Source organism: Mobula birostris, chromosome 7, assembly GCF_030028105.1.
Source record: "Mobula birostris isolate sMobBir1 chromosome 7, sMobBir1.hap1, whole genome shotgun sequence".
Classification (NCBI taxonomy): Eukaryota; Metazoa; Chordata; class Chondrichthyes; order Myliobatiformes; family Myliobatidae; genus Mobula; species Mobula birostris.
The window spans coordinates 169,410,150-169,467,130 of NC_092376.1; the positions used below are offsets into that span (position 1 = coordinate 169,410,150).

A 56,981-nucleotide genomic window follows, 5' to 3' on the forward strand; every position below is an offset into this window, starting at 1 on the left:
ACCTGCTCCCGGTGACGGTGATGTCTAGTGCCCCCGTGAGGCCCACTGGAGGAGAACTATTGGGGAACCAGGGGCGGTGACTAAGGAGGCCTTTAATTTTAAAGACTTCCCTGTACCGCCGGAGTATAAGAGCAGGCTGGTGGAGAAGATGCTGAAACTAGAGGATGTCTTTTCTCAGGGCGAGTTTGATGTGGGCTGTTCCAAGAGCACTCGTCACACTATCCGGGTGACAAAGGACACCCTGTTTAGAGAAAGGTCGCGGCGATTTGCCCTAGCATACGCAATCGGAAATCGGCACTGATCTGGGCCGACAATTACGTGCCGGGTGGCACCTAATTAATTAGCATGTTTGTTTCAGCTTTTTTCAAGATGTGCTGTGTGCCTTCCGGCTACCGCTGGACCCCTGCGTGCTTCGCGGCAATGTATTGCTCGGTGGCCTGGAGGGTGGGGGCCACTGCACCACCCAAACTCCGACTCAGCCTAACACACCATCGTCTACTCGGCGCTGTCTTCCGGATTCCCGTAAGTGATACTACACTGTACATACATTATTTCTACTTTATATAGGCTGTGTATTTTTACGTGTTATTTGGTATGATTTGGCAGCTTCATAGCCTAAAGCTTACTGGAGAGCGCTTGCACCGTGTTTTTGCCAACAGCGCTTGCGTGAGATTTTCGCTACGGAGAACAGTTCAGTAATGATTGTGGGAAAGTATTTCTAGTTTATACAGGCTGTGTATTTATCATATCATTCCTGCTTTTACTATATGTTACTGTTATTTTAGGTTTTACGTTTTATTTGGCATGATTTGGTAGGTTATTTTTGGGTCTGCGAACGCTCACAGAATTTTCCCATATAAATAAATGGTACTGTAATTGCTTCTTCGCTTTACGACATTTCAGCTTACAAAACCTGTACCTGGTAAGCACAAGTTGGTGGATCGCTGGGCGGCCATCCCCTATGTGGTAGAGAGCCAGATGCCGAATCTACCTGTTTATCAGGTGAGACCAGAGGATGAGAAGGGGCCTGTCAAGGTGCTCCATCGGAACCACCTGTTGCCTCTGGGTCGAGAGGTGCAGGTAGACCAAGAGCCCAATACGAGGACTCTGCGAGGGCACGGGGCGAGGGAAGAGCTCGCTGTGAAAGAGACGGGGCCAGACCCTACCCCGAAAAGGGATACGTCACCGGAAGACGATGATTCGGACGTGTGGCACCTGTTTCTGTTCACTAATTCCCCGGTGCCGGAAGAAGAGGCTCCTGGCCCTTCCCCCACTGAGTTAGGGGAGAGGTGGGAGGGTGTTGAGGAGCCGCCTGTAATACCGCCGGGATTGGGGGAAGAGAGGGTGGAACCAGAACCTGAGGCAGAGGGCTCACAGGTGCTGAGGGGTCCCAGTGAGGGTGAGGGTCTGACAGGTAGGACCGGGGTGTCACCTGTGCTGTCTGAGCCGAAAGAGTCAGCAGAGGGGGTACAGAGGTCTCAGAGAAGTAGGCACCCGCAACCCCCACCCCCCACCTCCCGGAAGGTTGACCTATACAGCACCGGGAGAACAGGGTGTGATCTCTATGCACCTGGGTTGGGTTCTGTGTTTTGCAAGGAGCAATGGTGAACTCTGTTCATGTCATGAGTGCATGAATTTTATTTAGTGGGGGGAGAGTTTAAGGGGTTTCTTCTTTTATGTTATTGTGTATGGTAATTAAAATGGCTTCTTTGTTATGTTAAAATTAAAATGGCTTCTTCGTTAAATGTGAGAAAGTCTCTAGCTAGCACTTTGCTTGGGTCATAACAGATAGCAGAGTACTATGAACCAATGAGTGTCCATGTTATTCTTTCTTGGGGTGATATGCTGTCTCATATGGCTGGGAACCAGGGGTTTTTGGCGGGGATTGGAGGAGAGACCATGAGGACGATGGACGTGCGGGAAATCTCAGGTTTATCACACCGGCTGGTCCCGAGCTGTGAGTCGAAGGGACCAGAGTGGTCCCGAAGAGGTCCCCGAGCTCCAACGTGTGCACGAAGAAATTGAACTTTGATAAGTCTGGTGCCTTTTCCATTCCTTTTTTGTATTGTACCTCTATTAATCTCATAGACTTAGTAATATCTATAAAGAGTAATTGGTAAAACGTACATTGTGTGCTGGCCGATGATTGATGTTTGAAGCTGAATCAGGTGGCAGTTGTACAGCAACCGGCAGACGGGGTTTCCCCTAGATAAATATGAGCCAATATAGCTGAGTGTTACACTATGATTTCCACATCCTTCCTGTAGAGAGGCGACCAGAACTGACACAATACTCTAAGTTGGGTCTGACCAGTGTCTTATATAGCTGCAACATTACCACTCAGCTCTTAAACTCAGTCCCACGATTGATGAAGGCCAAAGCACTGTATGCCATCTTAACCACAGAGTCAACCTGTGCAGCAGCTTCGAGTGTCCTATGGACTCAGACCCCAAGATCCCTTGGATCCTCCACACTGCCAAGAGTCTTAACATTAATACTATATTTTGCCAACATACTTGACCTAATGAAATGAACCACCTCACACTTACCTGGGTTGAATTCTGCCTGCCACTTCTCAGCACAGTTTTGCATCCTATCAATGTCCCGCTACAACCTCTGACATCCCTCCACATTATCCACAACATCCCTAACCTTTGTGTCATGACCAAATTTACTAATCCATCCCTCCACTTCCTCATCCAGGCCATTTATAAATGTCCCACAACAGATCCCTGAGCCACACCACAGGTTACCAACCTCCATGCAGAATATGACCAATCTACAAACACACATTGCCTTCTGTGGGCAAGCCAGTTCTGGATCCATATAGCAATATCCCCTTGGATCCCATGCCTCCTTACTTTCTCAATAAGCTATGCATGGGGTACCTTATCAAATGCCTAGCTGAAATCCATATACACTACATCTCCTGCTCTACCTTCATCAATCTGTTTAGTCACATCCTCAAAAAATTCCATCAGGCTTGTAAGGCATGACCTGCCTTTGACAAAGCCATGCTGACTAATCCTAATCATATTATGCCTCTCCAAATGTTCATAAATCCTGCCTCTCAGGAACTTCTTCATCAATGTACCAACCATGAAGTAAGACTCACTGGTCTATAATTTACTGGGCTATCTCTACTCCCTTTCTTGAATAACAGACAACATCTGCAAACCTTCAGTCTCCTGGAACCTCTCCCGTCCTCATTGATGATGCAAAGATCATCACCAGAGGCTCAGCAATCTCCTCCCTCGCCTCCTACAGTAGCCTGGGGTACATCTCATCGGATCCCGGTGACATATCCAACTGGATGCTTTCCAAAAGCTCCAGCACATCCTCTTCCTTAATATCTACATGCTCAAGCTTTTCTGCCCACTATAAGTCATCCCTACAATCACCAAGATCCTTTTCCGCAGTGAGTACTGAAACAAAGTATTTATTAAGTATCTCTGCCATCTCTTCCGGTTCCATACACACTTTTCCATTGTCACACTTGATTCGTCCTATTCTCTGACGTCTTATACTCTTGGTCTTCACATACTTGTAGAATGACTTGTGGTTTTCCTTAATCCTGTACGCCAAGTTTTTCTCTTGGATCCTCCTGGCTTTCCTAATTTCATTTTTAAGCTCCTTCCTGCTGGCCTTATAATCCTCTAAATCTCTATCATTACCTTGTTTTTGAACCTTTTGTAAGCTCTTCTTTGCTTCTTGACTAGATTTACAGCAGCCTTTGAACACCATGGTTCCTGTACCCTACCATCCTTTCCCTGTCTCATTGGAACGTACCTATGCAGAACCCTACACAAGTATCCCCTTAACATTTGCCACATTTCTTCTGTACATTTCCCTGAGAAGCCTTATCAGGATTCATCTGAAAGAGAAGTGTAACATTCCTACTTTACATTTACACTGGTCCAATACCCTCGCCAAGGTGACACACCCAAGTTTTAATCAAGCCCAGCCTGTGCCCTTCCCTTGGCCCAAGATAACGAAAGGCATATCACTTTGAGGGTTATGTTATTTTAGACCTTGTTATTTAGTGTTATTTTTTGACCATATGGGGAGTAGAATGTTCTGGGGCCAGGTTGTTAGCCTTCATGTCAAAATAAGATGCAACTTCTCTACTTGTCTTACATTGATCAAGGTGTGTGGGAACCCATGGGTTAAATTAACAGGGTTTACTGAAGATTCAGTGTCACTCCACCCTGATACTTTGAATTGAATGGTGACAGTCTCGGTTTGGGCTTAACTTCCTCGCCTTTTACATTGCAACTCATCGTGTTGACTGCAATTTTGACCCATAAGCACTCTCGCCTCACGACACACTGCCTCTGTTTGTCAACAAGCTCCCTCATTTTCAGCACCATTATCCGCCTTCGCTACAATACTACTTGCATTGAACGATAGACAGCGCAGGACACTGGTTGCACCATGCTCAACTTTTTGATTCCTAACTTTGTCAGAAGTCTTACCAACATCTGCCTCCACAAACTTTTCACTGGCTTTTCAGGCACTCTGGGTCCTATCATCAACTCTACCATACAATTACTAACAAACACAGACATACTGCACAGCATTAACAGCAGTGCCGTGCAATGGATCTAAAGTAGAGGCATTCATTCATAGAAACCGAAAAAAGAGTTATGCAATGAGAACACCAAAATGGCAGAGTAAATTAAGAAAAGAAATTGAAACCTTAAGAGCAGGAATAGCATACCCAACGGAGTATAAACTGAATATCCTGAGCAAGAAGGTTAAAAGAAAAGCCCTTATTTAAAGGACAAATCACAAATGATACATCAAGATATCGTCCTCGTATTTCTTTATAAACTGTATATTAAGTTGTAATATCCTGCATCTCGCAACTAATCACCACTCACTTAGACAACCACAATATACTTACAGAAGCGCAGAAAGGATGCTGTAAGGCTATGAAAGGATGTAAAGAACAACTGATAGTAGACTCTGCAACTGTAAATCAAGTCAGACGGAAACGTATGTTGTTATATTGACTACCAAAAAGCATTTGATTCTGCCCACCACGGATGGTTAATAGAAGTCTGTAATATATATGAACTACACCCAATACTTGTGAAATTCCTTCAACATCTGATGGAACATTTGCAGAATCCAAACAACCAATCTACTAATGACCAAAAAAGGACAATTAACATTATCCAAATAAACTGAGGCATTTTCTGTGGCAACTTTGCAAGCCCACAATGGTTCTGTCCGGTATCAAACCCACTCTCCAAATTACTGAATCGAAAGAAAATTGGTTATCAAATCTGAAGCAACAAAACAAATTATACCTTGACACACCTTCTATACATGAACAGTTTGAAATTAAATGGTCCATTATCAGTAAACCTAAATCAAATACTTCAAATAGTGGAACTATTTTTCAAAGATCTACACATAAATTTTGGACTGGATAAGTGCAAAATATTAAACATAAGGAAAGGTGCAATAGAGCTAACAGAAACAAGACAGAGCATCAGGGTACAATACAACCAATGGATGAACATGAAACAGATAAGTATCTGGGATATTAATAAGCAAACAAAATAGATCATAGTGTGACAATGGGAAAGCTTTCTATGAAATTACTTCAAGGCTAAAGAAAATCTGCCAAGCAGGGTTCAAGAAGAAAAATAAAACAAAAGGTATTAAACAATTTTGCGAGTCCCATATTCACGTATTCCTTTGGCATTATATCCTTTTGGCCTGAAAGTGAACTGGAAAATTTGCAAAAAATCAGAACTGAAATTACAAATGTTAGAAAACACCCCATATAGTTGAACATGCTTAGATTAACACTAGGACAGAAGGAAGAAGACAATTAACAGCATTAAAATTTTACACAGCTGTCAGACCAATCTTCTAAAATTACCTTTTAATTAACAAAAACAAGATTTGGCACTCCAGGCAAAAACATGCAAATCTGATAAGAAGTACACACCACTAAACTTAAATGAGAGGACAACCCCGAAAAATGAAGAAATTATCACTACAGAAGAAGTTGAACAAACGAAGAGCGTGACCCCCCTCAGGAAGACATCCCCACGATCTGAGCAGACTAGATGTTGACAAGGAAGCGTCAAATGCTGGTTCAGAGTTGGGGACATGTTCCCAGAAACAGCAGGCTCCTTGTGGCAATCCAGGACACAAAAAATATCAACAATGCATAAATATAATGAACAAATTCCAGACGATAAATGCGGAAATGTCGATAATCCCGGAGCGCCTCCAGTGGCAACTTGTGTATAGCAGCAGAACTCTCAATGGATACGATTCATTATTCTCGTTTCAGCCAGATGCAGCTAAAAACACAACTGTTTCAAAGGACAGTACAGTTAACAAAGATGTCTTAATGCGATTAAATGTATTATCGCTGCTTAAAACTGACGGAAACAATGCTGACGTACTTCTCGCGGATTCCACGTAGGAAATGTGGCCTCGGGTCAGGGATACAAGTGCGTTTTAGGAGACAGGTTTTTAAACTCCCAATACCGACTCTCTTGCTGGCAAATGTGCAGTCTCCAGTGAATAGAATGGATAATATCAGAGCTGGGATGCTGTCCATGAGGATATTAGGACCGTGTGTGTCCTTTACTTCACGGAATCCTGATGAACCCTTCCGTGCCGAATGTAGAAATTCAGATTGACGGGGATACGACAAACCATTAGGATAGATCTATAGAGTCTCCAAAAGCAGAAGCGGAGGAGTATCCACAGGGGTCGCTGTTGGGACCACTTCCTCTTATGCTGTATATAAATTATTTAGATGATGGAGTAGTTGGCTTTGTTGCCAAGTTTTCAGATGATACGAAGATTGGTAGAGCGGCAGGTCTTGTTAAGGAAGCAGGTAGGACAGATTAGGAGAATGTACAATAAAGTGGGAAATGAAATACAATGTTGGAAAATGCATGGTCATGCACTTTGGTCGTAGAGATAAAGGTGCGGACTATTGTCTAAACCGGGAGAAAATTCAGGAATCTGAGATGCAGAGGGACTTGGAAATCCTTGTGCAGAATACCCTGAAGATGAAATTGCAGGTTCAGACAGTCGTGATGAAGGGAAATGCCATGTTAGCATTCATTTCAAGAGGTCTAGTATAAAAGAGCATACAAGAATGCAATACAATACATTATAATAGAATACAGGGATGTAATGCTGAGGCTTTATAAAACACTGGTGAGGCCTCACCTTGAGTATTGTGAAGCGCTTTGGGCCCCTCATCTCAGAAAAGATGTGTTGGCATTGGAGACGGTCCAGAGGGGGTTCACAGGGATGATTCCAGGAATGAAAGGGTTATCGTTTGAAGTACGTTTGATGGCTCTGGGTCTGTACTCGCTGGAATTCAGAAGGATGAGGGGAGATCTCATTGAAACCTTCTGAATGTAAAAAGGCCTAGACAGAGTAAACGTGGTAAGGATGTTTCCCATGGTCAGAGATTCCGGGACAAGAGGGCACAGCCTCAGGATAGAAGGGCGCCCTGTGTTCAAAACACAGATACTTCGAACTCAAAACAATTAGACATGTAGCTGGCTGTGGGGAACCCTAGGTAATTTCTAAAGTAAGTGCATGTTCGGCACAGCATTGTGGGCCAAAGGGCCTGTATTGTGCTGTAGGTTTTCTATGTTTCTAAGTTTCTAGATGCAGAGAAATTCCTTCAGCCAAAGGGTGGTGAATTTATGGTATTTGTTGCCACATGCAGCTGTGGAGGCCAGGTTGTTGGGTGTATTAAGGCAGAGATTGATAGGTTCTTGATTGGACATGGCATCAAAGGTTATGGGCAGAAGGCCGGGAACTGGCATTGAGGAGGAGAAAGAAAAAAGGATCAGCCATGGCTGAATGGCAGAGCAGGCTGGATGGGCTATATGGCCTAAACATGTTCCTATGTCATGGTCTTATGATCAATTCCTCTTGGTGCACAAGTATATCAGTGCTGCCCCAATTCTGCCCACCAGACCTGGAATATCTTGCAGGTAAGTGTTGTTCACCTTGCCAATCACGGGAATTTCCGGGTCCATTTTAGTAGTGATATACATTCCACCTCAGGCCAATGTCAATCAGGCTTTGGATGATCTGAGCAACGGGATCAACATGCACGAAACAGCGAACCCTAACACCTTCACCATCGTTTTAGGGGATTTTAACCAGCCCAGTCTGAAAAATATCACTAAGCAATCACCATCAACAGATCACTTGCAATACCAGAGGAAACAACACACTAGACCTTTGTTTCAACACTACCAAGAATGCCTACCATACTATTCCTGACCCTCACTTCGGGAAGTCTGATCACCTGGCTGTAGTTCTGCTCCCTGAGTAAAGGGAGAGACTGAAGTCTCCAGCACCAGTAGTGAGGACAAAGAAGGTTTGGACAAGGGAAGCACAGGAGCACTTACAGGACTACTTTGAATCAGTGGTCTGGGCCGTATTCAGGGACTCATCTTCGAATCTGGATGAGTATGCTGTTGTTGTTAGCGACTTTATTTAAACCGGTGAGGATCAGTGTGTGCCTACAAAGACTTGCTGTACATTCCCAAACCAATAGCTGTGGATGAATCAGGAGGTGTCGTATGCTGAAGGCTAGATCTGTGGCATTCAACGATCTTGACCCGGGTCTGTAACAGAAAACCAGGTATGACTTGGGGTGGGCTATTTCAAGGACAAAGATAAAATTTGGAACAAGGTTGGATGTGACATCGGATGCACGACAACGCTGGCAGGGTGTGCAGGACATTACTTCCTACAAAGCGAAACCCAACAGCATGAATGACAGCGATTCATCACTACCAGATGAACCCAATGCCTTCTATGCCCGCTTTGAAAGGGAAAATATAACTACAGCTGTGAAGAAACCTGCTGCAGCTTACGACCCTATGAACTCTGTTGCAGAGGCTGATGTTTTTAAAGAGTAGTCTCTAAAGAGAGTGAACTCCGGCAAGGCGGAAGGTCCCGATGGCGTACCCAGTAAGGCTCTGAAAACCTCTGCCAACCAAATGGCGAGAGTATTCAAGGACATTTTCAAACTCTCACTGCTGTGGGTGGAAGTTTCCACTTGCTTCAAAAAGGCAACAATTATACCAGTGCCGAAGAAGAATAATGTGAGCTACCTTAATGACTATTGCCCAGTAACACTCACATCTACAGTGATGAAGTGCTTTCAGATGTTGATCATGCCTAGACTGAGCTCCTGCCTCAGAAATGACCTGGACCCATTGTAATTCGCCTGTCGCCACAAATAGGTCAATGGCAGTTGCAATCTCAATGGCTCTTCACATGGCTTTAGACCACCTGGAAAACAGATACACCTTTGTCAGGATGCTGTTCATCGACTATAGCTCAGCATTTAATACCATCATTCCCACAGTCCTGATTGAGAAGTTACAGAACCTGGGCCTCTCTACCTCTGGATGCAATTTTATCCTTGACTTCCTAACCGGAGGACTACAATCTGTGCGGATTGGTCATAACATCTCCTCCTCACTGATGGTCAACACTGGCACACCTCGGGTTTGTGCTTAGCCCACTGCTCTACGCTTTCTATAGCCATGACTGTGTGGCTAGGCAGAGCTCAAATACCGTCTATAAATTTGTTGATGATACAACCATTATTGGTAGAATCTCAGGTGGTGACGAGAGGGCGTACAGGAGTGAGATATGCCAACTAGTGGAGAGGTGTCACAGCAACAACCTGGCATTGAACGTCAGTAAGACGAAAGGGCTGATTGTCGACTTCAAGAAGGGGAAGATGAAGAAACACGTACCAATCCTCATAGAGAGATCAGAAGTGGAGAGAGTGAGCAGAGTCAAGTTTCTGGGTGTCAAGATTTCTGAGGATCGAACCTGGTCCCAACATATCGATACTATTATAAAGAAGACGAGACAGAGGCTACACTTTATTAGGAGTTTGAAGAGATTTGGTATGTCAACAAATACACTCAAAAACTTTTAATGTACCAAAGTGCATGACCCTGTACGTTCCAACAAAAATAAAGAAATAGATAGAGAAACAAATAAGTAAGCAAACAAACAAATGCTGAGAAGATGAATTGTATGGTCCTTGAAATGTGTACAGAATACAGACGTAATGATTTTCCTTGTATTTACATTACTGAACAGTTGCAATCTCCCTGAATGGGGATGAATCACTTCCTCACTTCCTTCATTATTTTCTTGGTGAATGGGAAATGCGAAAACAACCCTTTCTGTCTATGATAGACTTTGGGCCAATGGCAGAAAGAGGCAACAGATTCTGATCCAACCAGGAGGAACAAGTCAATAGTCTCCAATTACCAACAAATCACGTTGTCTGTACAAGGCAGTGAGGATACTTGCACCACCTTTTGTTGGATGAAGCCCAGTCTGTTTCCTGGTCATCGATCTTTTCACCATCAAAACTTGCAGACCTGTATCAGGGAATGCAAATAGATTCAGTGGATTTTCTCCAATGAAGGAATGTATGATCTAATAAGACCATAAGACCCCAAGACATAGGAGCATAATTAGGGCATTCAGCCCATCGAATCTGCTCTGCCATTTCATCTTGGTTTCATGTCCATTCCTGTTCCTGACTGAGGAGAATCTGTGGGAGGTGGGTTATGTGGTAGGGGGATAGAGACAGCACAAATATGACTTTTCTCTTTATATGTTTTTATTAATTTTTCAAAATAACAAAGTTGTTACAAAGAGATTGGAAAAATGTTCATCAGCATATATAAATTGAATTTTAAGTTACAGATATAAAAGACTTCCAAACTCATAATGAGATTAAACATTAAAAAATAAATTAAAAGAAAAAAAACTATAAACAAAAAAAAAACCAAAAGAAAAAGAGGAAAAAAAAAACCTCAAGAAAAAAAAAACAAAACAGGGCTAGACCAACAGCTTGTATCGGACACGTTCAATAATGTCGTTAACTCCGCTCCTCTCATCATATAATTTAACTTTAGAAAAAAGATTCGGAAAGGTCAGATTACATCATATGAAAATGTTGCATAAAAGATTTCCAAGTTTCTTCATATTTAACCGAAGGGTCAAAAATATCACTTCTAGTTTTTTCTAAATTTAAACCTAATATGGCTTGAGAAAACCATTGGAATGTAGTTGGAGGATTAGTTTTCTTCCAGTTCAACAAAATAGATCTCCTCACCATTAAAGTAACAAAAGCTATCATTCGACAGGCTGAAGAAGACAAAGATCTATGTTCTACCATTGGCAATCCAAAGATTGCCATAGGAGGATGGGGTTTTAAATCGAAGCATAAAATATGACTTTTCACAGCAGAGTCCTTCCCTTAAATGCTGTGATCAAAGCTGTGCTTAACACTGCAACAGGGGCTGCAACAGTTTGCTCCAGATAGGCTGAGATCCAAACACAACTGGTTACATTTTTTCCCACTTTGTAATCTCTCACTTTTCTTGTCAGGACCAGTTGCCTCCCCAAACTCAGTCTCAGGAGGGATTGGGAATATCAGAAGTTATCATTAAATTACTAATGAATGCATCTTGTGTTTCTCGATTGCGGATAATTCGGGGAGAGATTAACCTGAACTCACAAATATTGATTCCATTCCTTTACGGAATCACGCATTTTATGAGAAAACATTTTCTCTGATTTACCAGCTCACGAATTTGAGATAACCCTCAACATTTAATGTCGCAAGTGTCAAAGATCAAAGCAAATTGATAACCAATGTATGTACTGTATATGTCCCCGTATATTAGCTGACATTCATTTCCTTGTGACCTTTCACAGTAGATACAAGAAACACAATCGGATCAATGATGACTGCAAACAAGCAAAGTGAAACGTCAACAACTGTGTCAATACAAAGAGAAAACAAAAAGAACAATAACAACAAATCAATAAATAAATAATATTGAATACAGGAGGCCTAGAAAGTGATTCCATAGGTTCTGGAATTAATTCAGAGTTGAGATGAGAGAATTCATCATTCACTGTTCAAGAACGTGATGTTTGCGGGAATTTAAATGATCCTAAACCTGGTGGTGTACAACCTGGGACCACTGTCTCTCCTTTCCAATGGCAGTAGTGGGTAGGGAGCATGGCCCAGATGGTGGCGTTTTGAGACCAATAGCATCTAAAATGACTTTGTGCTCTTTAACTTCCCATTTTTGAACCCTGCTCTGTTTTTCTTCTAAGCTCAGCAGCATTGAGCAACAATGATATCCATGTCTTGAACTAGAAAGGAAGAGGAAGTTTGAGGCCATGTTGTTTCATAAGAGATAGCATCAGTGACTGTGCAGAGTGAGACTGGGGACCACAGCTTATTGTGTGTCTCTGTACTTGGACCTTTGCTGCTGAATCTCTGTCCTTCAACACATCTCTCTTCCCACAATGTAGACAGCCTCACTACAGTCTCACTTCAGGGAAAGGATTGGTTTAAACAGAATGTAAAAACTGATCACTTGTACCTTTTGATCTTTTAGTCGACTAGTTCTTCTGTTCAACCTTAAACACTCAGCATCTATGGAAAGAAAAACACAGTTGATTGTAGCAGTAAGCCTTTGTCCTGAAATATCAATTGTTTCGCTTTCTTGACTTTTATAACGTGGCAAATATTTTCTGTTTTTACATTAGTTTGCTATATTGCTTTATCTGCTTTTCTCAAGTTTGTCAATGAAAGGGTGTTTAGCTGACGTTAGCAACTGCCACTTACCATGAAACTGTTTTAGACCATAAGACATAGGAGCCCAATTAGGCTATTTCGCCCCTCAAGTCTGCTCTGCCATGTCAACTTGGCTGATCTATTTTCCCTGTCAACCCCATTCTCCTGCAACAGAAATTCCTCCTCATCACCGTTCTAAATCGATGTCTCTCTATTCTGAGATTGGGCCTTCTAGTACTAGACTCCCTCACAATAGGGTACATCTAATCCATATCTACTCTATCTAGGCCTTTTAATATTTGATAGGTTTCAATGAGATACTTCTCAATCTTCAAAATTCCAGCAGATGCAAACCCAGAGCCTTGCAACACTCCAGAATCATTTTTGTGAACCTCCTTTGAACTTTGTCCAATGTCACACATCTTTTGACAGATAAGGGACCCACAGCTGCTCACAATACTCAAAGTGAGGCCTCACCAGTGCCTTATAACGCTTCAGCATTACATCATTGTGTTTATATTCTAGTCTTCTCAAAACTAATGCTAACATTCCATTTGCCTTCCTCACCACCAACTCAAACTGCAAGTTAACTCTTGGGGAATCCTGAAAGAAGACTCCGAAGTCCCTTCGCACCTCACATTTTTGAATTTTCTCCCCATTCAGAAAATACTCTCCTTTTATTCCTTCTGCCCACGTGCATGACCATACACCTCCCAACACAGTATTCCATCTGACACTTCTTAGCCCATTCTCCTAATCCGTCATACAAAGTCGTACCGACCAATCACTCATTTTGCCAAGATTTCATCCACCTTATTCTGAACATTACATGCATTTAAATATAGAACTTTCAGTCCTTTATTCTTCGCCCTTTTGAATATCGCTTCTGTTGTATAATTTAACTCTTTGGTCTGTCTGTATTTGTACCCAATCATTAACTTGTCCTTCCATACATTCATGTTACACCCATCATCTACTTGTAAACCTGCTGGCTCATCTGCACCATTGGCTGCCCACTTGCTTTCCTGACAGTCACCCGGGTACCTGACTCCAGGATCTTAGGGGTGACTGTCAATTACCACCTCAGTTGCCTGTATGAGACAAAGATCATCAAGCTGCAGCTCCAATACCTTAACAAGTTCTCTGAGGATCAGAAGTTCAGTGCACCTGGTGCCAATGTGATTATCCAGGATGATGGAGGTCTCCCAGAATTCCCACATTTCTCAAAAAGAACACAACACAGCCCCTGGAGCCATCCTCACTGCTATAACTGTGTACCGACAGATGAGGAATGGAGAATTGAGAAGAAGAAACTTCCAGTTAAGTACCTCACACAAACTTGATAAAACTATGGTGGAAGCTATTGGTGGAAAGTATGGAGAGGGTGCAGAGGAGATTTACAAGGATTTTGCCGGGATTGGGGAGCATGCCTTATGAGAATAGGTTGAGTGAACTTGCCCTTTTCTCCTTGGAGGGACAGAGGATGAAAAGTGACGTGATAGATGTGTATAGGATGATGAGAGGCATTGATCGTGTGGGTAGTCAAAAGCTGTTTCCTCGGGCTGAAATGGCCAACATGAGAAGGCACAGTTTTAAGGTGTTTGGAAGCAGGTACAGAGGAGATGTCAGGCGTAAGTTTTTTACACAGATAGTGGTGAGTGCATAGAATGGGCTGCTGGCGACGGTGGTGGAGGTGGATGCGATAAGGTATCTTAAGAGACTCCTGTAAAGGGTACATTGAGCTTAGAAAAAATAGAGGGCTAGGGGTAACCCTAGGTAACTTCTGAAGTAATTACATGTTTGGCACAGCATTGTGGGCCAAAAGGCATGTTTTGGCTTGGTTAAAAGGCTGGTTTTCTACGTTCCTAAAACAAAGCCTCCCACTCAAACAGTTCCACTCACACAATGACCACTCCAACAATGGATGCTCTGTTTGTATCTACCATATGTTTATTTGCCCTTGCTAATGATTGCTGTTTCTTCGGGCCATCGGAAAATGGCGAATCCCGCGAATACTCATTCTTACATCTGATGCATGGACCTGTGAAGTGCCTTCTCTCTCTCTCTCCCCCAACACAACTAGGCTGCTGGAAAATTTGCATTGATTCTTCTTTTATTCTAGTGATGAATATCAATTCTTTAGTTTTCTTTTTAATTTTGTTCTTCTGGTTCCTTAAGAAATATTCTTGTGCTGTTGTAGGATTCACTGTCAGCAAGTGGAACTGTCATTACTGATGTGAGAGGAGACTATCTTCCAGACCAAGTAAGGCAGCTTTTGATCTGAAATTTATACAGGGAAGGATAAATGCCTATTTCAGTCATTGTTATCGTCAAAATGTCTAAATGCATAATTAACTTTAAACAATAAGTGTTCCACATTTGTTTTGCTGGTGATGACTTAGGTTCAGATTTAACACAAAGCAAACATTGGTTATTTGTAACTAAAAATGTAATAGTACAGATGTTAAAAACTGGAAACAAACGCATAAAATTCTGGAAAAACTCAGCAGATGAAATACATGTAGAAATAAAAACAGAGCTGAGCAAACTACTCAACAGTTTGTGCCATGATTGTGGAGAGAGCAAAAAATGAACCAATATTAGAGGCTGATGTTTTACCAGAGAAAAGACAGATCATGGAGACAAAGAGAAATCATGGTACTTCATGACATTAATTTTGATATTGAGACATGAAAGATGTATTGTGCCTCTGTGGCAGCTGATGTGCTGTTTCTCAAGCTTATAGTAGGTGTCATTATAACTGCCCAGTCGATAGAACAGAGGTAGGTCAGAGTGGAGTTAGAATGAAGAATTAATTTGACATGCAACAGGAAACTCTTTGTTGTTACAAGGCAGTCACCTGATATGCATTTGTTTTTTCCATTGTCGATGAGACTAACTTTCAGACAATTAATACGGTATATTAGATTGTGAAATGTGCAAGTGAATCTCTGCTTCAGTAGCTTGCAATGTTTCAGTTCTGGGATAACGGCAGGGAAGTGGAATAAAGGGAGGTGATGCATGTCCTGCAGTGGTCTGGGTAAACGCTGTGACTTGGTGAAGATAATGATGCAGCCGAGGGAGGACTGTACTTTCAAGATGTTTATAGCAAAGACTTGTCTACCGGTGGAATTTTGTTAAAGAAAGCAGAAATTCCAAAGGATGACCACTGAAGTCCATCAGTTTTAATGAATACCCATCACCCACCAAATCAGAGAGGAAGCTGGGCAATTTCAGAAAGTGATAGGTAGACATGTTTTGTGGAGACACGTTTGCATAGTGGATAGCAAAACGCAATTACAACACCAGAGTCATGGGTTTAATTCTCTCATAGAGTATGAGGAGTTTATACATTCTCCCCATGACCACGGGGATTTCCTTTGGATGCTCTGGTTTCCTCCCACATTTGAATCATTCACAGGATAGTCTGTGAATTGGTCGCATGTATGATAAGTTGGAACAGGCTCGTTCGGCTGGCAGGTCCTGTTACTGTGCTGGAACTCTACATACGAAAAAAATCCAGAGATAGACTGTATGAAAATGCGTGCAGAGTGCAAATTTTCAGCAAAAGTAAAGAAAGATTTGAGTCCTGTACAAGGGTAGGAAGCAGAGCCAACAGATCTGTCATTGTAACAAAGAAATGGTTGAAGAAGGGAGCCCAAGTTGAATAGAAACTTCTCCACCTATAGTACTGTGTAAATGTGTGAGGCAAATATATATAGCTAGGGTGCCTCAGATTTTGCAGAGTACTTTAGTAATTTTATGTATTTCACTAACCAACATGTCAAGGAACCAACTAGAGAGCAGGCCATTCTGGACTGGGTATTGAGCAATGAGGAAGGGTTAGTTAGCAATCTTGTCGTGTGAAGCCCTTTGGGTAAGAGTGACCATAATATGGTGGAATTCTTCATTAAGCTGGAGGGTGACATAGTTAATTCAAAAGCAAAGGTTCTGAACTTAAGGAAGGGTAACTTTGAAGGTATGAGGTGCGAATTAGCTAAGATAGACTGGCAAATGATACTTAAAGGGATGACGGTGGATATGCAATGGCAAGCATTTAAAGATCGCATGGATGAACTGCAACAATTGCTCATCCCAGTTTGGCAAAAGAATAAACCAGGGAAGGTTCTGCACCCGTGGCTGACAGGAGAAATTAGGGATAGTATCAATTCCAAAGAAGAAACATACATATTAGCCAGAAAAAGCGGCACACCTGAGGACTGGGAGAAATACAGAGTCCAGCAGAGGAGGACCAAGAGCTTAATTAGGAAAAGGAAAAAAGATTATGAGATAAAGCTGGCAAGGAACATAAAAACTGACTGTAAAAGCTTTTATAGATATGTGAAAAGAAAAAGATTGGTTAAGACAAATGTAGGTCCCTTACAGTCAGAAACAGGTGAGTTGATCACAGGGAACAAGGACATGGCAGCCCAATTGAATAACTACTTTGGTTCTGTCTTCCCTAAGGAGGACATAAATAATCTTCCGGAAATAGTAGGGGACCAAGGGTCTAGTGAGATGGAGGAACTGAGGGAAATACATGTTAGTAGGGAAGTGGTGTTAGGTAAATTGAAGGGATTGAAGGCAGATAAATCACCTGGGCCAGATGGTCTGCATCCCAGAGTGCTTAAGGAAGTAGCACCAGAAATAGTGGATGCATTAGTGATAATTTTCAAAACTGTTTAGATTCTGGATTAGTTCCTGAGGATTGGAAGGTGGCTAATGTAAACCCGCTTTTTAAAAAAGGAGGGAGAGAGAAACTGGGGAATTATAGACCGGTAAGCCTGACATCGGTGGTGGGGAAACTGCTGGAGTCAGTTATCAAAGATGTGATAACAGCACATTTGGAAAGCGGTGAAATCATCAGACAAAGTCAGCATGGATTTGTGAAAGGAAAATCATGTCTGACGGATCTCATAGAAGTTTTTGAGGATGTAACTGGTAGCGTGGATAGGGGAGAACCAGTGGATGTGGTGTATTTAGATTTTCAAACGGCTTTTGACAAGGTCCCACACAGGAGATTAGTGTGCAAACTTAAAACACATGGTATTGGGGGTATGGTATTGATGTGGATAGAGAATTGGTTGGCAGACAGGAAGCAAAGAGTGGGAATAAATGGGACCTTTTCAGAATGGCAGGCAGTGACAAGTGGGGTACCGCAATGCTCAGTGCTGGGACCCCAGTAGTTTACAATATATATTAATGACTTAGACAAGGGAATTAAAAGCAGCATCTCCAAGTTTGCAGATGACACAAAGCTGGGTGGCAGTGTTAGCTGTGAGGAGGATGCTAAGATGACTTGGATAGGTTGGGTGAGTGGGCAAATTCATGGCAGGTGCAATTTAATGTGGATAAATGTGAGGTCATCCACTTTGGTGGCAAGAACAGGAAAACAGATTATTATCTGAATGGTGGCCGATTAGGAAAAGGGGAGGTGCAACGAGACCTGGGTATCATTATACACCAGTCATTGAAAGTGGGCATGCAGGTACAGCAGGTGGTGAAAAAGGCGAATGGTATGCTGGCATTCATAGCAAGAGGATTCGAGTACAGGAGCAGGGAGGTTCTACTGCAGTTGTACAAGGCCTTGGTGAGACCACACCTGGAGTACTGTGTGCAGTTTTGGTCCCCTAATCTGAGGAAAGACATTCTTACCATAGAGAGAGTACAAAGAAGGTTCACCAGGTTGATTCCTGGGATGACAGGACTTTCATATGATGAAAGATTGGATCGGCTAGGCTTATACTCTCTGGAATTTAGAAGATTGAGGGGGGATCTTATTGAAATGTATAAAATTCTAAAGGGATTGGACAGGCTAGATGTAGGAAGATTGTTCCCGATGTTGGGGAAGTCCAGAATGAGGGGTCACAGTTTGAGAATAAAGGAGAAGCCTTTTAGGACCGAGATGAGGAAAAACTTCTTTACACAGAGAGTGGTGAATCTGTGGAATTCTCTGCCACAGGAAACAGTTGAGGCCAGTTCATTGGCTATACTTAAGAGGGAGTTAGATATGGCCCTTGTGGCTAAAGGGATCAGGAGGTATGGAGAGAAGGCAGGTACAGGGTTCTGAGATGGATGATCAGCCATCATTGTACTGAATGGCGGTGCAGGCTCGAAGGGCTGAATGCCCTACTCCTGCACCTATTTTCTATGTTTCTATGTTCTGATGCAAAAAATCAAATTTCATAACATACGTGAGTGATGAAAAGCATGATTCTGATATGGGTCTCAATTGTGGATGGAGAATGGGAAGGGAGCATGGAGAGAGGATCATAGATGGGAAAAGGGTAAGGGTGATGGGAGAGTGACATTCTGTTATGATGAATAAATAAATTGTCAAATACCTTGCCTGTTGTCTCAGGACTGGGTGTGTCTGCGCCCGTGCCATCTCCCAATCCTGGCACTACTCTGCCACCTGTTCCACACCCTCGCCACTTCCAATATTGTTTGCTCTTGTCAGATTTACAAAGTCATTCTCCTCTCAACATTCATAAATACAGTATACTGTAAAAGTCTTAGGTCCACTCTGGTTCTCTGACTGCCCTGGATCATTTAATTTTAATTTGCTGATGAGACATCAACCATCTCAAATTCAGCACTCCTCTCTCCTCCTCCACCATTTTACCTCAGAACACACTGCTCTCCGCTCTCCACACCAATCTCAAATTTATTATAAAACCAACCGACAGAGGGGGTGCTGCTGTGGTTTGGCAGACTGAGTCTACATCCTGAGGCCAGGTGGTAACTCTCAGGCACTTCTTCTTACCTATGCTTGAAGAGGACCCCACTCTGGAAAAGTGACTCCATCAACTCTGGAGAACTCACATCCACTGCCACCAAACTCATAGCTTACTTACCCCACACTGCTCGCTTCCACCTACTACCCAAAATCCACAAATCCAACCATACAGGTAAGCCCTTTGTCCTTGCTTGCTCTTGCCCCACTGAAGAAGTCCTCATATTCCAATTCCATTCTATCCCCCTGGTTCAATCCCTTCACCTAGCTCCATTAATTTTCCCATGCTCTCATTCTCCTAATTAACTTTGAATTCCCAGGTCCTGAGGTCCTCATTTGCGCCGTGGGTGTCTAGTCCCTATAGACTTTCATAACCCATCAAGGAGATGTTAAAGCTTTCCACTTCTGTCTTACTAAAGCAACCAACCAGTTCCCTTCCACCACCACCCTACTCCGACTGTTAGAATTGATCCTCACCCATGACTATTTTCTTTCAGCTCCACCCTTTTCTGCAGACTTGAGGGTGAGCCATGGGCACCCACATGAGGCCCAGCTACGCCAGACTTTTCCTTGACTAAGTCGAGAAGTCCACGATCCAAGCCTACCCCGGTAATGCTCCCCACTTCTCCTTCCGCTACACTGAACACTGTAATGGTGCTGCTTCATGCACCCATGCTGAGCTTGTCAAATTCATCAACCTTGGCTCCCACTTCCACCCTGCTCTAAAATTCACTTGGTCCATTTCTGACATCCATCTCCTTTCACAATCTGTCTGCTTTGCTGGAAACAAACTGTCGACCGACACCTTTATAAACCTCCCAATACCCACGGTTAACTTATCTACATCTCTTCCCACCCTGACTCCTATAAAAATGCTATTCCTTTTTCTCAGTTCCTTTGACTCCATCTGTTCCCAGGATGAGGGTTTCTTTTCCAGATATCAAAGATGTCCTCCTTCTTCACATAACAGAGTTTCCCTTACTCTACCATTGTTTTCAGAAAGGGCCAATTAACTGTTAAATGAGACTGGTACTGCTGAAGCAGGCACTGATCTGTCCAGAGCCCAGGCCTTTTCATCGTACATGGTCATCAGCTTTCAGGATGAAAGCCTGTATATTCATTAACTGGATGTAAGTCAATTGCAAAATGTGTTTCAAAAGGAAAAACTGACATTGTGCACTGGGCAGACTGTTAGTAAGACTTTTGTGCTTTGACCATCGTCGGGTCTCCTGGAGAGGTTGGAAATGAGGATTACACCAGTATTGTTGAGTAACAGGTTTTGAAATTCATGTCAACAATGATGACAGACGAATAGTGAATGTCCATGTAAGGATGGACCAAGTCACAGAGTCGTGAGAGTACAGCACAGAAACAGGCCCTTCGGCCCATCTATCCCTGAATGAGATGAAGATCTTGCTGTTCCTTGCTTTCCATATTGCTTTCATGTCAGTGGAGAATGCTGGATTCCAGGGTGCTGTTGGAGAAACTGTTGCCATATCACCTTCTTTATGGTGGGACCATGAGTCTACAGTGAACCAACAGAGAAAGGAATCAGTATCTGAGAGTATCAATAGGCACCTCTTCCCGACGGCCAATCTATTCTGGATATCAGTGAGTGTCTTTTGTTGTTATAGCCTCACACTTCCATTAAATTAGAGAACATTACTTTATATCTCTCACATACACTGTCAATGTCAGAGAATAAGAGAAGCATGAGATCTCACTGCCCACCTCCTCACAACATCCTGCTCTGATCTGGTCCATTTGCCATTTGGCTGGTTCATTAGATTTTCTGATCATGTCAACTGTCAACAAGTGTTTGTTGGGATTTGCTGATACTCGTTCCACAACATGATGTTACCGTGGAGACCTCATCAACACATAGGCAGACACAAGAATATAATAACTTTTCTGACTTCATATCCTCAGTGAGATCAATTTGTTTAGTTCCTGAACAGTGCAAATTATAACATTTTGGGACAATTTCAACAAGTGTGCTGTTCTTTACTATTCTCACAACTGAAAGAGGAACTAAAACAATGCTGTCATTTTCTTTGGAAATGAAAAGAGTCATCTTTATCTATATTGTGACAGGAAGAATGTGTGACTGTGAACAGTTACAGTTTACAACTGGAATGAGCAAAATACTTTGTTTTTCTTTCCTTCAGACTCTGAGGTGTTAAATCATTAAGTAAATCCACTCCAGATTTACCTCGGGTCATTTCAGAAGACTGGATCTACACGTTTCAGTATTTGTTTCACTCTGACAGGGAAAGGGATGGAATTTGCGAACTGAAGTTTTAAACTGGCTGCAGCAAAATGTCTTCTCTTCTGATATTCAGTTTATTGGTTTCGCTCCTTCAGTCTGGTTTCACCCAAAGTAAGTACTTTAGCTCACCGATTAGTCACTGTTATTTTCTGCATTTTCAGTCCTTGTACATTTCAGGTGGAACTGTGCATCCGGTGTGTCTGGGCTTTTAGCTGTTCCTTCAGTAAAGCTGTACACAAGAAGAAAATGATGTGGATGGTATGTGGGTGTAATTTGGAGATGTGCACCAAGGATATTCCGACAGGTAAGGTGCTGTGGATATTGTTCAACAAAACAGGTGAGGCGGACTGGAACTGAATGATTCGGAGGTTAAAAGAGTTCAAGATGGTCTTACGGAAACATACAAAATTCTGGAACGTTTAGAGTCAGGCCAAGAAAAATGAAAAAAAAAAGATCTTTTTTGTATCCTAGTGATTGTTCAGGATTTTCAGTTGTGTAGAGCTGTGTGCATTTTGTTATAGCAAGTAAAGGGATCAATAGCATTCTGGATGTTGAAGGAATTATGGAACATGGGGTCAGTAGAAGAAAGTGGTGCTGAGGGTCAGGTTAGACATGATCTTGTTGAATGATATAGCAGGAATGACGGGCTGAATGGTATACTGTTGCTTCGATTTTTTTATTATTACGTATTGAACAAAAAGGCTCCTGAACAAAAGGGCAAAAGGGGATAACCACACACATTTAAGTACTCTTTTCATTTCTATTTCATGCTCATTATTTATTGTTATTTATTTATAGCTGCATTTTCACAGTTTGTTGTCTATTGAAAACACAAAATAATTTGCAGATGCTGGGGTCAAAGCAATACTCACAACACGCTGGAGGAGCTCAACAGGCTGGGCAGCATCAGTGGATAAGATCGGTCAATGTTTCGGGCCGGAACCCTTCATCAGGACTGTAGAGGGAAGGGGCAGAATGCCCTGTAAAGAAGGTGGGGGGAGGGTGGGAAGGAGAAGGCTGGTAGGTTCCAGGTGAAAAACCAGTAAGGGGAAAGATAAAGGGGTGGGGAAGGGAGGCAGGGAGGTGATAGGCAGGAAAGGTGGAGAAGGAATAGGGGAAAACACAATGGGTAGTAGAAGCAGGCGGAACCATGAGGGAGGTGATAGGCAGCTGGGGGAGGGGGCAGAGTGACATAGGGATAGGGGAAGGGAGGGGGAGGGAATCACCGGAAGTTGGAGAATCCTATGTTCATACCAAGGGGCTGGAGACTACCTAGACGGTATATGAGGTGTTGCTCCTCCAACCTGAGTTTAGCCTCATCATGGCAGTAGAGGAGGTCATGTATGGACATATCTGAATGGGAGTGGGAAGCAGAGTTGAAGTGGGTGGCTACTGGGAGATCCTGTCTGTTGTGGTGGATGGAAAGTGTCAAAAAATGGAATTTTTGCAGTTACTGTTTTCAGTTTCAGTGTTAATTACTGAAGATACTCTTCAGTCAATGGTGCTTTTTAATCACATGTGGAGTTGTATTCTTGTCTTGCATGCTATTTATACAGACCAATTCATTATACTGTGTGTCGAGGTCGTACCTGGGGAGACAGAGACAGATGCAAAATAGAGTGTACTGCAACAGAGAAAGTGCAGAGCGGGCAGTCAATTAGGTGCAATATCTGAACGAGTTGAACTCAGATAGAGAGTCCAGCTAATCATACTAGGAAGCTGTTGAACATTCTTTTAACAGTGAGATAGAAGCTGTCATAGAGCCTAGAGATACCTGCTTTCAGTACAATGTATCTTCTGCCCAGTGGAAAGGGAAAATGGACAATGCCTGGAGAGGGTGGGCTTGTCGATGATGTTGGCTGATTTACTGTGGCAGCAAGAAGTATAGATGGAGTCCCTGGAGGTGATGCTGGTTTCCACACTGTGCTGAGCTACTTACGGAGCTCGACATTTTCTAGTAGTCAAGTGTGGAATAGTTGCCACACCAAGGTATGATGCATCCGGATAGGATGATTCCAATGGTGCATCAATAAGAGTTGGTAATGGTGGATAGGGACATGTGAAATTTCTCTTACTTCCTCTGGAATTAGAACCGTTAGTGAGATTTGCTTTTCATAGTACCTTTGAGGTAGGATGAGGACAGGTTCCTGGTGATGTTCACTTGGTGTGTTTGAAAATCGGCAACAAAATTTCAATCTCTAAAAAAAGTTAAGTTTGGAGGAGCCATCAGATTGCTTAATATTATATTTTAGATAGGATACTTGTGTCCTCAGAAATTGAACAGTACAGCACAGCAATGGGCTCTTTATCCCACAGTGTCTATGTCAAGCATGATGGAGCTGGTGGTAGACCTGAGGAGAGCTAAGGTACCGGTGACCCCCTGTTTTCATCCAGGGGGTCAATGTGGACATGGTGGAGGATTACAAATACCTGGGCATACGTTTTGACAATAAACTGGACTGGTCAAAGAACACTGAGGCTGTCTACAAAAGGGTCAGAGCCGTCTCTATTTCCTGAGGAGACTGAGGTCCTTTAACATCTGTCAGACGATGCTGAGCATGTTCTACGAGTCTGTGTTGGCCAGTGCTATCACGTTTGCTGTTGTGTGCTGGGGCAGCAGGCTGACGGTAGCAGACACCAACAGAATCAACAAACTTATTCGTAAGGCCAGTGATGTTGTGGGGATGGAACTGGACTCTGTCACGGTGGTGTCTGAAAAGAGGATGCTGTCTAAGTTGCATGCCATCTTGGTCAATGTCTCCCATCCACGACATAATGTACTGGGTGGGCACAGGAGTACATTCAGCTGGAGCCTCATTCCTCCAAGATGCAGCACAGAGCGTCATAGGAAGTCATTCCTGCCTGTGGCCATCAAACTTTACAACTCCTCCCTTGGAGGGTTAGACACCCTGTGCCGATAGGCTGGTCCTGGACTTATTTCATAATTTACTGGCATAATTTACATATTACTATTTAACTATTTATGTTTCTATTACTATTTATTATTTATGGTGCAACTGTAATGAAAACCAATTTCCCCCTGGGATCAATAAAGTATGACTATGACTACGATGATGCCAATTTAAACTGTACGACTGTCTGCACATTGCCTGTACTGCTCTCCTCGTCTGTCTTGTCTCGAGCTTGTTTAAACACCTCTTCAATGTTGCTCCTGTATCTGCTTCTACTAATTTCCCCGGCAGCAAATTTCAGGCCCCCTCTAATCTCTCTTATAAAAACTTGTCTCATAAATTTCATTCAAACATTCCCTCTCTCACATTAAATCTGTGCCATCTGGTGTTTCACTTTTACACACTGGGAAAACAAGTATCTCATTTATGCCTCTTATAACTTTATAAAATTCTCCAAGATCTCAGCTTGGCATTGGAAAAAAAACAATACATTTGTTTAATTTCTCTTTATAGCTAATACTGTTTAATTCAAGCTACATCCAGCTGAGACTCTTTCCCAGCTCTCCAAAGCCTCTAAACTGTCCACACTTTCTGTTTCACTACGACTGGAACAGCACACACCACTCCAATGTGGCATAACCAATGGTTTACACAGCTGCAACACAACCTGCTGACTTTTATACACAGCACCCTGACCATTGAAGGCAAGTATACTGCGAGGCTTCTTTACCAATCTATCAGAGACCAGTGGACTCGTACCACAAGGTGCTTGTGTACATCAGCAGCCCTGTGGGACATGGCATTTACTGTATATTTACCTCTTGCAATTGATGTCCTCAAGATCAACACATCACATTTGTGTGCATTAAATTCCATCAGGCATTGCACTGTCCCAATTTATAACTGGTTTGTAAACTGCTGAATTCTTTGACAACCTTACTCATTATCCACAATTTGCTAACATACCAAATTCCAATTTTCTCCAAATCATTGACATATATCAATGATCGTTGTGGTATATGACTGGCAACAGGCTTCCCATCAGACTAACACCAATCTACCACTTCCTTCTGTCAACTATGGCCAAACTGATTTCGAATTCCATCTACCAACTCTCCATAGATCCTATGTGGTTTTATGTTCAGTATCAGTCAATCACTAGGGATCATGTTGAAAGCTTTACCATGTCTGTGTATACAGCATCAAGTTTGTAAGACAAGATGCCCCCACGTAAGGCATACTGATTATTCCTAAAGTTGGTTGTCCAGATGTGAGAACTCCCCCTCCCTAACAAGATTTTCAAACAATTTCCATACAACTGATGTAAGACACCCTAGCGTGTGTGGATTTTGTGAATAAAACATACGAGATTCATTTTGTGTGCATAACAAAAGCCACAGCCCTTTACTTCCATTATGTACAAACCAAACACAGTCACTTTACACTGATATCATTACATCGGACACGGTTTCTTGAAGTGAACACAACAACTCAAGGATGGTGTTTGTGAATTATGTAGGACAGCTTCTATTATGAACAATATGTGTCATCTGTCACCCATTACCCTACAAGGGCTGCCCCAGAACTCACCAAAACCATAATTGTCAGTCCGTCTGGAGGTCGTATAAGCCACCTGGCTTGGGTCTTATGTGCCTTGGTTGGAATAACAACATGTCTCTGGCTCATCCTGGGATGTGCTGACACCCACATGGTCATGTTGTTTCCATTGGTAGGTGAGACTAGAACTAGGGGACATTGCCTCAAGATTCAGGGGAGAAGATTTAGGATGGAGATGAGGAGAAACTGTTTTTCCAAAAGAGTGGTGAATCTGTGGAATTCTCTGCCCAGGGAAGCAGTTGAGGTTTCTTTACTAAATATACTTAAGAAACAGTTAGATAGGTTTTTATATAGTAAGGGAATTATCGGTTATGGGAAAAAGGCAGGTAGATGGAGCTGAGTTTACGGACAGATGAGCCATGATCTTATTGAATCGCGGGGCAGGCTCAATGGGCCAGATGGCCGACTCCTGCTCCTGTTTCTTATGTTCTTATGTTCTTGTATGTTGTGCTGCAAAGGGTATGATAGTGGAATCATCCAGGACTTGTGGGCTAATTTAAGACAATCTTCAAAAATGCATTCAGGTTTACCTTTCCAAACTACAATAAAACTCTTTTTGCCCCTTTCAAAAATGCAGAATAGACGATTGTAAGAGGGCTTAAGGAGGGATTGATGTGCGCCATTGCAGACAAAAAGGAACGAGGCGGAACATAGGTCAGCTGGAACCCAATAAAGCTGTATGGCATGGTGTGAGATAGGAAAAGGATTAAAGGAACTGATTTCTCTGAGGAAGGCAGATTGTTGCTGAGAAGCCAACCAAGTAGTCATGACATCAGGAATAAAATCACCCGCAGATAATGCCACTGCAGATGAACAAACTCACTGTGGAGGTCAGCAAATCGTCTTTTGGAGCCATCCCAAAACTCAGGGGGACCCACAGGAGATGATCGTGCCAATACTTGACCATCAGAGCTGTCTTTAAGGAACAGTGAAACTGCTCACACAGGCCATTGGGTTGCGGGTGATATGCTATGGTGTGATGTAATTTAATACCGAGCTTCAGGACCACTGCAGCTCAGAGGTTGGGTGTGATTTGGGGACTGCGGTCAGAAGAAATATCAGGTCGGGCCCTGAACCGAGTGACCCAGTTATTTTTGAATTCCCGAGCCATGTCCGCTCCCGTCATTGACACTCCAGAGACAACCTGTAGCCACCTGGTGGTGAAGTCCACCATGGTAAGGAGGTGTGTGAAACCACAGTGGTGGGCGGTGAGACGACTAACCCTGGTCTACATTAATGATTTCAAACCGTCTCTCTGGGACCTCGAAAGCTTTGCCGGTGCCCGCATATGACAATTAATCTTGCACTCCAGTCTCGCACAACCTTGCTAAGGCCATGCCACACGAACTTTAGAGCAACCAGTTTCAGTGAAGCCTTCCCGCCAAGTTGCGAGAGGCTCTGAATGGAGTTATAAACTGTCTGCCTCCATTTTGCAGGCACTATGGGGTGAGGGCGACCTGTTGAGACATCACACAGGACAGAAACTCCAGCGTCCCTTCAGCACGTGACCTCTATCCTGTAAGCCTCTATTCGGTAGTTTGGTCGGATGCCATGCCAGCTTAGTCAACCCTGATGTGTATGGCATCAATGGCGGGCTATGACAGGCAATCAGCCACAACATTATTTTTCCCTTCAATGTGCTGTATGTCAATTATGATTTCCAAAATACAGGCCAGGTGGCATTGCTGCCATGCAAACCAAGGGCCAGATGCTTTGGCCATCACATACACAAAGGGTTTGTGGTCATTGAACACTGTAAACTGCCAACCCTCCAGTAGAAAACAAAATTGACAGATGACCAGATGTAGACTACGGAGCTCATGGTCAAACGTCCCTCAGAGGGATGGAAGATCCAGCTGAAGAACACAAATGGCTACCACACTCCTCTAACCAACTGTTCACGCACGGCACACACAGCAGAGACTAAAGAGTCAGCAGTGATGGCTGTAGGTTATTGGCGAACAGGTGCGCCTGTTGAATCATGCTCGAAAGAGCTTGTTTGGTATCATCAAATGCTCTGATCATGTCCGCTGACCATTCAAGAATGTGATTGGGGCTCTGCTTTTAAGGGCACTTTTCAATCAGAGCAAAATTTTAGCAGTTTGTGGAATTAAATGGTGATCGAAATTCATCATACTTAGAACTCTATCTGTGCTTCAGTAGTGCGAAGCAGTGGAAGTCCGTAATAGTGGTGACCTTTGACTGCTGGGACTAGAAGGTGGCCAAGAAAGTTGATAGTAGACAACCAGAACAGGCATTTGGTGGGATCAATAAGCATGGAACGTTGGCTTAAGCGCTTGAAAGGTGTTCGGTTTTGGATGCACTGGGGACAAGAATGTCATCCAGGCAAACAAAAAGAACATCTGAATCTTTTAACATAGAGTTGTCATTTTCAGCCCCAGTGGCACGCACAGAAACTCGAATAGGCCAGACGGGTTTATAAACATGCAGTTTTGGGAATGTTCTCACAGCATGTTGGCAATGAATGGTAGCTCCTGAGTAAGTCCACTTTAGAAAACTTCATCTGCATGACTAAACATGCTGAAGCAACTTGAATATGTGGTTCTGGGTAATAATCGGGTGTGGTGGTCTCTTTATGTTGGTGGTAATCACTCCATGGACAGCAACCACCATCGGGCTGAGGGACCATCTGGGGAGGTGAAGCCCGAGGGTGATTCGACCCATGTACAACGTCAAGCATCTCCGTGTTTACAGTCTCAGCTTTTGTTTTGGCCAGCTTTTCTGACACTTGTCTACACGGACGGGCATGGAATGATGAGCCAGTTGTGCAAGTGTGGTGCCCAATCCCATGCTCTGTGACTATAGTGGAAATCATTGCATTTACATCGCTATTGGCCCATAGGAGAACTTTGCTTGTTTGGAAATCTGCCACTCCCCCAACTGCTGCTGCTTGGTTAGAAGATGTAATGTTTTTTCTGAAATTAGAAAAGATTAAATTCACTTTGAGGGGGTCTGTGAAAACGTTCTATTGGAAATGGGGACCTTCCTTATCATATTTTGGGAGTCTTAAGGAATTACCTACTAGTTGAGGGCATTTGATTGCACTTGGGAAGTTGCCTCCCATTTAACACGCTTATAATTTACCTCACAGGGTGGTTGATGAATTGTAAATATGAGTGTATTTTGGATCATCTGATATGTTGCAGATGTGTGTGAGCCGTCATATTGAAGTAGTGTGGGGGTATGGTTGTGAAATGTCCGTACTTGTATTTGTGAATTGTTGTGTTGTAAATATATTAGCTGCCATAATTTGTTCGGGGAGGGCGGGTGGGGGGAGGTTTGTTTTGGGGGTACAATACTAAAGCAAAATGGAGGAAAATGTAATCCATTATATATTCTGTATTGTGTCATTCCTTCAATAAAAAAAAAAGTGTGGTGCCCAATCCCATGCTTTGTGACTATAGTGGAAAATGTGGGTTTGTTGAGGTTTGTGAATTCGCCCAGCAAGTGAGTGAATTCACATGTGCTGGTGCGTAGAAACATGGGAACATAGAAAGCCTGCAGCACAATACAGGGCCTGTCGCACACAGGAAATCTGCACCAAGCAGATGTCTGGCAAATCTAGCCAAGACAATATTCCATATCGTCCACTGAAGCATCGCGTCACCTGTCGTGTCCCTGTTGCCACCGGCAGCCTCCATTGAGGATCCTTTGCTCTCTGCCTTATCGACGATGCCAGCAGCACACTCACTTCAGCAGCAAGATCACACAGCTAGTGTCACCAGCACATCCACTGCCAATTTCTCTCACCCTCCTCTCCACGCTAATACTGACCCCTGTCGATGAGCAATCAGAGTAAATTTTGTCTATCATCCCTTTTCAATGTCAATTGTTTTGTTTCAATGATACATGACTGTAGCCATGACTGCATTGAGCATACAGTATAATTGCCCATTTGTATTTGTAATGGATGCCACCTTGGTAAAGCAGGCAACATAATCAAAGACTCCTCCCATCCTGGACATCGCTTTTCTCCCCAATCCCATCGGGCAGAAGATGCAAAAGTCTGAAAGCATTTATCATCAGGCTCAATGAAAGCTTCTGTTCTGCTGCTGATGACAATGCAATGGATCTCTTGTACAATAAGATAGATTCTTGATCACACAATCCACCTCACCATGGCTTTGCAGCGTATTACTTGCCTATACTGTACTTCCTCTGTAACTGTAACAGTTTATTCCGCATTATGTAATTGTTTTCCCTTGTCCTGCCTGAAGTGCTGAAGCGATTATATGAACTGTGTGGAAGGCAGCTTAACAAAGCTCCCTTACCACTCCTCCCACAGTGTGTATCTCCCTCCCCACCCCTCCCACAATGTGTATCTCCCTTCACCACTCCTTCCACAGTGTGAATTTCCCTCACCACCCCTCCCACAATGTGTATCTCCCTTCACCACTCCTTCCACAGTGTGAATTTCCCTCACCACCCCTCCCACAGTGTGAATTTCCCTCACCACCCCTCCCACAGCATGGAGTTCTCTCACCATCACCTCCCAAAGTGTGGATTTCCCTCACCACCCCTCCCACTGCATTGTATTCTCTCACCACCCACCTACAATGTGGAGTTCCCTCACCACCAACTCCCACAGTGTGGAGATCCCTTATCACCCCTCCCACAATGTGGAGATCCCTCACCACCCCTCCCACAGCATGGATTTCCCTCACCACTCCTCCCATAGTGTGAATTTCCCTCACCACTACCTCCCGCAGTGTGAACTCCCTCACCACCCCTCTCACAGCATGGAATTATTTTGCACACTTCCACAGTGTGGAGTTCCCTCACCACTCTTACACAGTGTGTAGTTCCCTCATCACCCCTCCCGCAGTACAGAGTTCCCTCACCACTATTCACACAGTGCGGAGTACCCTCAACACCACTGTGACAGCCTGGAGTTCTCATACCAGCACATCCCACAGTGCAGAGTTCCCACACCACCCCTCACACAGTGTGAATTTCCTTCACCACCCTTCCCATAACGTGGATTTCCTTCACCACCCCTCCCACAGTGTGTATCTCCCATACCACCCCACCCACAGTGTGTATCTCCCTCACCACCCTTCCCAGTGTGTATCTCCCTCACCACCCCTCCCACAGTGTGTATCTCCCATACCACCCCTCCCACAGTGTGTATCTCCCACACCACCACTCCCACAGTGTGTATCTCCCTCACCACCTTTCCCACAGTGTGTATCTCCCTCACCACCCCTCCCACAGTGTGTCTCCCTCACCACCCCTCCCACAGTGTGTATCTCCCTCACCACCCCTCCCACAATGTGTATCTCCCATACCACCCCTCCCACAGTGTGTATCTCCCTCACCACCTTTCCCACAGTGTGTATCTCCCTCACCAACCCGCCCACAATCTGTATCTCCCTCACCACCTCTCCCACAGTGTGTCTCCCTCACCACCCCTCCCACAGTGTGTATCTCCCTCACCACCTCTCCCACAATCTGTATCTCCCTTCATCACCCCTCCCACAATGTGTATCTCCCTCACCACCCCTCCCACAGTACAGATTTCCGTCCTGTACCTTGGTACATATGATAGTAATGAACCACCTTACCTTTTTAATTGTGTTGGTGGTTTTGTTGTGTTCAACTGTTAAAATAGTAATACTGCACCAATGGAACATTGATACCAAGTGAAATAGAATGAAACATTTGTGATTTCATGTTCTAACATTTTCATTGTTTCTCTTTTTTAACAGAAAATCTGAAACATTTTTATATTTTTGATAAGATAGATAAAATTGTGTTCACTGGACTGGACATTCCTGGAAATGGCTCTGTTGGCTGGGATTGGAAACCAAGCTACAAGCAAGGCACACAGCCACTTGTGACATTTTATAAAGATGGATCCAGAGGGTGGAACCCACGTTGGGAAATACACTTCAAACGCTATGGCATCTTTCATGTTATGAACAATAAGGCTGGTACCATTGATCTGATAATTACTCAGCCCACATCTAAATTTGCAGGATCTATCATCTTGGTGCAAAGAGAGCCCAGTTATGAAATCTTGAAGCAATATGAAATTTTTGCGATCAAAGGTAAATGGGACAAAGATTTGAAAAGTGTAAAAAATGTTTTTCTTCATGAATAATTTACTTTCCAGTACTGAACGTTTTACAGGGATCATGTGAGGTTTGTTTTCTCTGCTCATTTACACTCACAGGGAGAAAGTTCTGTTCATTTTGGTAAACACAAAATAATCTGCAGATGCTGGGGTCAAAGCAACACTCACAACATGCTGGAGGAACGCAGCAGGTCGGGCAGCATCCGTGGAAATGATCAGTCAACGTTTTGGGCCGGAACCCTTCGGCAGGACTGAGGATGGAAGGGGCAGAGGCCCTATAAAGAAGGTGGGGGGAGGGTGGGAAGGAGAAGGCTGGTAGGTCCCAGGTGAAAAACCAGTAAGGGGAAAGATAAAGGGGTGGGGGAGGGGAGGCAGGGAGGGGATAGGCAGGAAAGGTGAAGAAGGAATAGGGGAAAACACAATGGGTAGTAGAAGGAGGCGGACCATGAGGAAGGTAGTAGGCAGCTAGGGGAGGGGGCAGAGTGAAATAGGGATAAGGGAAGGGAGGGGGAGGGAATTACCGGAAGTTGGAGAATTCAATGTTCATACCAAGGGCCTGGAGACTACCTAGACGGTATATGAAGTGTTGCTCCTCCAGTCTGAGTTTGGCCTCATCATGGCAGTAGAAGAGGCCATGGATGGACATATCCAAATGGGAATGTGAAGCAGAGTTGAAGTGGGTGGCAACCGGGAGGTCCTGTCTGTTGTGGCGGACGGAGTGGAGGTGCTCGACAAAGTGGTCACCCAATCTGCATCGGGTTTCACTGATGTAGAGGAGGCCGCACCGGGAGCACCGGATGCAATAGAAGACCCCAACAGACTCACAAGTAAAGTGTTGCCTCACCTGGCCAGCTGAACCCTGACATTCCATCAGGTTCAGGAGCGGGATGTGGTAAAAAGTTAATTCCCTCTGCTCTGCCTCACTGAATTTGGTGTAACCAGACTGAGAGTTTGTGTGCCCATTGTGATATTCTGTGTCGGAGACCCAGCACTCTCTGTCCTGTAGCAAGACACAAGTGCTGATCACGGTCAGCTCCTGAGGTCAGTTTGAACCGAGTCATTGGACATGTTACTACTCACCCCACCCATCTAATATTCGGACCAAATATTGAAAGGCTGAGATAGATCAGATGTGCAGATGATGTTTCCGATAGTGGGGGAGGAGAGGACCAGCGGGCACAGACTCAGACTACAAGAATTTCCCATAGAACAGAGGTGAGGAGGAATTTCTTTAGCCAGAGGGTGAAGAATCTACGGAATTCATCGCCACAGGTGGCTGTGGAGACCAAGTCACTGGTTGGATTTAAAGCAGAGGTTTAAATAAAGGTTCTTGATTAATAAAGTTGTGAAAGATTACAGGGAGAAGGCGTATGAAAGGGGTTGAGAAAGAAAATAAATCAGCCATGTTGGAATGGCAGAGCAGACACAAATGTCACAATAGACTAATTCTGCTCCTGTATCATTTTGTCTTATGGTCTTATTTCTCACAGTTGAGGTGGGACCACGGTGTCCTTTGGAGGGCAGTGACATCACCCTCAGCTGTACCATCTCCAGACTCCCAGATACCGTCAGTCTCCACTGGAAACCAGTGGGCTCATCCCAGCAGAACAGGCGAAACACTGATCAGATCCGCCTGAATAACACCGTCTATCTGATGGTCCGACTCGTTACAGTGGAGGATGGGAAGTTGTATCAGTGTGAAGTACGGGAAAACGGAAACGTTGTTATAACAGGGAAAGCAGACTTTACTGTAGACACGGGTAAGTGTTGTTACCTCACTGTACGTATTGGGCTGGAATATATCTGTCTGGTAGGAAGTTGTTAAAAATAGTACAGGAAGAGTTCATGGCCAGGTCTAAATGGATATTTCTCATTAATATTTACAATGCAGAAGAAATGGAAATTAGTGAATTCAGGCCAGAGAAAAGTGATAACGTGACGCATATCAACATTATGAAGGAGGAGACATTGGCAGTCCGTAAACTATGGAGTCGTACAGCATGGAAACAGGCTTTTCAGCACAACTGGTCCATGCGGATCTAAGCTCGTCCCATTAGTGTCACACTTTGTTCGGCAGAGAAGAGTTGAAATGAAGGATCTGTTTCCCCACCGTTTAACCCTGTGACTGAGATCTGGGGTTTATAGGGCATTAAAGAAAATAATACATAGATCAGGAGGAGCAAATCTGCAGTGGGAACAATTTCAAATTACATCATTACAACTTGAATTGAATTGACTTTAATTCTTACATCCTTTGTGTACTTAAGGAGTTAAAGTCTTTACATTACGTCTCCATCAAAATGTGCAATGTGCAATTTATAGTAATTTGCAATACATAGTATATACAACAGGACAGTCAATAAAACATAGAAATACAATTGTATCAGCATGAATTAGTCAGTCTGATGGCCCGTTGGAAGAAGCTGTTGGTCCTGGCTTTTATGCTGAAGTACAGTTTCCCAGATGGTAGCTGCCTGAACAGTTTGCGGTTGGTGTGACTTGGGTCCCCAATGGCCTTTCGGGCTCTTTTACACACCTGTCTTTGCAAATGTCCTGAATAGGCGGAAGTTCACATCTACAGATGCCCTGGGCTTTCCACACCGCTCTGCAAAGTCCTGCAATTCAGAGAAGTACAGTTCTCGTACAAGGCAGTTATGCAGCCAGTCAGGACGCTCTCAATTTTGCCTCTGTTGAAATTTCTTCGGATTTGGGGGCCGATACCAAACTTCCTCAACGGTCTGAGGTGAAAGAGCTGCTGCTGTGTGTTTTATACTACACAGCCAGTTTGTACAGAGCATGTGAGATCATCACTGATGTTTATCTCGAGGAACTTAAAGCTGTTCACCCTCTCAACCCCAGTCTATTGAGGTCAATAGGGGTTATCCTGTCTGCATTTATTCTGTAGTCCACAACCAGCTCCTTTGTTTTTGCGACATTGAGGGAGAGGTTGTTTTCTTGACACCACTGTGTCAGGGTGATGACTTCTTCTCTGTTTGCTACCTCACTATTATTTGAGATTACGCCAATCAGTGTAGTGTCATCAGCAAATTTAATTAGCAGATTAATTAACATTCATACAGTCATGGGTATACAGAGAGTAAAGGAGGGGGCTTAGGACACAGTCTTGAGGGACACCCGTTTTGAGGGTCAGAGTGGCAGAGGTGAGGGAGCCCACTCTTACCACCTGCTGGCGATCTGACAGGAAGTCCAGGATCCAGTTACACAAGGCAGAGTGAAGGCTGTGGTCTCTGAGCTTCTCGTTGAGCCTGGAGGGAATTATGGTTTAGAATGGTGAACTGCAGTCCAAGAACAGCATTCTCACATAAGTAGTTTTGATGGGAATCATACCGATCATTCAATATGTCAGCGCAACATTCTCCAACTCGGAGACTAAAACCAATCATAATCACGATTCAGTACTGTAAATGTTCAACTGCAGTGGTGGATATTAAAGTGTTACTCATGTACTCAGTGGTGGATATTAAAGTGTTACTCATGTCAAAGTGTTACAGTGAAGGAGGAGTCAACACGACAACCACCAGCACTTCCAACTCACGCTCAGCGCTGGGTCCCGGTTCACATAGCAACACTGAACAACAAACCATTCTCTCTCTCAGTGACCTTTCCCACCAAGTCTTTATCGTATTTGATGTGATTCCAGCTTCAGTGGCAGACTCGGGCTTCAGCGTGAATCAAGTCCCATGCGTGGACCAATGAGATGTTGCAGCACTTGAGGCCCATTCAGAAACTGCAGCTGAATATGTGACTTAAACAAATTAGGAGAATGGGCTATTTTCTAAGCAGGGAGAAAATTCAAAAATCAGGTCAAAAGAAGCACAATCGTCCTCGTGCAGGATTCCCTGAAGGTTAGCTTTCAGGTTGATTAAGTGGTAAGGAAGGTAAATGCAGTGTTAGTAATCATTTTGAGTGGTTTAGGATATAATAGCAAGGATGTCAAGGCTTTATTAGACATTATTCAAACTGGACTTGGAGAATGGTTAGCAGCTTTGGGTCCCTTCTGTCAGAAAGGGTGTTCTGGCTTTGCAGAAGGTCCAGAGGAGTGTCATCTGAATGACTCTGGGAATGAAAGGGTTAAGAATGTGGAGTATCTGATGGTTCGAGGCCTTTCCCCTCTGGAGTTCAGAAGAATGAAGGAGGTCTCATTGAAACCTATTGAAGTTTGTAAGGGCTGAACAGAGTGGGTGTGGAGAGGATATTTCCAATGGTGGGAGAGTCTAAAATGAGAGAGCACAGCCTCAGAATAGAAGGTCATCCATTTACAGATGAAGAGGGTGGTGAATCCTTAGCCAGAGGGAGGGGAATCTGTGCAATTAATTTAAAGCAGTGATTGATAGGTTCATAATTAGTCAGGGCATCAAAGGTTAACAGAAGAAGACAGAAGAAGAGTTGAGAGGGATAATAAATCAGCCGTGGTGTAATGGCAGAGGAGACTCGATGGGCTGAATGGCCTAATGTTGCTCCTATGTCTGATGGTTTTATGGCAGCTTCTCATCACTCGCTCCCGAATGGCATTGTAACATTTTAACGAGTTCTCCTCTCTTTCATGCAGATCGATATGATAAACGTTACACACTTCATCGCTCAGTTACGGATCACAGTGAATTCCACCTCCTCTGTTACAGTCGTTTTGTGCACAACTGTGCTCTCTGGACTTGGCTGTCACGTCTTCATCAAAGTCCGAAGAAAACAGTTGCAACAGCATTGGAATCTCAGCCCGTGAATGTCAGTGAGAGCCACTTTGTGAATCGATTGATGTTCACAGAGACACCTTTTAACGGCAAGAATTTCAGTATGAGGGTTTTTCCTGTGGTGCTTGAAGATGCAGGAGAATACAAATGTACTCTGGGAACAAGTATACTTAGGACTATCACACTAATCACAGTTAAAGGTAGGAGACAGAGTGTGTGACTACAGATTTCCCAAAACCACAGCATTTTGCTTTTGTGCAGAATGTCGCTCCTGTTTTTAAGGAGACTAATAACGTTTTTCTTGTTTCCACAGTCATGGCTGAACCGTCTGATACAGTGACTGAGGGAGACACCGTCACCCTGAGCTGCTCTGTGTCTGACGCCACTGCATCAACCAGACTGGTTTGGATCAACGGAGACGGTGAAACTGTTGGAGACAAAACACTGACTGGGGAAGAGAAATCACTGAGTCTGATCGTACAGAAAGCTGACAGAGGCAGAGGGAAATGGACGTGTGGTGTGTTTGATCAAGACGGACTCCGGATTATCGTCCCAGATTATCAAGAGCGCAGTGGTGAGTTACTGCGGGTTTGATCTTCATATTGAGAAACATGATCACATTTTGTGTCATTAATTGTTATATTTGCCACCAATGAACCCTCTTTAAATTCTCTGTGGGAGACTCTCTAATGGGGCTGGTTGATCTTGACGCTTTTGTGATCCACATGTTCTTCAGAAGACGTAAAGCTTGTTTCTACGATCGTTTTATTAAACATTACAGGGACAAAGGAAAAAAGAGAGGGAATAAAGGTGCTCTGGTTATCTTGTACCAGACAATTGAAGTTCGAATTTAACCAAAAACTTAAAAATTATCGAATTAACTATCTAGATGTGAGGAATATAATACATGCCTCTGTAACTAAGAATATTCCAGAAAAATACAGAAGTAACTTTAACCACTAAAGATCTCAGTGTGCAATCACATTTATATTGGTGATTATATAAAAATACGGTGAAACTGTTGGAGACAAAACACTGACTGGGGAAGAGAAATCACTGAGTCTGATCGTACAGAAAGCTGACAGAGGCAGAGGGAAATGGACATGTGGTGCTGTTGATCAGAAAACTCTCCAGCTTTCAGTACCATATAATCTGGAAGTCAGAGGTAAGAGTCTCGAGTTTTTCCCAATGTACCAAGTTTCATAATGAGGCTTGGTTCTGTTTGCGAGCAGTGACTTTTTTCTTCCACACTGTGTGGGAGAATCCCACGGAGGTAAAGCTTGGAATTACAGTACTGTACAATAGTCTCAGACACCTACAGCATGGATGCCCCAGACCTTTGCACAGTACAGTATTTGTCAATGTGAGAGGAGAGCGAGTTTGTAAATCCGGTGGGAAGTTAAAGATTTTGGGAATGGAGTTGGATGGGCACTGCAGCAGAGGGGTGGGACATGTGACAGAGAGGTGGGGCATGTGACGGGGGGGTTCTGAGGTGGGGGGTATATGACAGAGGGGTGGGATATGTGACAGAGGGGTGCTGAGGTGTGGGACATGTGACAGAGGGGTGCTGAGGGGTGGGATATGTGACAGAGGGGTCCTGAGGGGGGGGGACATGTGACAGAGGGGTGCTGAAGTCTGGGACATGTGACAGAGTGGTGAAGAGGTGTGGGACATGTGACAGAGGGGTGCTGAGGGGGGGGATGTGACAGAGGGGTGCTGAGGTGTGGGACATGTGACAGAGGGCTGCTGAGGGATGGGATATGTGACAGAGGGGTGCTGAGGTCTGGGACATGTGACAGAGGGGTGCTGAGGGGTTGGATATGTGACAGAGAGGTGCTGAGGGGGGGACATGTGACAGAGGGATGGGACATGTGACGGGGGGTGCTGAGGTGGGGGGCATATGACAGAGGGGTGCTGAGGGGGGCATGTGACAGAGGGGTCCTGAGGGGGTGGGGGACATGTGACAGAGGGGTGCTGAGGTCTGAGACATGTGACAGAGCGGTGAAGAGCTGTGGGACATGTGACAGAGGGGTACTGAGGTGGGGATGTTACAGAGGGGTCCTGAGGGGGGGAATGCACAGGTGCTAATTGGGGGGATGCACGGGTGCTGAGGTGGGGGAATGCAAGGGTGCGAAGTTGGGGAATGTGCAGGTGCAGACACAACAAGCCATGAGACACCAGGCAAGGACATTTGCTTCCAAACAGTTGTTTTCTTGATCATTATGGAATGTTTCTCTGTTGCTTCACGTTCCCTCCCCTCTCCCTGTCCCTTTTCCCAACAATGATTTCCCTCTCCCTGCCCCTTCCCACTCTCAGTCCACAATAGAAAACTGTATCAGAATCTGATTAATCTTTATTCACATTTGTCATGAAATATGTATTTTTTGCAGCAGCAGTACAGTACAATACATAAAATAACTGCAGTACTATTCCAAAGTCTTAGGCACATCAACTGTATATATGTACTGAAGACTTTTGAACAGTACTCTAGTTTGTATTGAAACCAGGTTTGTGTATGTGTGACACAACCTATCTTCTAAACTCTAGTGAATACATATCCAACCTCCCTAGTCTTTCCTCATTGATGCAAACTAGGTATCCAGATAATCAGCCCAGTAAAATTAAATGAGATCAATACCCCTCAAAATACTCCAGATATGGTGTCATAAATACTTCTATTTATTTATTTATTGAGATACAGCACAGATTTAATCCTTCCAGCCGTTTAAGCCACGCTGGCTAGCAATCCCCTGACTTCATCCTATACTAATCACGGGATAGTTTACAATGACCAATTAGCCTACCAACCGATAGGTCTTTGGACTGTGGGAGGGAAACCCACGTGATCACAGGGGGAGGGTACAAGCTCCTTAGAGGCAGCAGTGGGAATGCAACTTGGGTCGCCTGTACTGTAAAGCATTGTGCTAACCACTATGCTACCATGCCTCTACTCAATATCATTGAAGTATGTAAGTATCATTAAAGTGTGAGATACTTCTTTTGTGTACAACTCTCTTTGCAGTAAATGGAACATGTTAACTTCCCCATTTATATACTCTGGCAGTATTTCATATCCCAAGATCCCCAGATTCCTCTGGATCTCAAAGCTCTACTATCTCTCAGCATTCAGATGATAAGCTTCTTTTTCCCTTTCATTTGTTCAGCCAGATTACTCCACCAACATCTGTATCATAAGAATGACAAGGGTGCATGGGAGCATATCCACCAGCATGTTTCCCCTCAGAGTTGCATGAATTTGAAATGTATCTTTCAATGCTTATTAATTACAACAGTGGTCCCCAACCACCGGGCTGCGGACCGGTACCAGGTCGCCAAGCATGTGCTATCGGGCCGCAAAGAAACAATATGATTTGGCGATATGAAACGATATGAGTCAGCAGCACCTTTCCTCATTCCCTGTCACACACTGTTGAACTTGAACACAACACCCCTCCCACCCCGTCGGCCGGTCCGCAAGGATATTGTCAATATTAAACCGGTCCGCCGTGCAAAAAAGGTTGGGGTTCCCTGAATTACAAGATCCAAATCCTGGACCTCCCCACCCAACAGCACCATGGGGGGACTTCACAAGAAAGTCAGTGTGAGTACTCCCACCACTTTGTCATGGACAATAAGCGAGCAACAATGAATGTTGCCCTTGGAATGACACCACATTCTGCAAAATAATTCCTTTGAAAATAGATCTGTGCACGTTTAGGCTGTGATCAAGTGATGGAATATGAGTGAAGTCGGTAACTTTTTTCCAACAAGCACGAACACAATGGCTCAATGCCCTCTTGTGTAGTAAATTTTATATCAGCCCATGAAATATGTAATATTACACAAAGGCAATATCTTCCTTACATTGTTTAGTTTTCCTCTGAAATAGTAATTATTTCAGTGTCAGTCTAGAACAGGGGTTCCCAACTTTTTTTTATGACATTGACCACTGTCATTAATGGAGGAGTCCATAGACCCCATGTAGGGAGCTCCTGGTCTAGACAATGAGCAAATACACTCCGTGTCCTTTTATTTTGTACACCTGCTCTTTAGTGCAAATATCTAATTCGCCAATACTGCAGCAGGAATTCTATGTATTTAAGCATTGATAAGGCCAAGTGTTTATTTGTTGATAGGATCAAACACCTGAACGGGGAAGAAATGTAAACTGAGTGGCTCTGATCATGGAATAATTGTTGGTGCCAGACGGAGTAGTTTTTGTATCTCAAAAACAGCTGATCTGTGATATTCACACACAACCGTCTCTAGAGTTTACAGAGAATTGTTTGAGAGAGGAAAAAAATCCAGTGAAAAGCCTCTGACTATCCACACGATCAATGCCTCTCATCATCTTATACACCTCTATCAGGTCACCTCTCATCCTCCATCGCTCCAAGGAGAAGAGGCCAGAAAATTCCAATAATTCAAATCCCATGTGTTCTGCAAAAACATATCGAATTGACTCCAAATACGTTACCAGGGTTCTTCATTTGTGCAGTTCTTCATGTCCTATGTGATCATTTCATCACCACCCTATCTTCCAAACTCTAGTGGATATATGTCTAAACTACCCAGACTTTCCTCATTGATGCAAACTAGGTATCCAGATATCAGCCCCGTCAAAGTTACTGAGATCAATACTCCTCACAATACTCCAGATACAGGGTCATAAATATTTTTATTTATTGAGATACAGTGCAGATTAGATCCTTCCAGCATTTTGAACACAAAGGTATGCGGGTTTTTAGTCAGTTTGGCTCTTGAAACTACCAAAGGTGTCTGAGGGGAGTTTAGACACGTCAAAGTTCCTGAGGAGATGAGGTGTGGGAGGGAAAGGGCAGGAGGGAGGGATGCAAAATCCCTAAGGTTCTAGGGTGAACTGATAGAAATGTATAACAATTCTGAGAATCACAGACAGTCGTAGCTTTTTTCACAGGATAGATATTACAAATACTGATGGTGTGGTAGATGGTGCAACAGTATTACCACTCAGGGCCACAGAGTTGGAGTTCAATTCCAGCAAGAAGGAGTACATACGAGTTCCCTGTGACCACATGGGTTTCCTGAGTGCTGTATTTTCATCCACTGTCCAAAGACATATTGGTTAGTAGGTTTATTGGTAATAGTAAATTGCCCTTAGATTAGGCTTGAGTTAAATTGGTGGTGTGGTGTGCATCGAGACTAGGATTAAATGTGTGGGGTGCTGTGCATCGAGACGAGGGTTAAATTGGTAGGGTGGCATGCATCGAAGCTAGGGTTAAATGGGTGGGGTGGTGTGCATCCAGACTAGGTTTAAATGGGTGCGGTACTATGCATCGAGACTAGGGTTAAATTTATGGGGTGCTGTGCAGTGAGGCTGAGTTAAATGGGTGGGGTGCTGGTTGGCTGGAGCTAGTTAAAATAAAGTCCAAAGTGAGTTGGGTGGAAAGTTCATGGACATGGAGAAATGCGCCTGGAATCCACTGATGGAAATTTGGCAGCAGCAGAAACTGTCACATTGTTGAAGAGGCAACCCGACAGACACGTGAAAGGCAGGGTTCAGGGGGTTTTAGATCATGTGCAGAAAATCGGAATTTTCCTGATCAGATCTATAACTCAGCATGGTTTGCTTTCCCGTGTCTGAGCAAAGGAGTCTGTGTATAAAACCATGAGACATAGGAGCAGAAATGGGCCACTTGGCTATTTGAGTTTGCACTGCCATTCGACATTGGCTGATTTATGATCCCTTTCAATCCCCTTACCCTGCTTCCTGCCCAAAATCTTTGACGCCTCCATAGACACCTGTGGCAATGAAATCCTCCGATTCACCATCATCTGGCAAAATAAGTTTCTCTTCACGTTGTTCTGAAGAAGTGCGCTTCTATTCTGAGGCTCAGCTTTCTGGCTCTAGTCTCTCCCAATGTTGGAAATATCCACTTCATGTTCACTCTGTCTAAGCATTTCAATATTCAGTGGGTCTGAGTTCCCCTCTCATTCTTTGAAACTCCAGCAAGAATAGGCACAGAGATGTCACCTATTCTTCATACTTTAAGAGTTTCATTCTGGGATCATTCTTGTCAGCTTCCCCTGGACCCTCTCAATGCCAACACATCCTCTCTGAGATAACGGGCCCAAAGCTGTTCACAATAGTTTTCACACACCTGACTTGCGGAATGAAGTCAGTAAATCTGGATTGTGAAAATACCGGTAAAACAATTGCATTACTTCTTGAAGCATTGTGCTATTTAAGACAGTCCAAATGTTTATGTTGATATTTGCATTGAATCTTCAAGAGTAGAATACACTTTGAAAATGATCAATATTATTATAAGCACGAGTCTGTTTCTTCAAGTCATCTTGATCTTGTCACATTTGCTGTGTCCATGAACATCAGATAAAAATCGTAAAACACAAAATCATAAATAATTAAAAATAATTCTCGATGGAGGTGTCATTATTTTATTGCAGATTGTTTTCACAGTCACGTCTTCAACTGAATGTCTGGCAGAAATCCTTGGGCATTAAATGTGATGTAGAATGTCAACTTTGTCCTTTACAGTGAGATCACTTCCGGACAGTTGGATCACCACAATTGCTGGATACCTGTTTGTTAAACTGGCTGTTGGTCTTGGACTCGTCTACAGTTTGACGAGGAAAAACAGAGTAAGATTTTTCTCTTTATTTTGCTGTGAATACCTGCAAGAAAATGAATCTTGGGTAGTATATGATGACATACCATATACATACATGGCTAATAAATTTACTTTGAACTTTAAACTTTACTGTTTCATTGGCCCATCTGGCCAGTTACACCCTTCAAAACAATCACGACTGACCATCTTGCATCATTCTTGCAGGAGGTGAACAAGCCAGTCCTCATTAGGTGATTGGTTGTGGAAAGGATCAGTTAATTTAAATTTATTAACAATGATATCAGAGGATCTGATTCGGTACCAACATGTAAGTGCCATTATGATGAAAACATGGCAGTGCCTTTCTTTTCCTGAATGTTTGTGTCAATTCAGCATGTCATCTAATACTTTGAAAGACCTCAATACTTGTGTGGTGAAAGTATCCTGACAGTTTGCATCACAGCCTGGTGTGGAAATATGAATGCCCAGAAATGGAAAAGTCTCAAAAAAACTGTTGATACAGCTCAGTCCATCTCAGGCAAAGCCGTCATCATCAACGAATGCATTTGTTAACAGCATGGGTGGAGCATTGGCTGATCGGAAGAAAGCAGAGAGTGGGAATAAAGGGATCCTATTCTGGCTGGTTGCTGGTCACCAGTGAGTTCCACAGTGGTCAGTGTTGCGACCGCCTCTTTTCATGCTGTATGTCAATGATTTGGACTATGGGATTAATGGATTTGTGGCTAAATTTGCCAATGATACAAAGCTAGCTGGAAGAGAGGGTAGTGTTGAGGAAAAAGAGAGCCTGCAGAGAGACTTAGATAGTTTATGGGAATGGACAAAGAAGTGACAAGTGAAATACAATGTTAAAAATGTATGGTCATGCACTGTGATGGAAGAAATAAACAGGCACACTATTATTCAGATGAAAGGAGAATTCAAAACGCAGAGATGCAAAGGGACTTGGGAGTCCTTGTGCAGGATACCCTAAAGGTTAACCTCCAGGCTGAGCTGGTTGTGAAGAAGGCAAATGCAATGTTAGTGTTCATTTCTAGAGGTATAGAATATAAGAGCAGGGATGTGATGATGAGGTTCTATAAGGCACTCGTGAGACCAAATCTTGGAGTATTGCGTGCAGTCTTGGGCTCCTTATTTTAGAAAGAATATACTGACACTGGAGAGGGTTCAGAGAAGATTCATGAGAATGATTCCAGGATTGGAAGGGTTACTGTATGAGGAATGTCTGGCAGATCTTGGGCAGTATTCCCTGGAGTTCAGGAGAATAAGGGGCATCTCATAGAAACATTCCGAATGTTAAAAGGCCTGAACAGATGAGATGTGGCAAAGTTATTTCCCGTGTTAGAGGAGTCGAGGACAAGAGGGCGTGACTTCAGGATTGAATGACGATCATTTAGAACAGAGATGCAGAGAAATTACTTTAGTCAGTGGGTGTTAACCTGTGGAATTCGTTGCCACGTGCGGCTGTGGAGGCCAAGTCATTGGGTGTATTTAAGGTAGAGATAGATAAGTTCTTGATTAGCCAGGGCATCAAAGTGGGGGAGAAGTCAGGGGAGTTGGGATGACTGGAAGAACTGGATCAGCCATGACTGAATGGCGGAGCACATTGGATGGGCCGAATAGCCTACTTCTGCTCCTATATCTTATAGTCTTATGGTTTTATGGAGTACTGCCACAAGAAAGCAGCAACCATCATCAAGGACACAAACCATCCCGGCTTCACCTTCTCCTCACCCCCATTCAGTGCCCCAAACAGTCCTTCCAGGTGGGACAACACTTCATCTGCAAGTCAGTTGGTCATGTGCTGATTTCAATGCTCCCAGTATGGCCTCCTCTACATCAGTGAGACCCAAACTTAATGCTTTGTTGAGCACCTTTGCTCCACTTGCAACACACAGGAGTTCCTGATGGCAAACTCTTTTCATTTCTCTCCCCATTCCCATTCTGACGTGTCAGTCCATGATCTTTGCTACTCCCAGGAGGCCACTCTCTGTGTAGAGAGGTACCACCTCATATTCTGTCTGGGGAGCCTCCAAACTGACAGCATGAACATTGATATATCTATGACAGCATGAACATTGATATATCTGTTTTTTTTTTCTCCCATCCCCCGCTCTCTTTTTACATTCCCCATTCTGGGTCTCCTCTTACCCCTTCTCTTCTCCTCCCCTGCCAATCATCTCCCTTTGGTACTGCCGGATGTAGCAGTCAGACCAGATGGATTATGGATTTGCAATTCACAGAATGGACCAAACTGCTGACTCGGGGAAGGCAAAAGGAGGAGGCGTGTGTTTTATGGCTAATTTTCACTGCTGCTCTGATGTGTTTCTGTCAAACTCATGTCCCCACCCGACTTGGAACACCTGGCGGTCAAATGCTGTCCATTCTATTTACCTCTGGAGTTCTCCTGTGTAATCCTGACCAAAGTGTATATACCATCAGCAGCCACCTATAATCAAGTGCCTGAGACACTGCATGATGTCATCTGCAAACAACAAACAGCCCAACCTGACTTCACAAGGCTTGTTTGAAGAAATCCCTGCCCAGTTCCCAGCAGCGTATACCTGTAGCTTCAGAGGTCCCAACACACTAAACCACTAAGATAAGGAAAAACTACTGTTCCTCAAAAAGACAAAATCCTGTCAAGATACCACCAGCGTATTATGATTCCTCGTTCGACATCTTCCAGACAGTCCATGAAACTATTTATTTCACCTCTCTTGCATTTGCTTTTAATCTTAAGTGTGTTACTGAGAATGTTAGAGCCTGTGATTTACAGTTTTGAGATCAATTGAGTGATCTTTCACTTTGCTCTCGGAGAAGATGACAGGAAGCGAGCATGAGCTTCTTGGTGAAGAAACTGATAGACGGGGCACAAGCCCATGATCAATTAAATTCCTCTGATTAAAACATTCACTTCTGGCTGAATAAAATGTTGTGGAAGATTGAAACGTCTAGGAGAATGCAGAAGGCAGGCGATGATTCTGTGCCGACTGTCTTTCGAATCGCCAATGGGATGAAACTCCCTGATGCCAGAGAAGGAGTCTGTGGATTCCATCGCTTGCTGTGTCAGAGAGTAGGCCTCTGTGTCTTGTTGTGTTTTGTAACATTTTTTGTGTGGAGGGTGTCGTTTTGGGGGTAGATGATCATGTTGTGTTTGCTTTTTTGTGCAGAGGAGTGGGTTTGATGATTTTCTTGAGAAGAACTTTTTTGGCTTTCTTTGTCTCGTGGCTATCTGGAGAAGATGATTCTCAGAGTTATCTGCACTAAGACCTCAATTGTAAATGAATATTTGAAACAGTGTCCCTTTCCCAGACCACATTTTGGAAAATTGGATCACTTGGCTGTCCTTCTGTTACCTGCATACAGGTTGAGTCTAAACAGTGAAGCTGCAGAGACATGGACAATAAAGAGCTGGTCATGGAAGGCAGAAGAGCAATTATGGTATTGTTTTGATTCGGTGGAGTGGGTTGTGTTCAAACACTCATCAAGAGATCTGAATGAACACACCATGGGTGTAATAGCTGCAGATGAGTGAGTTTCCACTAAGTTATTCAGAGTCTTCCAAATGCAGAAGCACTGGATGAACCATCTGCTGATCTGAGGGCCGGATCAGAGACACACAAGTTTGGAGACCAAGAAAGCTACAAGAGGTGCAGGGATGATCTCTGGAAGTCCATCCCATGGATAAAGTTGAAATTCCAGACCAAACTTAAATCAACAAGGAATGGTCGACAGATAGAGCAGGGCTTGAGTGCTATCCCCTCTTGTAAAGTTAAAGCAGGCAATATGGGATTCAAGGGGGGTTTGTTTCCAGATGAGCTCAATCCCATCTATGCTTTCCTTAATTGTTAGAACATGAGGAAACCATCTTGAACTTCAACATACTCTGATGATCTAGTGATCTCCGTCTCTTAAATTTAATTACGGGCATCCTTCAGGAGGATGAATCCACAAAACCATCCGAATCGATTGATGTATCTGGCCACAAGTAAAATTCCTGTGCTGATCGGCTGTCTGGTGGATTCACCGAGATCTTTAATCTCTGGCTTCAGCAGTGTGTGGTTCCCACTTGCTTCAAGCAGGCATCAATTATACCGGTGCGAAGAAGAGTGTGGTGATCTGCCTCGATGACTGTTGCCCAATTGCACTTACATCCAGACTGGTGAAGAGCTTTGAGAGGTTGGTGATGAAACAAAATCAACTCCTGCCTGACAGGCAACTTGCATCCACTCCATTTTGCCGACCAGAGCAAGAAGTCCACAGTTGATGCCATCTCATGGGCTCTTCACTCAATCCTAGAACAGCTGGATGGCAAAGATGCATACATCACGATTCTCTTTATCGATTACAGTGCAGTATTTGAAAAACCATCATCCCCTCAAAGCTAATCAATAAGTTCAAGACCTTGGCATCAATACCTCCTTCTGCAATTGGATTCTGGATTTTAAAAACATGTCAAACCCAATCAGTTCAGATTGGCAACAATATCTCCATGATCTCCATCAGCACAGCTGCACCACAGGGATGTGTGCTTAGCCCCCTGCTCTACTCGCTTTACAATTTGAATGTGTGGCTAAGCACGGCTCCAATACCATATTCAAGTTTGCTGATGTCACCACTGTCGTGGGCTGAATCAGCATATAGGAGGGGGATTGAAAATATTCCTGTGTGGTGTCACAACAACACCCCCTAACTTAATGTCCGCAATACCAAGTTACTGATGATAGACTTCAGGAGAGGGAAACCAGAGCTCCATGAGACAGTGCTCTTCCGAGGATCAGAGTTGGAGAGGATCAGCAGCTTTGAATTCCTCAGTGTTACTATTTCAGACGACATGTCCTGGGCCCAGCACGTGAGTGCAATTGTGAAGAAGATACGGCGGTGTCTCTACTTCTTGAGCAGTTTGCGGACATTCAGCGTGACATCTGAAACTTTGACACACATCTATAAATGTTTATTTGAGAGTATATTTACTGGCTGCATCACAGCCTGGTATGGAAACACCAGTGCCTTTGAACAGAAAATCCTCCAAAAAGTAGTGGGTTCGGCCCAGTATGTCACGGTAAAGTGCTGCCAGCCATTGAGCACATCTACATGATATGCTGAAGTAGGAACGCAACATCTGTCATCGGGGATCCCACCACCCATGTCAAGCTCTCATCTTGCTACTGCCATCAGGTAGAAGGTACAAATGTGTCAGGATTCACCACCATCTTCTAGAGCATTTACTACCCCTCAACCATCAGGGTGTATTGGGGGGGGAGGATGTTTCTGCTTTGATGTTTTTCTTTGAACAGGTTCCATGATTTTCTTTGTTTCGTGGCTGTCTGCGGGAAGACAAATCTGAGGGTTGTACATTGCATGCATACTTTAATAATAAATGTAATTTGAATTTTTAAATCCTTGAAACTTTGAACGCTGAACTTATTTGAATATAGCAAATCTGCTTCATTGAAGTTAGTAATGTGAACATGGTCAGGTCCTATCAGGGGACAGATGTGTGATGAATCACAGATTACAATTTACTGAAGATTGAATGTACATTCTATCAGTTAAAGAATAAAAAATCTATTCCAGCAGATCACGCCTCAGGGACGTAACAGAAGAGGACGAGCCAGAGGCCACAGAAGGAGAGCAATGTCGCATCAGAGTTAGACTCATCAGTAAACGGTGGTAAGTGTAATCAAAGAAGATCTTCACACTATTTTCTCTCAGGAAGTAGAGTTAGTTGGCCGTGTTAAATAGGTCCATTCCTTACAGTCTTTAATAGTGGGCAATATCGGATTAATGTTGAGCCAGTTATGTTTGGATCATGTGGAAATCCGTTCCCTACTCTGTAAATTCACACTTCTCTTTAACTTAATTATATCAATCATTTCCAGAGCATATTTCATGTTTCTTTTGTCTGATTCATCACAGAGAGAATTCAGATAAAGTGAGAGGAAGAGCAACAGAGGATTCACATGAAGATGCCACATTTCAGACCTCGAAATCTGATACTGATCTGTGATTCTTAAATGAACATTGCAGCCCCTGGGTGTCTATTCGGCCCATCATGTCCATTCCCCAGAGAGATCTGCCGATTCCAGAATCCAGATTGATACAGTCTGGAAACTTTGGAACTTGATTTCTGATTTTACTCACAATTTATTACATCTGGCAAGAAAACTTTATTCCCCAAAGAAACTATTGCAAGCATTGTTCACCTCAGTACTGTTAACTTGCATGGCAAGAATATTCTTTCCAGGCGACTGTATAAATTTCCAAACTCCAGGAGGTATCTTTGTAAGCATCTCAAACACAGTCAGATTGCAGAGCACAGCATCATTTTGGACAATATGTGTTTCACTTCCTTCACAGTGAGAACGCTATAAAGAGACGAAAGTTGCACACAAATCTCTGGATAACGTTTCATCAACTACTGCACAGCTGCAGCAGAGCATTCTTGCTTGAACATTTAATTCCTCTTGTAAGCAATGCCAACAATATACTGTTTGCCATGCTAATAGCTCACTGCTCCTGAATACTTGCTTTCTGCAACTGATGTACAAAGACACCAAGATCTAGTTGCAACTTCCATTTACCCATTTTATTATCATTCACATTATATTTCTTTCCCCTTCTATGGCCATAACTCAATGTAGCATCGTAGCATAATGGTACTACTACTATGACTAGGTCGACTCAGGCCTGGGGGGCCGGCGTCGGGCACGATGACAGATCTCCACTTCTCCCTCTCCCTCATCAGTGGTGTTCAGTTCATCGACATTAGCTATGCTGCTGTCTTCTAGGAGCGTGTCGACCATAGTCTTGGGACGGTGCCCAGGGTTCATCCTCCTGTGCTTGGGCTCCCATATGATGACTAGGCTGGCAGGTAGCTCAGAGTGGCGTAGGCAGTGCCCCGCTAGTTGCAGTCTTGTCGCCTCAATTTTAGTGGTGAGCATCGGTAGGTTGTTATAGAACTCAATGTTCGTCAGGTGTTGTTGCCAACTCACATCAAGAGCCAGCCGGAGCATTCGTTTATAGCAACCATCTGGAGATTTTCGCATCGTCTTGGTGAGTGTCCACGTCTCGCAGCCGTACGTGAGAATGGATTCTATGACAGCTATGAAAACCCTCTTTTTAAGCCCTCTGGTTAGGTTCGACTTACAGATTTCCTTCATGTCGTTCATAGCCCTCCACGCCAGCGCCTTCTGTATCTTTATGTCCTTCTCCGAACTCATCATTCAAGACCCAAGGTATTTGTAGTCAAAGACTTTCTTAATGGTATCATTCTCTACTGTCTTGAGAGTACCTTCGTCGCAGTTAAACGCCATGTACTCTGTCTTTTTAGTGTTTAGGTGAAGTCCAACTTTATTGCATTCAATTTCCACTTTTGTCTGTAGCTACTGTGCTTCCTCCATCTGGTCAGAGAGCAGGACTATGTCATTTGCAAAATCGAGATCTGTGAGTGTAACTGGTCTGACACTTTTGGTTCGCCCTGGTTTTATGTGTCATGTGTGACGCCAAGCAGAGCTACCAGACGGATGATGCTAATGTGAGAGATAACGGAAGACAATGGAGAAACATTCAAAAAGCTAATAAGAGAGAAGAGAGAGATTAACGAGAAAGAAACACAATTCAGATATTGACAGACCGTTTGCTTTGAACCTGAACTGTTTGAAGTTTGATGGACAGGTTATACCCCAGCAGGGGGATAAAAAGAGCAGGTTTGCTAAGGCACGACACGCCACGAGACCGTGGAAAGAGCAGTGTGCCCCCACAAGTTGGTGTGAATTTGGAAGACCGGTTCGCAGGAATCGGTCAGAGGCTCACAGGGTGTAGAGGTACGTTCGGTGGGAACCTGAGGTGTGTGTCTGCCCTTGCCTGGGTTCCGGGTTCACCGTGGAAGAACGATTGTATCCGGAACAGAGGAGTCACAGTGGGTGACCACAGTGAGATCAGAAGACATCAAAAGGTATGCCCGAAAACAACTGCATCTCTCACTCTCTCACGCTCTCTCTCCAACGGTACAACAAAAAGCGATTACTTCGAACTGCACTAAACTGAACTGAACTCTGCTTCACTTAAGACTGATCATTTTACCCCTAGACTGCGATAGAGCTTGGTTGATTGTTAATACCCTAGTTCTGTGTATACATGTGTATTATCATTGCTATACTGTTACATTTATATCCTTGCGATTAGTGTACTGTATTACTTATTTCTTTAATAAAACTTTATTAGTTCCTAGTAATCACAGACTCCAACGAGCGTTCCATTTCTGCTGGCTTGGCAACCCAGTTATGGGGTACGTAAAACCAAGCTTGTCATAGCAGTAAGTGTAACATAATTATAGTGCCAGCAAACCAGGTTCAATGCTGCTACTGTCTGTAAGGAGTACGTATATTCTCCCCGTGATTGTGCGGGTTTCCTCTGTTTGCTCTGGTTTCCTCCCATAATCCAATGACGTAGGGGCTAATATCTTAATTGGTCACATGATATAATTGGGGAGCACAAGCTTATTGGGCTTACAGTGCCTTTTACTGTGTCCTACATCTAATTAAAAAAATAGATCATAGGTGTTTCTCAACATAGACAATGTCTCTAATGTAACAATTAATGGCACTATCTATCATGAATAGCTCTAATCTGAAAGATTTGGGAAGGTTTATGAAATTAATTTGTAAATTAGACTCATAGGATTGTACAACACAGAAGCTCTCCGTGTCCATTCTCACCACCCAGAATCCATTTCTCATCAGAGGGCAAGTGCAGGTACAACACATTTATCACAACAAGAAATGATAAGAGACTCAATTCTCCGTCGCCTCAGTAATATGTCGTTCTGAAACTGGAAACAGCTTACATTGTATTTGCCTGCAATAAAAATAAAACTTACAACAATCTGTTGTCATGAAAAGTTCCTGCTTTGAATTTTATTTCATGTATGAAACATTGATGACAAAATGTAGTGGTATGTACATAGGTAGGATGTGAGTGTCACACAGTTTGCAAGATTGTGGCCTCCTGTGGATCGGTGAGACCTGACGAAGATTGAGAGACCACCTCAGGGTAGTAAACTACTCTTCCTCTGTAACCTATACAGGGTCAAGAAAGTTGATGCCACTTTGCCTCATTTTTGTAGATACTCCCGAGATGCAAAGAATTCACCCCCATCTGTTTTGGCTTCACACATGGATTACTAACCTGGATTTCCAGAGGACCAATTTAATCCCTTGGAAACATTTTGCTCTTAATGTATCTGTAGAATCCCTCTGGATTCTCCTTCACCTTGTCTACTAGAGGAACTTTATGCTTTCTTTAAGCCTTCCTGGTTTCTTTCTTAAGTTTTGCATTTCTAGTACTGCATAAATGCCTCATTTGTTGTCGCATTGCCTGCACCTACTATACACCTTCTTTCTCTCTTTTAACCAGGGCCTCAATACCTCTTGAAATCCAAGGTTCCCTACATTTGTTATCTTTACCTTTTACAAAGCACATACAAGCTTTGTAACCTCAAAATTTTGTTTTTGAAGGCCTCCCTCTTCCAAGTACGCCTTTGCCAGAAAACAGTCTGTCCCAATCCATATTTAACAGATTATGTATGACACCATCAAAATTAGGCTTTCTACAATTTACAACCTCAACCCATGGACCAGGCCTATCTTTAAGCAGATTTACTTTGAAACTAATGGTATTTTGGTCACTGGAATCAAAGTGTTGCCCAACACAGACATCTGTCACCTGCCCTCCCTCATAGCGGATCCAGTTTCTCACACACACTCATTGGGACTTTTATGCTCTGATGAAGGCAACTTGTTTGAACACATTTGATAAACACTATCCCATCTAGTCCTATTACAGTATAGGATTCCCAGTCAATAAGTGGAAAGTTAAAATCACCTGCTAAAACAACCTTATGTTTCTTACAATCGTCTGTGATCTCTTAAGAAATTTGTTTTTCTAGATCCCCAGGACTCCTGAGTGGTGTGAAATATTGCCCAATTAATGTGGTAGTACCTTTTTAAATTCTCAGTTCCACCCATAATGCCTCACTAGTCAGGTTCTCCAGTCTGTCCTGATGAAGCACTGCTGTGACATTCTCACTGACTTGAAACGATACCCTTCTTCCTTTAATCCCTCCAGCTCTGTCATGTCTAAACATACGGAACTCTGGAATATCGGGCTGCCAGTCCTGCCCCTCCTGCAATCAAGTCTCACCTAATGGTGACAATGTCATAATTTCAGGTGTTGATCCATGCCATGAGCTCCTCTACCTTTCCTATGATACTTGTTGCATTGAAATGTATGCAGCTCAAGACACTGGTGATTAAAATATTCTAACATGTCAGAGTATTTTAGACCTCATTATTTGGTTTCATTTTGACCATTTGGGGAGTAGAACGTTCTGAAGCCTATTTAGAAACATAGAAAACCTACAGCACAATACAGACCCTTCGGCCCACAAAGTTGTGCCGAGCATGTCCTTCATGAAGAAATCACCTCAGGTTGCCCATAGCCCTCTATTTTTCTAACCTCCATGTACCTATCCAGGAGTCTCTTAAAAGACCTTATCGTATCCGAATCCACTACCGTCACCGGCAGCCCATTCCACGTACTCACCACTCTCCGTGTAAAAAAACTCACCCCTGATATCTCCTCTGTACCTACTTCCAAGCACCTTCAAAATGTGCCCTCTTCTGAGCCATTTCAGCTCTGGGAAATAGCCTCTGACTATCCACACAATCAATGCCTCTCATCATCTTGTACGCCTCTCTCAGGTCACCTCTCATCCTCTGTCGCTCCAAGGAGAAAAGGCCAAGTTCACTCAACCTACTCTCATATGGCATGCTTCCCAATCAAGGCAACATTCTTGTAAACCTCCTCTGCACCCTTTCTATTGTAAGGGTTTTCTTCTTTTATGTTACTGTGTTTGGTAATTAAAATGGCATCTTTGTTATGTTAAAATTAAAATGGCTTCTCTGTTAAATGCTGAGAAAGTCTCTAGCTAGCACTTTGCTTGGGTTATAACAGATATCAGAGTACTATGAACCAATGAGTGTCCATGTTATTCTTTCGTGGGGTGATATGCTGTCTCAGATGGCTGGAAACCAGGGGTTTTTGGCGGGGAGTCGGAGGAGAGACCGTGAGGACGATGGACGTGCGGGAAATTTCTGGTTGGTCACTCCGGGTGGTCCCGAGCTGCGAGTTGAAGGGGTCAGAGTGATCCCGAAGAAATCCCTGAGCTCCAACATGTGCACGAAGAAATTGAACTTTGATAAGTCTGGTGCCTTTTCCATTCCTTTTTTGTATTGTACCTCTATTAATCTCATAGACTTAGTAATATCTATAAAGTGTAATTGGTAAAACGTACATTGTGTGCTGGCTGATGATTGATGTTTGAAACTGAATCAGGAGGCAGTTGTACAGCAACCGGCGGATAGGGTTTCCCCTAGATAAATATGAGCCAATATAGCTGAGCGTTACACTACGATTTCCACATCCTTCCTGTAGTGAGGCGACAAGATCTGACACAATACTCTAAGTTGGGTCTGACCAGGGCCTTATATAGCTGCAACATTACCTCTCGGCTCTTAAACTGAGTCCCACGATTCATGAAGGCCAAAGCACCGTATGCCTTCTTAAGCACAGAGTCAACCTGTGCAGCAGCTTTGAGTGTCCTATGGACTCAGACCCCAAGATCCCTTGGATCGTCCACACTGCCAAAAGTCTTACAATTAATACTATATTCTGCCATCATATTTGAGCTACCAAAATGAACCACTTCACACTTATCTGGGTTGAACACCACCTGCCACTTCCCAGCACAGTTTTGCATCCTATCAATGTCCCGCTACAACCTCTGACATCCCTCCACATTATCCACAACATCCCTAACCTTTGTATCATCACCAGGCTTACTAATCCATCCCTCCACTTCCTCATCCAGGTCATTTATAAAAATCACAAACAGTAGGTGTCCCACAGCAGATCCCTGAGCCACACCACAGGTCACCGACCTCCATGCAGAATATGACCAGTCTACAAACACACATTGCCTTCTGTGGGCAAGCCAGTTCTGGATCCACATATTCATATCCCCTTGGATCCCATGCCTCCTTACTTTCTCAATAAGCTATGCATGGGGTACCTTATCAAATGCCTAGCTGAAATCCATATACACTACATCTCCTGCTATACCTTCATCAATCTGCTTAGTCACATCCTCAAAAAATTCAATCAGGCTTGTAAGGCATGACCTGTCTTTGAAAAAGCCATGCTGACTAATCCTAATCATATTATCCCTCTCCAAATGTTCATAAATCCTGCCTCTCAGGAACAACTTCATCAATATACCAACCATGAAGTAAGACTCACTGGTCTATAATTTCCTGTGCTATCTCTACTCCCTTTCTTGAATAATGGACAACATCTGCAACCCATCAATCCTCTGGAACCTCCCCCGTCCTCAGTGATGATGCAAAGATCATCACCAGAGGCTCAGTAATCTCCTCCCTCACCTCCCACAGTAGCCTGTGGTACATCTCATCCGGTCCCGGTGACATATCCAAATGGATGCTTTCCAAAAGCTCCAGCACATTCTCTTCCTTAATATCTAAATGCTCAAGCTTTTCAGCCCACTGTAAGTCATCCCTACAATCACCAACAAACTTTTCCGCAGTGAATACTGAAACAAAGTATTCATTGCCATCTCCTCTGGTTCCATACACACTTTTCCACCGTTACACTTGATTAGTCCTATTCTCTCAAGTCTTATACTCTTGCTCTTCACATACTTGTAGAATGACTTGTGGTTTTCCTTAATCCTGTCCACCAAGTTTTTTTCTTGGACCCTCCTGGTTTTCCTAATTTCATTTTTAAGCTCCTTCCTGCTAGCCGTATAGTCTTCTAGATCTCTATCATTACCTTGCTTTTTGAACCTTTTGTAAGCTCTTCTTTGCTTCTTGACTAGATTTACAGCAGCCTTTGAACACCATGGTTCCTGTACCCTACCATCCTTTCCCTGTCTCAATGGAACGTACCTATGCAGAACCCTACAGAAGTATCCCCTGAACATTTGCCACATTTCTTCTGTACATTTCCCTGAGAACCCTTATCAGGACTCACCTAAAATAGAGGTGTAAGATTCCTACCTTACATTTACACTGGTCCAATACTCTCGCCAAGGTGACTCACCCAGGTTTTAATCAAACCCAGCCTATGCCCTTCCCTTAGCCCAAGATAATGAAAGGCAAGATAATGAGTCCTGACGAAGGGTCTCGGCCTGAAACGTCGACTGCACCTCTTCCTACAGATGCTGCCTGGCCTGCTGCATTCACCAGCAACTTTGATGTGTGTTGTTTAATGAAAGGCATATCAC

General features: G+C 43.6%; 1 protein-coding gene across 1 annotated transcript; it reads left to right on the forward strand.

Annotated features, from left to right (window-relative positions):
* The first annotated feature begins 21,701 nt into the window (after window positions 1-21,701).
* On the forward strand, window positions 21,702-52,451 carry LOC140200988 (uncharacterized). Its single transcript, XM_072264625.1, has 8 exons — window positions 21,702-21,762; window positions 31,910-32,251; window positions 33,768-34,037; window positions 36,848-37,186; window positions 37,300-37,560; window positions 43,525-43,628; window positions 49,196-49,291; window positions 49,538-52,451. Exons 1-7 carry the CDS (start codon window positions 21,702-21,704, stop codon window positions 49,271-49,273), a joined length of 1,455 nt encoding a protein of 484 aa, XP_072120726.1. The 3' UTR covers window positions 49,274-49,291; window positions 49,538-52,451.
* Window positions 52,452-56,981: the final 4,530 nt, after the last annotated feature.

Bases quoted from the DNA above. Each gene is read 5' to 3' on its own strand.
- LOC140200988 (XM_072264625.1), top strand. From the start codon at position 21,702: ATGTCTTCTCTTCTGATATTCAGTTTATTGGTTTCGCTCCTTCAGTCT. The intron at 21,763-31,909 runs GTAAGTACTTTA...CTTTTTTAACAG, and splicing joins TCAGTCTGGTTTCACCCAAA to AAAATCTGAAACATTTTTAT. The intron at 32,252-33,767 runs GTAAATGGGACA...TATTTCTCACAG, and splicing joins TGAAATTTTTGCGATCAAAG to TTGAGGTGGGACCACGGTGT.